This window comes from Vigna angularis, chromosome 7, assembly GCF_016808095.1.
Source record: "Vigna angularis cultivar LongXiaoDou No.4 chromosome 7, ASM1680809v1, whole genome shotgun sequence".
NCBI lineage: Eukaryota > Viridiplantae > Streptophyta > Magnoliopsida > Fabales > Fabaceae > Vigna > Vigna angularis.
The window spans coordinates 27,840,523-27,912,611 of NC_068976.1; the positions used below are offsets into that span (position 1 = coordinate 27,840,523).

Below are 72,089 nucleotides of genomic sequence, written 5' to 3' on the forward strand. Positions count from 1 at the left end.
GTCCCGAGAGATCGGTCGCACTATTGGGATCAATATATACTAATCGGTACATACAACACAATTTTAATTTTTATAAATTAAAAAAATGTGTCAACTTTAGTTAAAGTTACTAATAATATCCTATGTAATAATTGATTTAATACTTCTACTAAGTTACCAAATATTGAAGGTGAGTATGTGATTATTTAGAGGAGTTGTATATTGAAAGTATTATGACCATTAGTTAATTTCTTTACGGTGGATGGCTTGTTTTTCCTTCACAATGTGAAAAAATATATATAATTCATGTTGTAAGCACTTTCAATTGTAAGATATGTTATAAGCATTTTCAAGTGTAAGGAACTTCAGAATTCAAAGTGTTATGATAAGAAACTTCTTCCATTTTGATTACTTGTTAAGTGAAAGTTTTTAATTTTATTAATGATATCTGTACAATATGACTAAACATATCAAAATTGAGAATTAGTATCCTTAGGATTATACACATCTCAGCATCACTAGTAGTTGTGTGCTTGTTTAGATAGCGCATTAACTAGAATCCACTATCATTGTCAATAGATTAGTCAAATATCCTAATTAAATTGTTAATTTTGATTAACAATTTATATAATAATGGTTATTGAGTGATTGAGTTCCAATTAGACTCTAAAAAGGTAAAAACTGATTATAAATAATATAAATACATATTCCAAGTAAAGTGGTGGAGATCTTTTTTACAAACATTTATGACAATTTTAATTCCAAACGAAATTGAATTAACCATGGGAGTGTTTTGTTCATGTATTTTCCAATAAGACCCATAACATAAAAGAAAAACCAATAATACAAACAAGAAAAAAAAACTAGAAATACATAACAATATTTCTTTTAGTTTTAAAGGGACCAAACGCAAGTATATCACACATACTAAAAGTCAACCATCGATGTTTTAAAAGGATTAAAAATTAATTTCCCATATTTAAGAGTCACTTTTTTATGAAGTTACTCATTAAACCAAATTTAACTTCTTTTAGTTTTGTTGGAAAAAGAAAGTAGATTGTCAAAGTTTTAGAGGTAATAAATATATTTATTTAAATATATATATACTCTAATATGTTTTATAAATTAAAAGGAGAAAACTAAAGAAACATAAGCATTGGCAACACCCTATGTCGAGTTATCTATTTTCTGTTGTTTGATTGAGTTGATGGAAACACTTAATACTACAAGACAAAGAGACCATAAAGTTTGAATTGTATGAAGAGCTCAAGTGGCTGCTTTTGTTATACGTCAATCAATTTCACCACCTTTGCATACATATAAATATGTCACTTCAATTTTTTTCTAACAATTTTATGATCATTTTTAACTCAGAGAATTTACTCTCATTTTATAATTTTGTGTTTCTTTTTCTCCTTAAAGAACTCTTCACTCTTCTCACGAGCCTTTATATTTTTTAAAAGATTGAAAGAGACTTTTCTTCCTTAATTCCATCGCTGATTCGTGCATTATTACAATCTAGAAGGAAGCAGCTAGGACCAAAATCATATCTGGGTGTGCGACATAATTACCCCTGTAGAGATATGTTTCTATGCTTTTCAATATTTTCATTCATGGGAGACCCAACTATAGAAACAAATAGTACATTTTCTTTTAATTCATAATGTTTATGCATTTTTTTTATTTTTCCAAAATATATAAATCTTATAAAATAAAATTTAAGTTCATTCCATATTAAAAAAATTTTACTATTAAGGTTCGTTCATTGGAAAACACAACATTAATAAAATCTAAACTTAATCATATAAAAAATTTACATTACTTTTTATTTAAAAACTTAAAACAATAAATTAATAAACTTAGAGTTTAAGGTTTATAAATTAATGAGTCTTCATCTGGTTTTTATCACTGATATTTAGATTTTCAAAAGTAAAATTTGATAAATAGAAAAGTCTTAGAAGGAGAATTTCTATAAAGATTTTGTTGTAATGTTTAAAAAGAGGAGTAGTATAGAAGCAATGAAAAAGAAAAATGTTTATATGATAAGAGGAAAGTATGTGGGAAGATGATTGATGTGAGAAAAGGAGAAAGAAGAAAGAGAGATGTGAAAATGTGATATAATAATGAAATAATTGAAAAGGGAGAAAGAGAGATGTGAAAAATTAGATGGAAAAGTTAGGAACATGTTGATGGAGTAGACATGATGCGGCATGTACAGAGTCAGTTACATCCACATGGTGATAATTGCCATTCACTTCTGTATGTGATGCTAATGGGTGGCTGAAAAACCCCACTCCCTATCTTCCTTTCCCCATTTACATCCTCTGCATTAATCATCACCACCTCTGCCAAATCCCTTCATTGCATATTGCCAATTTCTTTCTTCTATTATTTTACATTTTCAATTTTTACTTCATAACAAAAATCCATAAATTTATTACTTTCACATTGTCAATTAGAAATAATTTAAATTTTATTCATAGTTCATTTTTACCAGTATTTCTTATAAATGTCATATTATTATAAATGTAATTTTAATTAATAATTTAATTCTTACTTATATTTATTTATTTTATTATTTATATTTGTTTTATTGTGACTTTTTTCGTTAATTTGATGTTAACATTATTTAAAGTGTTATATGTCAAAATTTAAATGAGTACCATATGTTAAAACTTAGAGTATTTTTAATTTGAAATTCCTTTTATTTTAACATGTGACACTTTCAAGGAGAATATAATCTAGATCTTGAGACAACTCAACTTCTTACATGTAGAATTTTCAAATGGTTTTAACGTTAATTTATCATAAAAGACTATGTTAAATATTTTTTAGAAATATAGCCTTCAATTGATTTTTATATTTATTAAAAAATAGACTTAATTAAATAAAAAAATATAGGATAAAAACAAATAAAAAATATAAATCTAAAAATTAAATTACTAATTAGTCCTTAGATTAAGTAAATTTGAGAAAATTTAACAAATTTACTATTTTGAGTGAGTGACTATAAGAATTTTCTTAATTATTGATGACAATAAATTTGTCGATAAACTTAAACTTTCTGACAATTTTTTTGGAGGAATTTTACAATTTCATTTATCGATAAATACCTTGGTAAGTTGACAAAATCTATTGACAAGTTACAATTTGCATTATCAGTTAATGTTTCTATTAGTAACTTATCATTATAATTACTAACAATATTTTTCGTCTATAAATTCAATGACAATTTATACAGTAAATTTTCCATTCAATCTACTGATTTTTTTTTTTTGTATTTTAAAAAGAAATGGGATAGATAAACAAGAAAAAGAAGAAAAGGAAACAAGGAGAAGCAAGAGGTGAGTTACCACTAACTTGACTATAAGGCGACGGTAACTTAGTCAATAAAATATTTTACCGATAAACACTTACTAATGAATTTTTAATCATCAATAATCAATCAATAAACTTGGTTTATCAACTTATTTAAGTATCAATGTTAAAGTGGTCAATAATACGTTATTTTCTTGGAATGATAATGTCTTTCATATTAATTTGACATATCTCTTAATTCCATCATCTTTAATTGTCTTATTTTATAATTTTACTTTTTACTCAAGTCTTAAAATTTGACAAATCTAATATGTTTAATACAATTTTCATTTAGTTTAAGTGTATATTAGAAAATAACTTTTGACTGGTGTTGGGATGATTGAAAATATTCTAAAGTTGAGGTTGTGCAACAAAAAATATTTTAGATAAATGTACTTTTTGAGAATTTTTGTTATTATCTTACTTTCGGTATTTTTTTTAAGAAAATCGCTAACATTAAACATAAAATATTAAAAAATGAGATTTTTTATTTGTTTTTAATGTGAAATAAAATTTGAACTAAATTAAATCAATAGTTTAGAATTGTATTTATATTTATTTTTCTTTTTATTATAAAGTTGTTGATTTTTTTATAAATAAGTTCTTAAACATTTCTCTTTTGAAAAAAAAAATTATTTTTGATTTTTGAAGATCTTGAGCTTGAATCTTGCAAGATTTGATAAGATTAAAGTGTATTAGAGAAAATATACATGTAAAAGCTCACGTAAAATAATTTGGATCTTTTAAGTAAAAAAGAATATACATTATTTATAATCAAATACTATTTATATTTATAGGATTTATGAATTCTGTTACTCAACGATAAAAGTGATATCATCAAAAAAAAATCAAATAATATCGATAAATATAATGACTTACCATACATAATAATTAACAAAATAATAACCATACATAATAATTAACAAAATAATAACGATAATTTGATACTTTACTTTCATTTATCAAATATTATAAAAATATATAATATTAAAGAATATAACAATATAATCAAACTACCAAAATTTCATGGAATATTTCAGAATATTCACTAACCACTTTAAGTTAAAAAAATTGAATGGAGTTTATTGAGTTATATGACTTAATATATTAAGCCGAGTATACATAATTTTAAAATAAAAAATTTTGAAATAAAAACACAAAATATTATTAATGATACCGTTAGATGATAAAACAACTCATGTTTATTTGTTATTGATTAAACTTAAATATATAACATTACAATTAAGTATAGTAAACGTTTTGATTCATTTATAATATTATAATTAAGTATATTAAACATTTTTATTCAGTTTTTAATTTTTAATCTGAAATCAAAACAAATTACTTTGTTGATAAAAGTTATTCCTATTTATTTAGTATAATTTAATCCTAACATACATTAATAAAACAATTACTGTAAATATGTTTATATCTATATAAAGGTGATTTTTTTATATTCATATTTATTTTTCAAATTTACTTTATAAATAATTTTTTAAAAATTAAAATAATTATTTTTTTCAATTTTATGGTTTCTTTAAATTTAACTATTTTTTTTTCAATTTAATCATTATTTTAAACTTAACTATTTTTTAATTGTAAAATAAATAAAAAATATTTACAATAAAATTATAAAAATTATTTATATTTAATTTCATAATTATAATAATAACAATAGTAATAATTTTATTATTTCTATTATCATAAAAAAGGTAAACACTTAAAGCATGTATTTTCAAGTTAAGAAAAAATGAAGTTCTAAGGATCACGAAGAGAAATTGTGTTTTTGTTAGTGATGAGTTAAACAAAGATGTTGTTTAGGAATGATTAGAGGTTAGTGGATTAGGATGTGAGGATGAAATGCCAAAATTGTTTTTTTTGTTAAGTATAAGTTTGAAAGTGTGGTAACATTGTTATAGACTTTGTTAACCATTGTTTAATTCAAGGTCAACAAATGGGACATGATGTTATAAGGATGATTATGGATAACTTGACCAAGAGCGTTCATTTTCTATCAGTGTATCATAAGTCGTGTACAATCAAATTGGTTGAATGGTATATCAAGAAAATAGTAAGATGATGTAAAGTGTTAACCAACATTTTTAAGATAAAGACATCAAATTACCTTTATATTTTGGTCAAATCCTACGAGAGGTAATAAAAAATTATTCAAGCTATAGAATTGAGGTGAGAAATTGTTTTTTCGAGTACATGCTAGGTCAATTTACGTTATGGAACACTAGATCAAATAACACAAAGAAGAATTTAAGACTAGTAATTGTATTCAGTTATAATAGGTTGTTGAATCTAGGTAGTTGTTATAAGAGAAAAAAAAACACATCTTTATCTTCTACTTAATAAACAAATTTTTTAGGACGATTTTATTTATTTTAACGTGAGAATACAGATAATAACTTAAGAGTAGGGTGATTTTATAAAAATAATAATAATAAAAGGGTTAATTTATATAAATATTTTTAATATATATAACTGAAATTCATTTTATATAAAACTATGATCTTTTTATAAATTACCTTTTCTGAATTTTTTTGTCTTTACTCCAAGTTTATGATCTCCTCATTTATTTATTTGATAATTAAAGATAGTATCTGATAAGGGAATCAAACTCAACAAAAATAAATTTTTTCTTTTGAGTAAGTTGATAATAAGTAATAATGTCCTTATGGTTAATGTACTGATACAATGTTTACATCATTTAAAATAAAACTATGATACTATCATTAAGATACAAATACCATGATAATACCCATTAATGGTAAGGTTGAGACTGTTTTAATCTCATCCCCAACTCTAAAGAAAAGGAAATAAAAAAATACAAAAACACGCACTTGGTGGAATTGAATAAAATACATCTTATCACATACCTTTATCCAATTTTATTCTATTCATGTGATTTCTCTTTGGTCAACCCAAATATAGCGCAAAGTTAGGAAGGTTTGGTGAGGAATAGGAACAGGGTTTTGTCATGAGACAAAACTAGAGCAGAAGATGGAAAAAGTAAAGAAAAGCAGCAGCAGATTAATTTTTTGGTTAACACTTTTTACTACAATTTTTCAAAGTTCAAGCAACCTAAGAAACCAATTGTCGCAGTTGTTCTTCACCAAATCTTTTATTTTAAAATCACAACGGAGAAAAGAAGAAAAAGTTTTCTTACTCCTTATTTGCCACCATGTATTCTCATTGACCATGTCTTTTCAACACAATAAAGACCAAACATCATATTATGGAACCAATCAACTCAATCCTCCAAAATCTTAAGCATTTTGAATTTAGCAATTTCATTGAGTGAGATAAACGATAAGCAACATATCTTTTCAGTATACAAATCTATTAGTTAAAATTTGACAGAAATCATCAAAATTAGTAATCTATTTAATCTACCTCGAGATTTTTCAATTTTAAATCAATTTTAAACCTGTACTGCATGACCATGGCCATATAGTGAGCCAACTCGATGAGATCACTAAAAAAGGATGATCGATTGAATAGGTTGATGCCTACAAGTCATGAAAGAGGATGATTAAACGGACAACCTTCGAAGAACAACTATCCCTAAATATCACTTTTAATCAAGATTACTGGTAAGTATTACTTAGTAGGCAATTATTCATGATTGAACTGTGATTATGATTTCACTAATCTCAAGCTCATCTCAAAATTTATAAATAGAGGTTAAAGGTAAGGAGGTGAGTTATTAGAAGGTGGGTTTTTAAGCTTAACTCAGCCCCACAAAACCGGCTTATAAGGTGAGGTTTGCACCTCACTTAAAAATATATATATATATATATATATATATATATATATATATATATATATATATATATATATATTATAATTTGGTCTTATCTCTAGTCGATGTGTAACTTCCAACACACCCCCTTCACGCCGAGGTATAGACATCTCGTGCGTGATAGTAGAAATTGGTTGGTCCAATAACGGTCCGATAGCGGGTGGAATAGAAGAATAGAATGCCCACTTAGAACTCGCTAGGATAGACTCTAACTATAGGCGTGAAGGGGGTGTGTTGGAAGTTCCACATCGACTAGAGATAAGACCAATTCATAGTTTATAATTGGGTGCAAACCTCACCTTACAAACCGATTTTGTGGGTTGAGTTAGATTTAAAAATCCACTTTCTAATATAGGTGATTGTATTTGTTACGAAATTTAATTGAGCATGTAAGTGTCTTTTTGACAATATACTTTAACTTGGAATAAAGTATGAAAGTGTATCAATAAAGATCCTCGAAACCTTACACCCCAAACAAAACCCATAAAAAAACGTTCACCAATGTTTCTCAAAACCTAAATTGTTTTCGCTGAAAGATTATTTAAAAGAAAATGTAATAGAATTATTAAACTATCAAAGGGTCATAGAAAATAGTAGAAAGTAGCAACAATTCTAACAAGTGTATACCCACGCAGCACACGAAACACTGTTCATGAGACAGACAAAATGTTTAAAAGTGTAGTGAGTAGAAAAATTCGAAACACCAATTAGCATCGACATCGCCCAAATCTGTGGTTATAAATAGTTTAAGTGTCAAATTGAGTGAATAAAGGCATCAGTTGTTCCGAATAAGACGAAACAGCTGGTAAATGTGTGATTAATTAATAAAGTGAATAAGAACAGAGAAAAATCTTGCATAGTGGTCTTTTTGATGGTTCCAAATCCTATCACTGTGTTTTCTTAGAAATCTCTTAGTCTTTTGGTCCTTGTGACCCGTTCTCTCTCGATCTTCTGAATGCACAATTTTTGTTAGGCAGACTGGTCAAGTTTAAAATTGACCATAAACTTATTGAAAATATAAAAAATTGAATTAATTAATGGTTGGATGGGTGAGTTTTTGGGATGGGATTGGACAGTATAAGATTGAATAGGACGTGGAATGGAAGGGGAGCTGAATCTTAAAATGGGCCTTCAGCTAACCACATATTTGGTCACACAAGTCAAGCAGAGGTCCAATTCCATGCAACTTCATCACTTTCAAATTCTAAACAACATTTACCAAGTTTATGCCTCTACTCACACTACTTTATATCTTCACCTTATGAATTTTCATTTCTAATTTCAAATAATATACATCTCAAAATCAGTTTAAAACCTTAGGCTAATCTGATCTCATAAAATTTGTAGTTTAAATAAGTTGAAGGTAGGTTGACTGATAATCTAATAAGAAAGAGTCAAATCAATCTATTTTGGTTATACTGTAATAAATAAAAATATATAAAATAAATTAAATTGGTGTGGGATCAAGATAGTTCACAAATTTCTACTTCATCAAAAAGTAAACTTTCGTTTTAACTCAATTCATGAGTTAGTACTGGATTAACTAACTTCAAAATTTATAAAATTTATAAAATAGACTGTGGTTAATAAATATTGAGAGTAACGCATTATTTAAAAATCACTTTTGTAAATACTGTTGTTTTGAAAAAAAAATAATCACGGTTTAAAAGTTCCACAAATTGAGAAACGTTTTCGGTTAAATTAATATTCGGATCATGTTTCATAATTTAAATTTATATAAATTTTATGGAAAGGTATAAACCGTTTGATTAATTATTAAAAAATAATTAATAATTAAATTTAAAAGTGATTTTAAGAGCGCAGTAAGAAGAGATAAAAGAAATTAATGCGAGCAAATATGTTGAATATTATTTTAGAAAAATTATGAGCAGATATATTTGTAATAATTAGTGTACTTCAATTATGTTGAATATATGGCCTCCTTGCATGTGCACTCTGGATATACCAGTGACTTAGGTGGAATTAAATGTCAGGTTTATTTGATTACAGCTTTAACACTTACACCACGGTCAACACTTTATATTTATATATATATATATATATATATATATATATATATATATATATATATATATATATATATATATATATATATATATATAAATATTATGCAGTATTTTTTGGCCAAAGAAACTCTACTGATTAATTAATATTATCACCATAAAATATTAGGAGTGGAATTCACCTTAATACCACAGTAGTGATACCATGTTCAACATAAGTCTCATAATTTGTTTTTTTTATATTAAAAAATATGTAGTTTTATTCTGTATTTCAACGTTAATTAAAAGAGTGATTAAGCTAAAAAACACATTTAACTTTTTATCTTGTAAAACATCATTATTAGTTGGAATGTTGCATGTGTTGTAGTTCTTAGTTACTTGGTAAAATTGAACTTTTAGAGTAAAATAAGAAACGCAAGCTAATATTGAAGTTCCACATACCCACCACATTCTCCATGGTGTCTTCTAAACTATTTTTCAAAGTCAATCTCTGAGGAAATGTATCATAATATCAGTACCAAACTGTGCCTATAAATGGATTTTGCTAGGTCCACAGATCTAGACCCACGCAAATCTGGCCCAACAGTACCAGGGCCCATCTAAATCTCCAAACCTAATATTTTATGAGAATCGATGGATATAACAAGATATAATTAAAAATATTTTTTTTATCTTTTAAATATGTGGTGAAAGTTTTAATTTTAAATTTATATAATCTATTAAAAAATTAAATGTATTGGAGAAATCTAAATACATTGAGATAAAGAAACATGCAACTCGTAACTAACACTGGAAATGTTTCATAATAATAATTGTGTGCTATGTTTAAGAAAAAAAATAAAAAAATAAAAAAATAGTGTGTGTGAATTGGAAGACATGAAATTTAGAAGATGGAAAAGTAGGAATGGAGTTTCTAGATGCGATTGAATTTTGAAGGAGACAACTAATATGGTTTTACCTACTGCAACTTCTGGTGAGAATATTTATTGGAGCTTGACTTTGGGTAGGTTGCATCTTAGAGTGAACACATGCCATGAATTCGTCGGTGAAAGTTGTAACATGTCTTTAGTTTACTTCAATATTTTTTTTTTATTTTATTTTCTAGTCATTGCCATGTGCTGTCCTTTCTTCTCTTTAGCATCCTTTTCTTTTTCTATATACATGCAAGTTTTTTTTTTGTTCTTTTTATGTATATATACGTATGACGATAATACATTTCTGGTGGAATTTTGCCTTTCAATTATTCAGGCTTAATTAATTCTCTCATTTGGAAGCTCTTTAATTTATGTTGTATTTTATAACATGCAAGAATATGAATTTCCATAAGCTATTACTATAAAAATGTTAAACTTTCCAACTTTACCTATAATCATCTACTTCGTTTACAATATATGTTATTATTCTAATATTTGTTATTTATTAAATACATAATACCATTTAATATTTCCTCAATATATATTTATTTTTTATTAATTCAATTTATATATTTTGAAAACAACAATATAAATAGTCAATTATACAATTTCATTTTCTATTCAATTAAATTGAATTTAAAATAAATTCTTATTAGGCAAACATTGTACTAAAACTTAAGGTGAAAATTAATAAGAAAGTTATTCAAGCCATAAAAGACTTCAACTCAAAATAAATTAAAAGGGATGTTGTGCCACTTGCACACAAGTTCGATTGAAAATAAAATTGTAATGATGTTCTCTAAAGTCTAACTTCATCTCAAAAAATATTTTTACCACGAAGTAGTCTTATATGCACACAACTTTATTAACACTCCACTTTCATTTAAAGTTATGTTATTTTGATACAAGTTTAATTTGAAAAATAAAATAAAATGATTTAAAATTAAACAAATTTGTTATAATGTATCGACACTAAAGTTATGGTTGCCAAACACGATTTGGTTTTTATTAATGCACTGACTTATTTAAATTTATATATGTTTTTTAAAATCTACCCATATTTGTAAAATCTCTATAAAATTACACTATTTTGATACTTTTATAAATTTAAATTGATGTTAAATAAATTTATTTTGATCCCAAACTAAAAAGATAATATACATATTTTAATTTAATGATATCAACTTCTTTTACATGTTAAATGATGTTTTAAGTTAATATTTGTGTTATAATATGTCATATGGTTAGTTTAAAATATTATTTCATGCATAAAAAAATCTCATATAATTAAGTTAAATTGATTATATATATTCATTTTAAAAATTTGAATATTAAATTATATATATGAAACATTAATGCATTCCAATTTTAAGTTAAGTTTAAGTTTATCGACTAAAAATACATTTAACTATTTTTTTTTCTAATATTAGTTATGTATTGATAATAAAGCGGAAAAAACCACTTTGGTTTTTGAAAAATATGAATATGTACAAAGAAACATTAAACATTGAATTGTTCCTCTGGTTCAAGTCTTTATTTTTAACTTCTTACCACAAGAGATAGATTTAAAATGTTAAGAGGGAATTGTGAATGGTGAGTATTGTTATTTTATTTTATGTCCAACTGGTTTTCATGGATTCAAAATATTTTATCCATTAAGCTGTATATTTTGGGTCCAGAGTGGAGGCCCTGTTCGTCCAACAGCCCACTAATCGGCTGTGTAGGCCCATTGAGAAGCCCATATTCGAAGCCCATATTCGAAGCCCGATAATATCCATACAAGATGCACAAACAGAAGAAGGAAAAGAAAAGAGGTAGTGCAGCGCTGAGTTTTGTGGGGGAAAGAAAGGGTTTTTCATTTCGCGACCACTGGCCGCAATCTTGTCTCCAGGGATTCCATTATCTCTGCCCTCACTTCAAAGCTTTTCTTTGCGCTATCAGGTTCCTAATCATTTTCGATTATGTAATATCTATTCCTATTATTTTTCTCTCTCATTTTTTTTTTGTTTCTGTCCGTTGATGTTTGTACCTAATAAATTTCACTTGATTTTTTGTTTTTTCCGCTCCTCGATGTCCAAAATCGGTGTTGATTATTGTATTTCTTCTTCCATTTCCAGCTATCCATTTCGATGTGTGTTTCTGGAATTCCTTTTTCGCTTCTGTACGGCGAACTAGGTTTTGAAAAATAGAGCGAACTAATCGCTTTCTTAAAGCTGTTTAGAGCGCACAATAAGCTAATGAAAAGGAACACGTAGTTGCGTTTGGATCTGTGATTTTCGTAATTTCTGTAGATTAAGCTTCCTCTTGCTTCTCGTGCTCGATTTGATAAGATTCTCGTTGTGCATTAACGATGGAGGTTTTGGTTTTTTGTTATGTTTAATTAGGTTGTACTACTTGCTTCTTTTTAGGATTCAACTGTTCAATCATCAAGGGCTCCCTTTCACTTTCTTTATATCTAATTTTTCCGTTTTTCAACTATTGTTTTACAGCACATGGGAGTTAAGGACATTCTCAACTAGCACAAAGTGTGTTATGGGTTTCCTATTTATAAGTGATGCTTTGATGAAGTTTCAATTTTTTTAAGAAATTGATTTTGTTCATACCTTCCTTAATTTTTGGTTTTGTTCCACTCGTTTTTTGTATGCCTTCCTAATTCTCTACTTATTTAGAAAATTTTATTTTATGTTTTGCAGCAATCATGGCGGATGAAACACAAAATGAACTGAAGGAGGAGATTCCAGAAGTGAGTTCATTGACCCCTTAATTATCTATAATTTAAAAAATGCTTTCCCGCTTGTGTTTTCGTTTATTGGGCATTAGGCCTGAAAATCAGTTTTTTTTTTCACTTTATTCTTGTATTGCTTATTTGTTATGATGATCATGTGTTGCATATTTCGGTTGATCAAGTTTGTTAGTTGAGATTTCTGTTTGTTGTAGCAGTACCATCATCTGATACCTGAATTTATAAATCACAGATTGTACCCTTTGACCCTACCAAAAAGAAGAAGAAAAAGAAAATTACAATTGTAGATCCTGCTGATGACCCCGTGGAGAAATTGGCTGAGAAGACGGAAAACCTCACAGGTATGCAAAAATAATACAAGTAATTTCCTCCTCTGGTTCTATTTTCAGTTCTATCTGGCTATGTGCATAGGTATGTTTCTCATTTATTTTGAATTTGCAGTTTCTGATGGGGTTGAGGCTGCATTTACTGGTTTGAAAAAGAAAAAGAAAAAGCCTGTAAGTCATCCTATATTTATGCTTAATGTGGTGTTTTTGTTTCCCCTGGATAATTATACCTCTTCAGAGATTGTTTTTCATGTATCTAGTTTTTTTGGAAACAATTTGAAACCTGATGTTTGATTATAGGTTGAAATGAGTAACTTGAATGATGAGAGCGGAGATGCAATTGAAGATTTGGATGGTGAGTAGCATATACCTGTGTAAATATTGTTTTTGTGAATTGTGGAGTAGTATTTGCTCTAAATGTATGTTTTGAGGGGAGCTTATTCAACACTTAATATCTGGTAAACTTTTTCTTTTAGATCATGCTGAAGACGATGAAGGAGAAATGGTTGTTCCTCAGGCTCGTTATCCTTGGGAAGGGAGTGATCGTGATTATGAATACGAGGAGGTTTGTCACATTTAAGTGTTTTTCTCCTACACTGCTATATGACCTCTCAGTTTAAATGTTAATGTGAAACTTTCTTTCATGATTTTTTTTTCATCACTTTGTTGGAAAATATTTGAGTTTATTTAAATTTTCTTCCATAGTTCTAATTGTTTATTTTGTACACCTGCCTGATTTCTCAACATTGTTTTATTAGGTTGATATTAGGGTGTATTGATTATGCTCCAGATTCATTTATATGCTTGAAAGTTTTATCATGGTAATATTCATTTTTCTGTAAGTGTAATATGGTCTATGCTTCTGTAATACATCTGATCGTAAAGGGATTTTTACTGTTTTATCCTTCTTGGATCCAGAAATGTCAGTTTTCTATAAACCGTGAACCATTGTGGAATTTTATTTTGATAGGGTCAAGGTATAAATCCTTAAAATATTGCCAAAAGCATTTATTATACTCTGTAATGCCTTTACCTGGAAACTCCTTGTCTTGCATACCTCTTCCCTTACATATATCTCTTATGGATTCTGGATTTTTTCGTGCAGCTTCTTGGCAGAGTGTTTAACATTCTTCGGGAGAATAATCCTGAACTTGCTGGAGATAGGCGAAGGACAGTAATGAGGCCTCCTCAGGTTCTTCGTGAAGGCACAAAGAAAACTGTGTTTGTGAATTTTATGGATCTGTGCAAAACGTATGTTACTATTTTATTCAAAATGCTTAATAGTATAGAGTGACATGATGAGAGTTCGCTACACACTAGGCATGGTTTCTGTCTGTCTGTTATTTCAATTTTAATTTTATTATTCATTCAATTGAACACGGACACACCATTTGTGATGTATGATACGGTCCATGACTTTGTTGGGTTGGAGGAGGATCAGTTGCTGAATCTAAACCCAAGCTCACCATCGTCAGGTTTACTGTAGGAATAACAGAAAGTGCTTGTGAACTTCCATGTTGGGCAGTTACTGGCAAATTAAATGTTGTGCGAGGCAGTTATTGAAGAAAAAACTGCCATGCAGAGAAATTTATTGGAGGAGCTAGTTCTGTTTCTATGTAATTGGAAAGATAGGAATTAGATATATTGTATGTGTCAGTCTTTGAACTGAGAGTTTCTTGAGGAGCTCTAGTATCCGGCATTGAATGACCTCCCCCTTTCAGTTTCTGTTACAGAACTTGTGGTCCATTAGTATGGCAATAGTGATATTTTATGATAGTTTGATTTCATCAGTTTTGTTAATTATAGGGGGAATGGATTTTAAAAGGTATATGTTTAAAACCTTTAGTTTTACTTTTTCTTCGAATTAACCTTTCCTGTTAGGAATTCAAAATGCTTGTCCAATCTATTAATGCCTGGAAATATGGAGTGAGACTTTCTACAAAATTGTTCATTATGTTCAGCTAATAATGACGACTATCATTGTTTTCTTATTTCCTTTATTGCTGCATGTCTTTTAATAAGAATAGATTGTACATAATATAAATATCTGTTTTCTTAATGTACTTTTATGCAATCTTTTAGAATGCATCGGCAGCCTGACCATGTCATGGCTTTCTTGCTGGCTGAGTTGGGTACAAGTGGATCGCTTGACGGACAGCAGAGATTGGTTGTTAAGGGAAGGTTTGCACCAAAGAACTTTGAAGGAATTCTGCGACGATATGTCAGTAAGTACTCGTTTTGAATTTCAATTATTTGTTGTGTTTCAGAAATGGAAGATTCGTATAGGTATGAAAGTTTTGTTGTGTTGGCGTTTTTGGCTGTTTTTTTTTATCACATGCAGCCTACTAAGACAGGAACATTAAAACTCCCCCATTCAGATTTATATAAGGTGAAGTTGATCATAATTTTGTTTTTGTCAGATGAGTATGTCATTTGCCTTGGATGCAAGAGCCCGGATACCATACTTACGAAGGAGAATCGTCTCTTCTTTCTCCGGTGTGAAAAGGTTAATTTTCTTTACCCGCCTTATTTTTCTTTTTCCTATTCTAGTTTTCACGCCAAGTTTCTTACCCACCTAGAAACAATCATATTTCAAACATGATGGTTTCTTGTAGATGGTTTATTTTATTTAATACCTTTTAAGCTTTTATATACCTTTAAACTTGGAAATCTATTTCATGTAGCGTGGGTGATGGTAGTGTTGTAATATTCCAATTTTATTTTTTTACAACCAATAAGTGGACATCCAATTGCACTTACGGATTTTGATTGCCACTTCATCCTATTTTTGATCAATGGTTTCTCATCATAATGATTAAGGATATTTTTTACCAACCCTGATCATTATTAATTTTTGGTTGAAGAAATTTATGTAATACTGAAAAAATGTTCTTGTGTTGGTCACATTTTTACATTTTCTCATTAAATATCATATTCTGGTTTATTTCTTACAGTGTGGATCAGGAAGATCGGTTGCTCCAATCAAGGCTGGTTTTGTTGCTCGTGTTGGCCGAAGGAACACGGGAACATGATTGGTCCTACTTTAATAATCGTAACTGGCTGAGGAGATGAACCTTTTTATGAAAGTTTTGCCCATGTAATGATGTATCTCTTGTCCTAAAATTGAGTTTGTTGCGGTAACGGTATCTTTAGAGTGAATATTGTTATATCTTGTGTCTTGGGTGCAAGTATAATAATTCTTTAGTTTAAAAAGATTGTCATACATCGCGAATCTTCATTCCATTTAGAAAATCCCAGATGTTATTACCATTTAAGTTTATACTTTTCATTTTATATGTTTAGGATAATTTGCATACACCATATAGTGGTGAGGGTACTGTGATAGAAAACCTCCCAATATCTCGACCAAAAGGAGTGAGTAGCCGCATGTGTATGGTAGTCGTCATTAAATGAAATCACTTGTAAAACAAGAAAATCCAGAATTTTTCCACTCATTGATTGTTTACTGGTTTGCTTGTCGAGGGAGTGCAGAAGAAGCCTAGGGAGAAACCGGTGAAGAGAATTACACTGTTCATTTTCGTACATAGAAACATTTTGAAGTAAAAATGTTTGTTTGAATGGTGACACTTGGACGTTTGTCAGAGGTCAACTAGGACATGCCTGGTATTGTGCGACACGAATGTCTTCAATTGTGTTATTTATGAGTTATTAACATGGGGCTTTGTTTTAATTCCCTTTTGTTCAGGGGTTAAACTACATTCGTCACATGCAAAAACTAAAGTAATGGTTTAACGTACGCAAAAATCTTAACTCGATTCCCATTTAGTTTCTTGTCCAAACTAACATGTTTCTTAGTTCCAAGTTTGTTTTTCTGGTTGTTTTTAATATGTACTTAATTACAGGTTAGTCAACTATGATCCATCATTGTATTTGTGCAATGTTTCTTTTCGTAATTTAATGAAATTCAGGTACCTTGTAACGAACACTGAAATGGAGCACCGTTATAGAGGTGCTTTTAGTTTTCAATGAACTTTATCCCTTTATTATGATGAGCCAACATTTTATCTCTTTATTATGATGAGCCATCTAATTCTATCGTTTTATATTGTTAGAATTTGATGATTAGGTGTTAAGATTTACAAGGCCTTTTTCTTCCTGCACCCTAATGATTTCTAACTGTACCCTTTTATTCCAACCAAGAAGACTATATTATCCTTCCTTGTTATACCACATCATCACTGTTGGATTGATGTCGTTGTGGCTGTCATCACCCTTTAAAAACTATTTTGGAAATTTTATTCTGAAAATTTTGTTCTGAAAATCTGAAATATATTTTATGTGTTCTAGAAAATTTGTTCCGAAAAGTTTATCCTTGAAAGTTCATTTCATAGAACATTGGAAAAGTTGTTCTAGAAAGAAATTCTGTTCTAGAAAACTCATTATGAAATGTAATTTATATGTCTCAAAGAAATTATTTCTGAAAATTTTTGGTTCTAAAAGTCTGTTATGGAAATCTTATAATAAAAATTATATTCTGAAAATTTAGAAAAATTTGTTTTTGAAAGAATCATTTCAGAAACTATTCACAAGCCACCTTTAAAAGGATAAAACAATCATTCTAAAAATTATAAAATGAAGAATTATGGAAATATAGGAAGAAAAACCAAAAAATGTTTGCTTCGAATACTCCTCTCAAACTCTTAAAAAAAAACCGTTAATGCTAAAAGTTTACAGGACCTAGAGTAAATCCAAATTCCATTAGCGAATAGCTTGTTTATTTTAATCTGAACAACCAAAGTTAGTTATTGAACGAAAATAAATAGTGTATATTCTTAATAGTCCAAATGCCTCAAACTTGTAGGGTGAAAAGCAACTGGGGGCTTCTTCCGCACCCTACATATTAAATAATATATATTAAATAATAGGTAAAGATTATTTACTACTGCTAACCACTCCCTGTAACATTATTTATTCTCATTACTACTCCCTAACATTATGTACTATTTACTGTACATCCCAAGTAACTTATTCCCCTTCTTCCCATTCTAAACACGTCAAATAATTAAACTTTTAAATTTTTTTAAATTTATACCCTCTCTTTAAAATTTGATTACCAGAAAAAATCAAATAAAATTTTAAATTTTGGCACATGCACAGAACTATTTTTAATCAATTTTCATAATTTAAAATATTTATTCAGATTTTTTATTTAACCAGATTTCAAAATCTGAAAAATACCCCAAATATATTGAATTTCACAATCCAATAAACACATAAATTCATAAAAAAAACTGAATTTCCAAATATTGCCCTTATAACATTCTCCCCTCAAATCTAAATGTGAAAGAATCAATAATCAATTGTTTTTTCTTCCTTGCATTGTGCATACCAACCCATCGGTAGATGTACTTTCACTAACTTTATAAACGTGACAGTGAGAAATAAATGGTATCTACATAAAATACTGCCTTTTCAAAAATAATCATATATATATATATATAATATTAGGTAAATGAGAGATAAAAATATATAAAAACGAATAATTTTGTAATTATAATTCGAATTTTATTTTAATAGATTGTAGAAAATAAACATGTATTAAAAATATTTTATTTTTTTAATTTATTAAAGTATAATTAAGTTAAAAATTATAAATTTCTAAAAAAAAGATTACTTTAAATTTAGAATATTTGTATTAAAAAAAATGGTTTTTAAAAAGTAAAGAAGGTATTATTGGTGTCCCTTTAATGGTGTTCAACGACCATTAATTTTAATTTCAGTTCCCAAATTTTGTGAAGAGAAATGGGTCCAGTGAAGAGTTTGTCTTTTAGTGAGTTGAAAATAATTCTCTAATGATATTCTGATAATTGTAAAATATTAATGTTTAGTACACATAAAACACACAAATTCATTTTAAAAGGTGGAAATAAATGATTATGGCTTCCTTGTATCAGTAATTCTCTGTAATATTATCTCTTTCACCAATTTATGCTTTACAGCAATGGCGTTTGATAAGATATATTAGAATCAGATGACATTTTCGGTGAAGTGTACTAGAGTTGAAAATTCGATTATTTTGCTGAGATTGATATTTGCATTGGATTTTGAAATTTGTTTTGTGAATTGATCTCTTTATTGGATTGTGAAATTTAGTTTGCTTTTAGTGTTTATTAAGTTTCAAAATATGGTTGAATGAGTCTCATTAAGCATAATTTTATTGATGTATCAAATTTTAAAATTTGGTATTATGTTTTTATATATCAAATTTCAAAATTTAGTTAACGAATTTCAAATTTTGATTTTGTATGATTTATTATGGTTATTAGATTTTAAATTTCAGTTAAGATAATACACTAAATTTCAAGATTTAGTTTTTTTTTTTTAATTTTTATTTTTTTAAAGCTTAATTCTTTAATTTGTTTATAGTGAGTGGAAGAGTAAATAATATTAAAATGTTAAGAGGTGGACAGTGACAATAAATAATGTTTAGGGGGTTAGGTAAAAACAATAAATAATATTTATTTAATTATTTAATATAAAATATATAATGTTGAGGTTTAAAATGAGTATCATAGAAAAAATTTGGAAGTTCAGTAAGAAATTTGTGGGGATAAGAAGTCCCAAAACAATTTAGTTCATGTCCTAAGTTGTAGAACAGGACATAGAGATCTTCCTTAAGAAATAAAAAGTTTTCTTATTTAATGGCCTTATAATCTCTCTATTCAATCTGTAACAATATATTTTTCCACTTCACAAATATCATTAAAATAAGAATCATTTTTATTCACTAAATTAGAAAATATTTTATAAGTTAAAAATTATTAATATTTAATTTAGACTATAATTTAGAAAACAATTATATTCTTATTAAAAAGTAAAAACTGTTTTAGATACTAATAATTTTTGTTTATAAAATAGTTTTTAATTTTATAATTATTTTTGTTTCTTGATTTAGTTGTTTTTTAATGATTTTTTATCGTGTTATATATATATATATATATATATATATATATATATATATATATATATATATATATATATATATATATTAAAATTATATTATTTTAATATAATAAAGCATTTGGATATACAAATGCAACATGTGTTTCTGTTAGTTTTTGAAAAAAAAGAGAGTGCAACTAAAATTTACTCAAATATTCTATATATATGAAAAAAGTATTTAAGTCCAAAAATTATTTAAATTGTGTTGTACTACCGCAATTAAACATTGTAATCAAAAGGAAAAATAGTACAGGGAAACTATTTATTTCGTCAAATATACCTATAATGCCGATTTGTTTTCTTTATTTTAATTAGAGCGAGAATAAAAATAATTTTATATTCAATATTTATACTAATCACATTAAATTCATACTAAAATCATCTCTCATTAATTGGTAATACAAATTTTGACATTAATTATTAAACTCTTACTTAGAAAGAAAAAGTATATGAAAATAGTTTCTAAAATTAATTAGTTCACAATGCAAAATTTACTTGCACCAACATAGATTATAGGAAGTAATCCTGGTTATAGTTAAATATGTGTTATATAACATATATTTTTACACCACTGGTTTATTTATTTGTATGGATTACAGATAAAATCATGAAACTCAACATCATTAAACTAAATGTCCATTTCCATAAGACTGAGAAAAGTGTCACACAGCAAATGTGGCAATGAAGGCCATGGTGGTTAGTGCTGAAACAAGGGACATATGAACTCTACCGTACACTCTGCTCCCACTGTTTGGATTATGAGCAGTAACATTTGTATTGAAACCTGCATAACCAAAACTCATATTTAATTTTATTTATTCTATCACTCCTAAATTTAACTGTGTTTTCTTTATCCTTCTTAATTATACAAGATAGACCAACATTATATTATTCTTAATAAATCACACAAGTTTACGTACTGAAACCTAAATTTGTAATAAACTTTATAGTTATATGTACACATTATTGTAAACATACTACGCATATTTGTTTGTGTTTTTTTATCGTAAATAATTATTTTAATTCAAAAAATAACTGAACTTAAATAAATATTGATTTGAAAGAATAAAGTAATTATTTTAATTTAAAAAATAATGAAATGTAAATTAACGGCCATTTATAAGATAGAAGTGAAAAGTAGTTATTTTAATTTAAAATAATGGTTACTGAAAAAAGTAAAATTAAAAAGAAAATGTGTATACGAAAAAAGTGAATTCTTTTATGTATGGGTATAGATTATAATATTTTTTAAAGATGTCAAATAAATATTTAACTTGTGAGCTAACTAGTTTATCCGGATTCAAACCGGATTATGAAAAAAATTCAAGTTTATTTCAAATGTAGATCAATTGAATAAAATCTACAGATTATACGGATTTGATTCAGATTTAAAATTATTCATAATTCATTAATAACAATTTTTTATTAGTTTTTATTTGTATTTTAAAATTTTTTTTATTATAATTATTTATTAATTCTATTTATATAGATCGACAGTTTGATTTTTTTTTAAAATATTAAAATGTTGTTTAATAATATTTGTTTGAGATTGACGTTTTAAGTTTCAATTACTATTCATATAAATACCTTTGTTGAAATGGGAAACATTTTAATTGTGTAGTTGTAAAAAATGAGTCCAGTGAATCAACTTTCATAAATATATAAAATAAATTAGAAAAATAAAACATTCGTAAATGCATTAACCAATAACCCACATATTTAGATGGAATTAGATTATAAATTTTTTAATTCAGCCTGGGTTAAGTTACTTTTAGTTCAATCTTTGGTGTGTCAGGTGAATCATGTTAATTAATTTTGACACCCTTAATATTTTGTTTGTTGGTTTAGTAAAAATAGTTGTTGGAAGGAAACATTTTATTTTGATCTAATAATTGTAAATTTGCATGTAATGTTGTTGTCATCATTGCTATAAAATAGTGTTAAAAGGTTGTCCATTAGACAGTGATTGCATGCATATGTAAAACTGAAAATGTGCATGAGAAAATTGATAAAAAAATTGTTACCATTAAGCTGACTAGCGCAAGCCCTGGAAGTAACATTCCAGACATAAGAGACGGGTTGCTTGGTCTGGAAGAAGAAGTCTGACTTAACATCTTTGATGCAAGTTAAGACATATAAAGTGTGGTCATAGCATCCATTGTTGCAAAAGTTCTTGATATCAGAATCATGCACATTTATCACACCCTCCATTCCAATTGTGTATCCATCTTTTATCGTGCAATAATATGATGTCTGCACACAGTAACCATTATTATCAGAGATAAATCTAATCAAATTATATATGTTAATCCCTAAGTATACCACTTAATAACCATTAAGAGGAATTCTTAATATAACTCATTACATTCTGCATGCAGAAGTAAGCACTCCTCCAACTCTCGAATGGACTTAGATTTGCATTTTTCCTTGGTTCAGTCATATCTGAAAGGCACACAAAAACTCATGTTTCTTATGTAGTCTCATGAATTTTTCTACAAAATATAATCATCACAATTTCTTATTTAATTAGGATTTTGTAAAAGTAAGTGTTTAAGGGAGAATTAATGAAAAAACACAACATAGAACATCAGTAATATATAGGAAATTGACATTATTTCTGATTTCAAAATTTCATTACGAATTTTTTTGTACCGTGTTCGACTTTTTAATCTCAGACTAACATTTGGATAATTCAATATTTTGATAAGTCAATTTTAGAAATTGAATAAACTGTAAAGAGTTCCTACCAAATGCATCAAGAAAGAAAAAGAAAGTGAAAAAAGTACTAACTTTCAGCATTGACGTGGCTGAGTAAGAGAAAAAATGTCCCCAAAGAAAAGCAAAGAAGGAAGCTGCTTTTGCCATTCATCATCATTCCTTAATGATCGAATTATTACGGACACTTGTTTGACCAGTTCTTTTACGAGGAAATTCTGGCATTGCAGGATGTTGTATTTATGTCTCATATCTATAAAACTTGTTTGGATCAAAACTAGGAAAAATGTTGTTATGTTCAGCGTATGATAAGAATATGGTATCAAGCATCAAGAATCAAGTATTTGACACAAACAAGGTCACGTTTGAAATTTTAGAAACCTCAAGACAGAAGGGTTTGGAAGTTTCTGTCGGAAATAAAGAGGTGGAATACAATGATTGCATCGTCCTAGGCTCATTGGTTTCGCAATTTTTAAAGTGATAATGAATGTGTGTGCCACTGTGGCATAGAACAACAAAGTAAATCTTCAACTTCATAATTAGCTGGTTATATTCTTATTTCAAAGTTTTGTAAAAAGCATATATTTAATTAGATATATTTCCTTTTATTAGGAGAGAAAACCAAAAGAAAGATTAGAAACTCACACTAATGCAAAGATTATTTTATTATTAATGTCTTTTTTATCCTACGCTTAACTTTCTTCTTAGAAGTCCTTATATTTCAATCAAATTTTAAGTTCTTCATCTAGTTTCCATTTAATCTCTTAATTTAATTTTATTTTCACATTTTGATTTTATTTACTTAATAATAATTCCAAAACTCAACACAACTTTAGTTAATTGTTTTTTTTATATAATAATAGAAATAAAAATATAATAATAAATCTATATTCGAGTGTAGTTACATAAAAAATATTATATTACTACAAAAATTCATAAAAGTATCTACAAAATTTTATTAACAAAAATAAATTTGTCAATAAATTTGAATTATTGACAATTTATTCTAAGATTTTAAAATTTAAATTATCAATAAATATTTTATCATCATTACTAACAGAATAATCGTTAGTAAATTTATTTGTAATGCATATTTTCTTTTTACTAACAAATTTTTTTGTCGATAAAATTTATCGGTAAAAAAAATAACAAATTTGTCAACCTAATCTCATTTTCAGTGGTAACATACACTCGCATTCAGAGCTTTTTTGTTTTCTCAAAGACTTGTGTTTAGAGTCTTCTTTGTCTTCCGAGAGTCTCATCACTACCATGCAACCTAGAGTCTCGTAGTTGTTGCTTCCCATTGTTGACATGAGAGTAGATATATTGAGATTTCGGTTATGTGGGAACAAAATACTTAAAACGAAATTAAAGTGAAAATACATTACTTTTAATAATGTTTTTAAAATAGGCTTTTATTTTTTGAAAAAGAAATCTCAAATTAGAACCAACAAAATTTGTGGCTGAGAATGGGAAGTGATCATAAAAAACTCTGAAAAGAGAACATTATTATCCCATGAGACTTGCAGTTTTAGTAAACAATAGATTAATAGGTAGGACTTCGTGGTGAGACTTATGGGTGACATAAAAAAAAAGTTGAAGGATGCTAAGCATTATCTACAATGTAATTGACTTCTCAAATTCGGGTCCCTCAATCAAAAAGTGTCTTTTATATTTTGGAGTTTCTTTTTATTTCTGCCATTAAAAAAAGACAAAAATAAAAAGGAAAAGGGCTTTTACTTTTGGCCAGGAATAATACAAAAATGTACACTCTTAAAGTGATAGGTTTTCGACATATGCATAAATAATGCATATAAATGAATTATTCGTTCTACCAGATGTTGGGTCAGTGTAGGGTGCCTCAAGGCTTTGTATAAAGTTCCTAACTCAAATTATGAGGCAAAATATTTTTTAATATTTTTTTGTAAACTTCTGTAATTTGAAAGTATGTATACATGTATATTGTTGATGCTGTAGATTATTTTAAAAGGTTTTATTATTTGTTTTGAACTCTAAAAAAAGTTTTATTAAAATGAATATAACAATTAAATTTCATGAATGATTATAGAAAAAAAAAACTATTAAAACACACTTAAATGATAATTATTTCTTGTCGTTTTTGAAATACTTTAAGTGTGTACATGAAATCAAATTGGAATATGATGAGAATGACGAAGCTTAAAAGATGTTGGGTTTGGAGTTATGCATAATGCATGATTCATGGTTGATGTTGGAGTATTGGGTCAATGTGAGTGGTTCATGCACTCAAAGCAAAAAGAAAGGTAAACGAAGCAAGGCAACTACATAAAGTTCCTCAATGAAATTATGGGGTAATAATTTTATTTTATTATTTGAAACTAATTTGTTAGTAAAATTCAGTAGCTTAAAGGTTATACATAAAGCATTTTTCATATATTATTTAAAAATGTTTGTTATTTATTATAATATCTCATTTAGTATAAAATTACTAAATAAAATATTATAAAATTGAACACCACAAAACCAAAATAGTTAGAAAATATATAAAATATATAAAATATTAATAGAGTTATCTACCATCATAACCATAGTATTATAATATATACACATTTATTGGATAAGCTTTTTCTTCGGTTCTGAATCGAGTCAAAAAGGTTCTCATTCTGTCTCGGTTCACAGACAACCGAGGCAGTAAAGTGTTTTTAATTTTTTTTAAATCTTGGTTCCTCATTCTGTTATGTTTTTCTATGTTCTTTTACTTTCTCTTTTCCTTCTCTTTTGTGCCTTAAACTTCTCTCTCTATTTTTTAATCTCAAGCTTATCCTGTAATTTTGTTTCATCCATGTTTTTGCATAAGTGGGGGCAAAGGAAGGTGTCCTGTTCAATATTTAACTCCATTGCAATCATACATTTGTGCATCATTGCATCTACGAACATTCTGCACAAATTGTGGTTTCCATCAGTTATTTAACTTTCAAACAAGTTACAAAGAAAAGAGATCAATTGCGAAATGAACTTAGTTTATACCTGGAGCCCCACTCTGCATGACAGACCAATCGGAGCCCATCACCATCCTCCTAATGAGCGGACAGGCCGATCGGATAAGATTCTTTTCCTTTATGGAGGGAACTTATAAACGGGCCAAGCTCTTTATGACTTCTTTGACGCCCGATAGTTAGTCTATTTCCATTAGTCGGCTGGTGGGAGCGAGACCTTTCCCAGTGAGCAATCAAAAGCCGTAGAGGAAACTAAGAAGCACAACCCCCAATTCAAGAGGCGAATCCAAACCGCAAACACTATCCATTTCGCCATCCACCTGCAAAGAAATAGAACCAAAAACCCAAGGAAGAGAAACGCAGATCCACCGGCTACGCCCTCGTCGCACCGTCGCTATGCTCTCACTGCTATCGCAATCGCCATCGCAACACCGTCGCGCGCTCTCACCGCCATCGTAGCATCGTCGATAAAAAGGAGAAGAGGAGATGATGACCCCCTGGTCATGGCAGATCGGATAAGAATCTAAGAATTGGAGCTGAACGCGTGGTTGGAGAATATGAGTCAGCGAAAGAAGCACACAGATCTATAAACTCTAGGTTTCGGTGTTGAAGAGGAAAAGGAACGAGCAAACCCTAGATCTGAAGGATTGTTCGGTGAAGGTTAGAGATCAGGGTTGTATGGTGGTTTAATCGGTGAAATGGTCCGATTAAACGGTGGAAAAGGCTGGAAACGAATATTTAACCGGTGTTAATGGCTAGAACCCGATTTCAATCGGTGAGAATGAAGGAAAGGTAAAATGGTGGATCTGACTTACAGTGAAGGTTTTATGATGGTGGATCTGTGAAGTTGAGGACAACGAAGTTATGGCTGGTGCAAGTGAAGCTCAAGAGAATGAGGGAGACTCGCGTGCAGAGGAGAGGAGAAGAGGCATTTGGGGAAAAGTTTCCTAACTTGAAGGACCCACGGTCCAATTAGAAAGGCTTATATGCCTCGGTCCATCTTGAGAACCGAGGCAGTATCTCTGCCCTGTGAGGTTTATGCCTCGATTCACCCTGCCAACCGAGGCAGTATTCTCTCTAAACATCGGTTTCTTAACAACCAAGGCATATAGTGTTTTTAAAATTATGAGACTGTCATTGTGTTTTGATACGCTTCGGTTCTAGAAAAAAATACAATTTCTTACTAGTGCTACAAGAGTTTATAAAAAAAAGACTCTTATACACATCAACTAAGAAAGACTATAAGCTACTATGTCATTTTCTCTATGTACATTAGAGATATATTGTCATATGTTTCAACCTCTACTCACACCGTAAAGTGATCATAGCTAAAACACAATGAAACACAACAAAGTAAAGTGTAAGATAATGTGCAGAAGACTGACCTAAAATAATCAAATATACTAGTTTATCAACTAAACTTATATAATGTATCATAAATAATTTATTCAAACAAACAATTGACACTAGATAAATGGTATCATAAAGTCATAAACTCAAGGGTTGTCACCCTACTATTCACAAGGTTAATCTCTTTCGCGCTTATAACCAAAAGTCTAGAGTTATGACCTCTTGTCATTCTCTCCCCACACTATTCTTTTTTACATGAGTTGAATGATTGGTAGTATATCAAGATACGTCATTTTTGAACTCCCATACATCAAAGCATACACTAAACAAAATTACAACCAATCTTCCATGGATTGGTTCCAACCACCGTTTTAATATTCACATAATCAAACACACTAAACACATAACAAGAGACATGCAAAAAATTTAGTTAAATTATGATATTTTCGCTCAATCACCATATTGGTTCGCTTAGTGAGTAGTGCTTGATAACACACTCACTCAGCCACGAGATCTCCTACTCAATGAGTAAGGTCTGACAACACACTCGCTCAACTACCAAATATGTTCGCTCAGCAAGTAGTGCTTAACAATACACTCGCTCAACCACCAGATATGTTTGCTAAGCTAGTAGTGCCTGACAACACACTCGTCCAACGACCAAATAGCTCGCTCAATGAGAATATCATTGAATTTTATAGACTTAAATTCTCCCAAAGGTCCAACGAATGTCAAGTCATTGAACTCTTTGACTTTCGTCTCGTCCAACAACTACCAAGTTAGTAGCTCTCTAACTTTGACTTCATTGAACGAGTATATGCTCGGCTAGTCAGTTTGAATAATTCTGTAAAACAAAATTATGCAAATTTATGTCATTCCTACCTTGCAAATCAATTTAACACGAACCATAGTTGCTAAAATAACCAACCATTATATTATAACAAATCAATGACTCAATTAACCTCAAATGCAATATTAATCGTACAACATATCAACATTTCAACACACAATAACTAAAGGCAATTCAAAACCCCTAACTCAACCCAGCAAGTCATATTTAATCCAATAACTCAATTACACAAACCAACTATCATACAAGCATACAATCAAAAATTATATGTTGTCTCTTAGTTAAAAGCAATGTAATTAGCTTTTCTTACCTGATAAATAGATTTAACTGTTGAGAAAACCTAAACACAACTTCAAACACACAGGAAACTGTATATTCTCTCCATTGAAGAAATTGATTGGAGAATTAACTACGAAGATCACCCTAGCGGTTTTTGATCTTGAAATAGATGAACAAATTGTGAGAAAACTTAGACAAAAAAGAAAAGAGTTCTATAGGAAATGATTTGAGAGATAATATGTTTTAAGATAACGAAACTCGTTTATAGAGATTCTATTTATATTTTAAAATTTTAATATTAAAATACTCAAATCTGATGAAACTAAATACACCAATTTTAAAACACAATCTTCTATACTCTTATTATTTCATAATTAAGAACAATGTTTTAACTAATATAACAGTAATATTAAAAGAACACATTTAATTGATAATTAATTATTTTAGTCAAAATTGTTTTAAAATCTCTTTTTTCATTAAAAAAATATTTTGAACACTAAATTTTAAACTCTAGTGACAACTTAATGATATTAACTATAATTTTAATATTTTAAACATTAATACCTCTTTAATGTTTTTTCGAATTTTCTCTCTTTTATAATTGTTTTAGTGATTTTTCATTTTTTTTCCTTAATTAGGTTCAACAATTAGGAGGTGATTAAGTTTAGATTATTTGCAGGTAATTAGAATTTGATTTGGAATGAATTTTTCTTTTCTTTCAAAATATTATTTTTCTATTTTTTTTATTCAGCACTAGCTTGAGACGTACGGGTCTTTATAAAGTTAAGATATATATATATGTATATGTATATATGTGTATTTAAGTATTATAATCATATATAATATATAGGTGTGATATACAAATGAAAAAGTGAATGATGTAGAAAGTGAATTATATAATGGTATTATATATTAAAATACTTGTATACGTAGAATTTTTGTATATTAAAATGTATAATAATTAAATTGGTGCATAATTATGATTTAATAAATTATTTTATAGAATATTTGGATAAATAAATAATTGAAATAAATATTGGTTGTATTAAAAGTTACAAAATAACATTTAAATTTTTGTATTGTATTTTAAAAAATAATTAAAACTTTGACTAGAGAATTTTGAATATTATTTTTAAACTATGTAAAAATAATAGTTATTCCATAAATTAGTTTTTATATTTAGGGTTTAGATTTTAATAGTGTTTAAGATATTAATAGTATAATATATTAATTTTTTGGGATAATTATTTATTATCTGTTTTATAAGTGTATTAACTTTTTAAAATCATGATTATGTTATATGTTTTTTCATTTATTTTTTTGGTGCCAAAGTAATGTATTAATATATATTTGGTGCAAATTTATAAATAATATTTATCAATATAATAAAGAAAAACAAAAAAAAAATTAATATCTTAATATTTACAAATTTTGAGACTCATTCTAAAATCTAAACACAGATGTTATTTGAGACGTTAAAGTGAATGAACTCGATTTACTTTTTGGTGAATAAAAATTTTTGGTATATGTCATGACCCAAAATATATTGATGTGTTTGCAAATTGACTCACTTAAGGATGTTTGTTTTTTCAATTTATTTTAAATATTTGTTACAATAAAATAATAATAAATTGACTGATTTATATTAACACAATAAAAGTGTTCACTTATTTTACTACAATAAAAAATAGTAATTGAAAACTAAAGTGTCAAGTTACATAATTTAACAAATAAATATATTAAACATTCAAACTATTGAAACATTATTCGAAACAAAGTTCTAGTATTTAAAATTGTTACATATATTATGTTTATTTTCTATATTAAGTAAGTTTGTTATTATTCTTTATTTATATTTTCGGCTTAACCTATATTTTTTTTCTATTATAAATAGAGTTTTATATGTGTATATTTAACAAAAAGGAGATTAATCTCATACATAGTTTTCACTATATTCAATCTAGAGCCTGGTTCTTTTGAGGATTTTTTTTTTATTTTCTCTACCATTACACTAGTTGGCAGTGGTGTTGTCTATCGCGACAACACCATCATCTATCGTTGTCGTCTACTGATGCCACTACCGGAGTTCTAGTTTTAACCAATGATCATACGGTTTTGATCATCTTGGCTAGGTTGTGTCGTTAACGACGCCTTCATTGGAGTTCCTACGCGCTTTCAACACCTTTTAATGTTGTGGATCTGTTCCCTTTTTCGTTGTGCATGGCGACACGTCTCGTCTCCTCTTAGGCAACGATTCAAAGCGTCAATGTCGCTTTTTTTGCTTTTTTTTCCTCTTTCAAGATTGTCGTGCATGGTCGTACATCCTGTCTCCTCTCAGACAACTATTCATAGCATTTAGATAATTTTTTGTCCTCTTTCAAGTGCCTTAATAAGAGAATCTTGAATTTTTAAGGTTTTCTCTCTTGTTCATGAATGAATTATTCCACTGTCTCTTTCGACTTTCCTTTTGTCACCATTGCATTTGACACGTCCGTATATTTTTTTTTTCATCTATGGCAAAGATTATTATTTTTAGTTTATTTATAGTCGTGGTAACTTTTCAACAATGACTTCTTTATCTACTGGATGTCAACAATGTATTCTTTAACAACGATTTGTAAGAAGAGATTTATATAGAGCAACTTCCGAGATTTGTTGCTCAAGAAGAGTTTTCTAGATTGATATTTTGTCTTTTATGTCGTCTTCGCAAATCATTATCAATTTGGTGTCATTCGAGTACAAAAACATATATTCTCACTAAGTCTTTATGGATTATATTAGTAACAAGCTTGGTATATATGATTTGTATGCATTAGCTTGAGGAGAGATGTTAGATATATTATCTTTATTTTTTATCTTTAGTTAGTTTGTTATTATTCCTTAGTTCTATTTTGGGTTAGCTCATATTTCTTCTATTATAAGTAGAGTAACCTATGTGTATATTCAACACAAGGGAGATTAATGTCATACATCGTTTCCACTATATTAAACAAAAATAATCAAATTGTCAATATATATAATTTGATGTAGTATATAATTATAATAATAAGTTTGTGAAAGATGACAAAAGGCTAATAAAAAGTTGTAGTTGGTGGATTGCGAGTCAAGCCACTTTCAACCTGACTTGAACCCATTTAACCTATAGGTTAAGTGAGTGTAGTCCAACATAATTCAACCCATAATTAAAAAAAAAGAAACTTAATTACTTGTTTGGTTCCTACTTTAGTTGGAAAGTTACAAGTTGATACCCACTTAACTTTTTGTTTCAAATGTGTCTCAATATTTGAAAAAATGTCTCATTTAGATGTTTTTTTTTTTAAATTATTAATGATATTCATGACATGTCATGTGTTAATATGTGAATTTTTAAAATTTTATTTATTTATTTACTTATTTTTTATAATTTTTTTTGTTGTTGTCCACGTGATTTTTAGTATGTTATATGACTTTATCAGTGTCACATGTCAATATTAATATCAGTTTCAAACAAAAACATTAGCATGTAACTAAATAGGTTTTGCTAATTTCCAAACAAAAAGATCATACTCACCGTCATGTCAAAATGTTTATAAAAACATAAAACTGAAATAAAACTGCATTGGTATAACTAAACATAGATTGTCTCATGTAACACGTAAATAAACTAAGAAATCATATATAAAATGCTAGTATGAGATCCGTGTATATACACGAGTTTATTTTTTCTTTGAGTAATAAATATTAAGATTAAAAAATAACATTTGAAAATAAGTTTATTTGTGGTCAATTTAAAATTGACATAATAATTTAATAGTGTTATGTAGTAAAATAATATTATTATATGATTAAAATTTTGAATTAGACTTTTGAATTAAATATTACATTAAATGAAATAAAGTAGCATTGTTGTTTTTGGTGTCGTTCACAACAATAATAATAATAATATAAATATACTATTAATAATAATACCAATAGTAGTAATAATAATTAAAAACTATATACTTTTCATAATTAAAAGTTACATATGTCTGAATTCATATTTTGGAAATGGTGAACTTTAAATCAACATGCTCCATCCATAATATTATTATATGATTAAAATATTTATTTTATATTATTTTTAATTACAGAACAATTTTGTAATTTTATTTTTCATTTATTAAAATTGTTTTTATTCATCACATTTATCAAATTATTAATAAATTTTATTTTTAAATCTATTCACTTTTGTTCAAATTCTTTCAAAATAAATAATACAAATTTTATTTTCAATTTTTTGTAAATTTATTCACTCAGTTTTTTTTCTCAAATTCATTAATAAATGTTGTGATTGTTAAAAAATTTCAATTATGTATAATTGTGAAAAATAAAAGAAATATAAAAAACACAAAGGGTTGAACTGTACATTTAAGGTTTTTGAACATTTTCACCAAAATTGCATCTTGTAAAACCATAAAGTTTATATTTGCCAGACACATTACCACACATTAAAATTCCGTCAATGAAAAATAGCACAACTTCAAACTCTTAAAAAGCACTATTTACAACATTTTTTAAGACACTTTTTTTGCAAAAGTACTCCTTCTTAAATTAGTTGCAAATTAATAATATATAATTTAAAAGGAAAATAGTACTGAGAAATTTACACAAAATATTTTTATAATAATTATCAATTATTAAATTTTAGCTTAAAATATTTAAAATTAAAATGAATTAGTTTTCGAAATTTCTTTCCAAATCCTATTCAATTAAATTCAAGGAAAAATATTTACATTTTTTTTAGTTAACATGGATTAATTTATACTTTTTTTTGTTACTTACTTTTTTTTCTAGGAATTGTTATTTAAATTTTAACTTTTCAATTGGATTTTATTAAACGAAATCGATTTTCTTTAATCTATTTATAAGCATACCATATTCGGAAAATAAAACAACCAACAATAACTCTTTTCCCACTACATACAACTTTCACCTTTATCGTTTTTATCATTTTGTTTTTATCATTTTGTGTCTCCAAATAAAATTAAAGTCTATATTAATTTAATAATGATATTATGAAATTATATAAAAATTTTATAATTATTGTGACATTATTTTAATTTTTTTAACTTTTTAAAAAAATATATAAAAATTTATTTTTTGTATAATTTTTTTATTTTTTATTTTGTGTGAAATGAATGTTAAAGTCACCTTACCATACTCCTATTAACTATACTGCGTTTGTTTGAAAATTTTTGAATCCTAAAATGGTCCCTTGCATTATTGAAGTCTATACACATTAATCTAATCAGCTTTCTGGTCATATTTTGGATTATTTCTTAAATTAAGCAACGGTAGGTACCTCAAACATGATTTCTAATGAAACAAGCGTGATACCTTCAACATTCATTCGTAGTCGTAATTAATGGTATCTCACTTTTCTTCTATTTTTAAGGCATGAATTGCACCATGCAGGTTTTCTAATGGGGAATTAGGAAAAAGATTGATTACCAATGCCAACCTCCAACTACAAGTAAAACTTAACCCAAAGTCCATTTTGCCCCTAGGGGTAGTGAGTTTAGAAAAAAATAAACTGAAAAAAAAAATACTTGTATTTCCTTAAATTAATTAATTGAACTTTGATATTCAACGCGGCTAGATGTGACAGAGAAGAAATATTTATGTAAGGAAAAAAAAATCTTAAATAATAATAATAATAATCAATGTAGCGTTTGAACTGTGAAGGCGATTTCAATATTCAAGAAGAAATATGTGTATGAAAAATTATATAATAAAAAAAAAAATGCATAAGTAAGAAGAAAGAAGGCATTGACAACAGGGGAGAGAGAATAAGAAAAGAAGAACATGTGCGAAGAGTGGAAGCTTAGTGGACATTAAATGGAACAACCCCTTCCTTTCCCTGCACTTTCTTTTGCTTTCAGTTCTCACTCTCTCTCCTCTTCTTCTTATTAACAACACTTCACATTTCACAACACAAACACAATACTTCCTTCAAACTTCTCACTCTATTCCATCCTTTTTACCTTTTCTCTCCCTTTTCTCTGTTCTCAGATCCATTGCTTTTTCTCACAATCTCCGCTACTGCTTCCAAACACGCCCTTATCTCATGTAAGAACATCTCTCTCATCTTCCTCGGATTACTTTTCATTATTCATTTTCATTTTCTCTATTTTTTTTTATTATGTTTGGAATTCGATTGTGTTTGTGTTTTTTTGGTTCAAAGGGAATGGAGGATTGAGATTACATGTCTGACATGCAATTTGGTCGTGTGGTGGAGGATTCTCCTATTTTGTCTGTATTCATGGTTATCCTACCGCGGTTGCAATTTTGTTTCTTTCGTTGCCATTATTGTCCTGCGACACTCGACTCGTTTTTGGACTCATCGGAAGTTTGAGTTGCTGAAAAATAGCATAATTATCGTGAATAAATTTATTTATTGTAGATGAATAAAAACCATTTTTTCGTTAATTTTTACTTTAAATACAAATCGGTGACAGAGATATTTTTGTTGTTGTTGCGTTTGTAATGTCAAATGCAACTACCGCTTTTAAATGAGGCGATTGAGCTGCACGCGTGGATGTAGCTGTAGCCAGTTGTCTGTGATTTTTAGAGAGATAAGATAAAAATTTTAAAACACACGGGTTCAAAATTTATGACTATTTTATTCATTTATTTAATTAGCTATTTAATTGTGGTTTTTAAATTTCGCCGCGCGCTACTCACTGACATGGCCATGTGCTTCTCGTTTCTTCATTGACGGTTTCATTTCACTGTTGGTATCGTTTTCCATTTTGGGCCTGTTCCGGGAGGTGATGACCCACGTAGCTGGGCCCATATTGGGGATTGTGTGGGAAAAGTTACAGCATACATATCGTAGCACCATCATATTAAAGACTTTGTTGTCATCTCTTCAAGCCATCTTAAGGCGTTATGCTAACTAATTATTCCATCTTTTGAACTTTGAATGCTGATGTTTATTTTCTTGTTTGGGGTTGTTGTTGATAGCAGTGTTTCTCTTTTGGGCTAGAACTTGCTCTCGCAAATGGCAGCTTCTGGGGTAAGTGTGATGGAGCTTAATTTTTTAGCTATACATGTATGGTTGCTTCAGAAGAATGACGAGTTAATTGATGCGCGTGTTAATGGTGGGTTTTCTTTTTTGTTTTGTTTCAGTTTCATCCTAGAAAGATAATGAACAGGTTGCCGTCGAAGAAGTCCCATCCTTGGTGGTGGGATAGTCACATCAGTCCCAAGAATTCTAAGTGGCTTTCAGAGAACCTAGAGGGTATGCAATTGCAATCGTCTTGTAGATAAATTGTTGCTCTGATACTTATAATTCTTAAATATAAGTTCTCTTTATATCAAGCTGTTTTGGTGCAAAAGCTTCGTGAACTTGTAATACGCATTCTCTGCTTTCATGCGGCAAGGTTTAATGCGTAATAAAAACTACATGCATTAAGATTAGTTGGCCTAAAGTTTCTATTAATTTTGCAGAAATTGAACATCATTATAGCACTTACGAATCAACCCAATTACTTTAGACAACTAAAATCGAATTGGGGTGTAAGTAGGTAAATAGGTGTTCAGGTAATTCCTCCCGATATCTTTGGTTCACTTGAAATCAGTATCAACAACTTTTAACTGGTGGTCTAGGTTATGTTCAGGTCTTGAGCAACATCCCCTCCCCAACACTCACTCCTTTACAAAAAGAAGAAATGAACAATGCCTTTCACTTTGTCTTGGATCAGGTTGATTGATGGTTTAGGGTTGTCTTTTATATTATTTACACTTTGATACTCTACCTATTATACTTTTTAACACTGTTATACTTCTGTCCTATTCCTATACCCACAAAATACCACTGCCTGCCTGATTGACAAGCTTTTCCATTTCTGCCACTACGTGAATTTGGCTATTTGACATTTCTTCCAGCTGGGACCAGTACTAAACACCTATATGACTATAGAGCCATAGAACGTTTTTATTAGTTGATATGCCATATTCAAACTTTTTGCTAGATTCTAATATTCCGTGTATTCAGAAGAAAAACTACAAAACAAATATTGTTGAAACTTTGGGAAAAAGTGTGTTTGGAATGTTAAACAGTTCGATTGATATGCTTCTATCTTTAAGCGGACTCTACTATTGTAATTTGAAATTATTATCTCCTATAAAGAGATTTAGCATCTCTAGTGTGAGTCAGTGAACTTTAGAAGAGGAACTTTGTTGCAACCTCATACTTCATGGTAGTTTGTAATGCATGAATTTATATATTTTATCGTAATTGGAGCTATTGATTTTCTAATCAATAGTTATAATTCCACACTTCTCTCTCCACCCTCACTTTAGAGAAGCCAGACTTTGCTGTAAGATATCTATGAATATTAATTATCTTTTTGTTTTGGTGAATGGAATGCTAATTAGTTATCTTTATTAGACCATATAACTCTACTGTCTACTTTCATGTTCAACTCAACTGTGGAACATATACGAACTCCTGTTTTTCCTAAAGGGGCATTAGTGTTCAGGTTCTGTAAAATCATTCTCTTCCAAAAATTATTCCCAGGCATATGTTTTGAGTATTATTCCTATTGATGGAGGTGGGTGGAATTTATTCTCACGAGAATGATTTAAGCTAATAAAAAGAATACTTTTTAAAGATATTCATGTTTTATAATTGCATTCCTTGCAATTATTTTTAAAGGATACCTACCAAATACTGAACATGGAAATGATATATTTCAGAAATACCGTTCTCAGGAACATCAATCTTGGTTATCCCCATCAGTGTAATGTTATTTCTTGAAAAACCTAAATATAAATTTCTTCCCCTTTATTCCTTCCATGAATGCACCTCTTAAACAAGCTGAAAGATTCTTCAAAGAATTTTGTTTTCTACACTTTTATGATGCCTGCTACTCTTGTTAATAAAGTTTGCTTTTAGACTGCCAAGCTTACAGTCTTCTGCTGGCTAAACAAAGAGAGCTGTTGACCTTCGTCACTTAGTCTAAGCAAGGGCAAGTTAAATCTGGTGAAGTAGTTGTTGTCATTGTGATATGATCATCTCTTCTTTCCCATGGTTTCCTGGATATGAATTCTCTAGTTCTTTTTGAGGGGGTTGGGGAAGGGGTTTTGCATTTTTTATATTTAAGTTAATCCTTTTTTATCATAATGTCGTCCAAGAAAATGACATGATTTTCAACTTCAGAGATGGACCAGAGTGTGAAGCGCATGTTGAAGCTGATAGAAGAGGATGCAGATTCATTCGCCAAAAGGGCTGAAATGTATTATCAGAAGAGGCCAGAATTGGTTGCTCTGGTTGAGGAATTTTACCGTCGTTACCGGGCTCTGGCTGAACGTTATGATCATGTGACAGGAGAATTGCGAAAGAATTTACCCTCTGATCTCCAATCCCAAGGTTCTGGTATTTCTGATGCTGGCTCTGAACCGACCTCTGCTTGGCCTTCTCCTACTCCAAAGAGAGGGGGTCGTCTTAAATCAAGTAACCGACCTGCTGGATTTGATTACTTTCTTGGCTCCAGTGGAAATGGTTCTGATGCACAAAAAGATGGGGATGAATCCTCTACTTTGACAGATTCTGAGAACGAATCTGATGATTCGTCAGTTAATTCTGGTTTCTTACAGAATGGAAGTGATCTGTGGATAAACAGAAGAATAATAGAGTTGGAAACCGAGCTACGTGAGTTAAAAGGAAAGCTATGGATGCAGGAAGAGGAACATGGAGAGGTTTCATCTAGGGGATCGAGAAATGAGAATTCTGAAGATTTTTATACCAAAATCAACGCCTATGAACAAGAACTGATGAATCTTAACGACAAGTTAAGACTTTCAGAAGAAGAAATTACTAAACTGAAAATTGAGCTAGAAAAACACGAACCCTTTAATGCTGAAAATACGGAGGCTGGTTTTGAGTTTTCATCAACTAAAGAAGACGTCAATGATGGAGGGGAAGCCCTGGAGCACAAGATGATTGAGGTTGAAGGAAGTATTGATGTTGTGGATAAGGCATTGCCTGACCAAAATGCTGAGATTGAGTCGCTAGCAAGGGAGCTAAGAATTACCAAAGAAAATCTCAAAGCTTCAGAAACACAAATTACTTCACTGAAGTTTGAGGCCAATAAATCGTCTGAAAGAATTCAGCAGTTGTTGAATCAGCTTGATTTGGCTACTAAAGACATGGCTACTTGGAAAAACAAATTCAATAGTGAGAAAAGAGAGAGCACCAAACTCAATGAAAGGCTTGCAAGGTTAAGGACTAGTCTATCTGACCGAGACCAAGAGGTCAGGGATTTGAAAACAGCAGTATCTGATGCTGAGCAGAAAATATTCCCGGAGAAAGCTCAATTGAAGTCTGAAATGTCAAAGTTGCTGGAGGAACGGACTCATTTAGAAGAACATATCAGAGACTGGGAATGTCGAGGTCGTTCATTTGAAGAGGAAATCAGAAAGATCCAGTCTGAAAAAGTAGAGATGGAGGAGACACTCAGGGTTGAGATTCTGCTGTTAAAGGCGAACATTGAGCAGAGAGAGAACAGCATAAAAGATCTCAACACTAGCCTTGATACTCTACAACTAGAGAAAGATAACCTCTTTGTTGAAGTCGGTTTGCTTAAGGAAGAGTTGAACTCCAAAGATGTTAGGATTGAACACCTGAACAACCATTTGAACCAGCTACACATGGAACATGTACAACTGATTGCGGGAATGGAGGAGGCACATAAACAAGTGGAAGAGCTAAAATCAACAGCTAAGCAATTTGAGGAGGAGATTGATAGGCAAAAAACTGTGATCTTAGACGGAGCGGAAGAGAAACGGGAGGTCATAAGGCAGCTATGTTTCTCACTCGAGCACTACAGAAATAGCTATAATATGCTTAGAGAGCACGTTATGGGGCACAAACGGGTTCCAGTTTTGGCTGCCTGATGAATAAATGTGAAGGTGATCTTGTATATTGTTTTGGTTATCTTCATTTCTCTGTCTTGGAATTTATTTTCTTATGCTTATGGCTCTAGTGTATATGAGTCAGGATCATTGTAATATTATGGAGAAGTGATGACATGTTAGCTACACTACACATTTGATGATGGCACTGCTAAGTTTCATTGATTTTTGTAAGAAGCTATGCCACAGAACCTTCCTTAAGGGTTCTTGAGAGATTGAAAATTTGCCTAGTTTGGTCTGAGGTGAATGGTTGTGCAACGTTCTTTATTTTTATATTTTTTCAAAGTTGTTAAAAGATGGAATTCTTTTACAGTAATATATAATGTTATTAAAATTGGGTTTTAGATTATTGATTTTGAATTTCAACTGACCCCTTCGCTAATGCAGCAATTAAATCGGTATGTTGGGTTTGGACTTCATCATTGTTTCGCTGCAGTTCATAGTGTTTAAATAATGTCTTCACAATGGGTGAGAACGTAATTCGACCCCTCAAATTTTATTATTTTTTGTATATATTTTTATTATTGTGGTATACTTTTTAAAGATTTTTATTTCGTCATTTGTAATATAAAGTTAAGATATTTAATATAAAGTTCAGATATTTATTATTATTATTACTATTTTTATTTAGTTCAATGTCCATGTTCTCATAATGTCAAATATATATACCATCACCTGATAATAAATAGTTCATTGCCAGTAACTTTAGGAAGTTATGTCAAAGTTAAAAACTTGCTACAATAATGATTTTGATTGGATCACATTATAAAACTATTACAATTAATTTAGGATCGTTAAAAGTTATAAAAACACCAACGTTAATTTTAATTGAATGAAAATGTATTTATTGTATCGATTTTGAAAAATCAACGAATCAACTCTTTTTACCCAATCAGTTAACTTGTAACTTTTCATAATAGAATTGCTTAAATTGAGTAAGTTAAATAGAGATCAAACAGGCCATTTGGATTATATTTGTGGATTAACATTTAGTATTCAATATAAAAGTTCATACTCGAGTGCAATAAAATGTTAATAGATGATTGGTTTAAGGAACTTTTTTTTTGTAAGTTTAACGAATATTATAAAGTTTAAAGTTTAGAACTCACTTTTATTTATTTTAAAGTATTAAATTTTTTTTTCTCTCTCTAAATTTTTTAGTAAGATTTTTATTCTTTTTAGATGCAACCTCGTCGTTATAAAAGTTATCAAGTATATGTTAAGATTAGTTGATCATAATTTTAAATAAAGTAAATTTTTCTTTTCTTGAAAAGATGATTTGTGTTATTTTTTAGGTATAAAGTTGGAATTGTAATTCATGTGTAATTTGATGATTTAGACTAGTAAATATTTGTCTTGATATTTTTATTTTGGTTTTTGATTCAGGTTCTTTGAGTTTGTGACAAAATTATGAAGGAGAATGTGATAATATTGTCTTTTATGATATATGATGTTGAGATTGATTAAAAATCATAGATTAGACGCATAAGGATGAAGTGGTGTAGAAAATATTGTCTTTTATTATATATGATGTTGGAATAAAAAGGGTTACTAAAATCCATGAGTTAGATTGAAATTGAATTATTGAGATTGACATGTTCATGACATTATAATTGTTTGATGAGAATGATTTAATATCTAAATTAGTATATTGTTAAATATATTGAACATTCAATATTTTTGTATTTTATTTGTATCAATTATTATTGACTACCTATTTGGACCGATAAATTTTGACTGACCTATATCAGTCAATAACTTTTTATTAACTATTCTGAATCAACTATCCTTGATCGACCCTTCTTTAATCAAATTCTAAACGATCACCTTTATCATATATAATATATATATATATAACCTACATAAATGAAATAAATCACAAACTCCTCCATATAATATATTTATAAGATACATTTCAAAAGCCTGGAATTTGAACCGGGAACATTTAATCAAATATTGATGGTTTGCTTAATTAATAGCATGATTAAGATTCACGAAAAGAAAAATAGAGGGCAAGGCCAGTAAAAAATGATAATAGGTGAGGGACGAAACCAAAGTTAAAAGACAACCTTAATTTATATATTTTGCTTTTCAGATCGTAGACAACAAATATTGTGCAACTAAGAAATAACGAAAAATAATACATAAAAGGAAATTGAAAAAATATAAAAATAAATCTCCATAAAATGTGTTAAAATGAAGATACTCAGACCACATATCCCTTAAACAAAGCTATAGATAAAAATATATGTTGAGAATTAAAGGACGTAAATATAAGGGAACATTAACACAATCCAGCACCCTATTGTATTGATGTTGTGCTTTTGCTTTATCTAATTCCCTTAAAGGCAAAACATAAAGCAAGAACAATCAATATGGGAACCCCAAACATTAAAAATTCCGAACGGAAAAAGAGCAGAACACAGAAAATGATAACAGGAAGCAACAATTCCACTGGAAAATTGTGTGGGGCTTCATTCTTCTCTAAACCATGTCATTCACCTCCTCCCTTTCGATCAAATTCACTATTACCCTGCAAAAATATTACAAATAATAATATTAAAAATAGATTCATACCAAATTTAATAATAAATCATCACTATGCACAATGATAATCCATGGAAAGGCTTCTGTTAATGAATGGTCTTAGAATACGCATTAAAGCATAATGTAAGATTATTGCATGCTGTAGAGTCTCTTGCCTTGAAACAAGGGCTAATTGCTATTGTTGCTACCACATTCGAGATTAGAATCAAAACAATTATGCATTTTGCAAAATCCATGGTGATATCTATACCAAAAAATAAGAACAATTGAAAACAACAAGAGTTACAAGAAATAGAGGAATTATGCGATGGTGAATGCATTAATAGGCTAAACTCTTTTGTATAGAGTAAATGCTAGATTTTTTTTTAAATTAATTTTTTATCACTATAAAGATTACCTGAAGTAATTCTAATACAGGATGACTCAAACATAATGGATAATATAGAAAAATCAATTTGCGCATGTGTTGATAGTAAAAACTTAATAATGATCTTAACATGATTAAAATTATGAAAAAACACATTGAAATCATATAAATGTAAAATTTAAAGGGAACTAACATTCTCTTTTTTTCTGGGTGTTAGTTTCTAGTTTTCAAATTATTGTTCTATAGATGTTTCGTGATGAAGAGAGGAGTATGATTTTTCGATGAAAACATAGAATGTCTCTGGAATAAACAAAATTTTATTTACGAATGTAGAAAATTTAGAATATTGCATTAAGTCCAAATACGAGAAATCATAAAGGAAAATAACGAGCAATAAAAGGAGAATTCTTAGTGTTTGTATCAAGTGTTGTTGGTATAAATGTAAAAAGTTTTGGTAGAGGGTTATTCTGACACTTTAATGACTATTTATGCTCTCAATTAGAGAGAGATGTAGTAGGAGACCATAGTCTCAGAGTCTTTCTTTATTTGGTAAAAGGCGTTTTAACGGAATAATCTTATGTGGTAGCTTTGAATGGGTCACTTATTTCACCTCACAAGTGTAAATTATGTCATGGCTCGACATTTATACTAAATCTGGATAGTTCAGTCTAGGTCTTTGGCATGATTAAGATGTTTGGTTTGCTTCACGTGAAATATGACTCATGTATGAAATGTTAATGTATATTATGATTGATTTTGTATGACTTCTTACCTTGTTTGTTTGTCTTGTTTAGGTGTTCTTGTGCGTTGTTTCTTGGTAATGATCATTTGGTGGGTGTGAGCAGAGAGTGATGTCGTGTCTGTGAAACAGACTCTAGGTGGAGATGACCTAGATACATAGTAGTTTTTGTATTTATATCTATAGTAGCTATATTTTCCTTTGATTGTTTTAGAGAACCAAATCTTGTACATGGTTTTGAGCTTAGTAACATGTATATGGAGTTTTTTCTATAGTTATATTTAAATGACTATAATAGAACTTTATATTCTTTTGGTTGTTAATTGTTCTATAGTATTGACTATGTGATAGTTCCTTTATAGGAATAATACTATTTAATTGGGAAGTTACATATTTAAAATAAAATGGTAGAAATCAACTTACTATATAGTTCAAATCAATCTATTAGAAATGAAGATCTTGTTTCAAGAATTTCTCAAACGGTCTCTGATCTTCCAATAGATAAGTAGGAAGTTAGAATTTGTAAAGAAGGAAATTTTAGAAAGATAAAATTGTTTAGACAATGAAACTTCTTATTAGAAAATTTTATTTATATTTTTGATATTTTTAAAAAAATAATGAAGTATCATTGTATAGAACACTCTACTGGATCTAATACTTATTTTTTGATGTTCTTATCCATACTCATTTCACGTGGTGTAAAAAAAAACAAAAATTCGAGAGATTTGGTAACATTTTTAAACACTGCCAAAGATATAGTGGAAATTTTCATTCACAACTTTTTTTTAACATTTGAGATTTGAGAATATTTTTTAACTCAGTGCATTTATTCAATTAACACTTAAAATTAAAATGAAAAAATCAAATATATGAACTATAGTACTATGTCTGTGACAAATCTCTATATATTTCATAATTTATTGAATTAGTGTTAAAAATGTGTGAAGAGACAAATTTTAAAATGCCTATATCCATTTCACATGTTACCCAAAAAAATTAAAATTTACAAATATTTATTAATAATTACTACGATAAATTGTTATTCTAATTATAATATGAATATGCAGATCTGTTAGTAAATTTTATTTTACTTATAAATGCTTTTTTACAATTTTGATCTATAGGTAAATAAATAAAAATCTACCGAATTTCCATTTTATAAGCCTAAATTAATTATTTATGGAAGAAATTCGTACTAATGTAAAGTACAAATATAAAAATTTGAAACCCTTACACATAAATAAACAAAAAAACATAAAAGATAATAAGAAAAAAATCAAGTAAAAATATATAACAATTAAAATAAAATTTTCACCGTTAACTTTTCTAAACTAAAAATATATATGATGTTTATGTTTTTTATAACCAAATCAATACCGTTTAACTATTTCTAAACCACAATTCTTCGAGTTAAGAAAATAAGGAATATAAATAAAAAAAATTAACTTTAACATATAAATTTAAGATAATTGTATTAATTAACCAGCCTAATTAGTTTTCTCAATTTTTATAATTAAGTAATTGAGTAAGTGTAACATTTTAAAATATACAACTATCCAATATAAAATGAGACGAATGTACTTGAAATATAAAATACAGTAATAACTTTTAATGAAAAAGATAACTCGTAAATTTATAATTAGTTATATATTTGTAAACATTCATTTTATCATCGTTTTTAATTGTGAAATTTTTAATTAATGATTTTTAAATGCCTTTTATATTGTAAGGTAAGGTGCACTCTTTGGCCTCATATAAACCAATCTCCTTATCATACAAATAAAAAAGAAACAAGGAAAATTAATTAATACAATGCACGCGAAACTAAAAAGTTGAATACCGAATTTTCATTAATAACGGGGTGTAAGAATGAAACTGTGATAATTATTTATTTGAATTGTAAATTCAAAATCTTCGGAAACTTAGAGTATTAAAATGGAAAAAAAGAGGCCCCTTGAGGTCAATTAAAAAACTATAACCATGGGTTGACCTCATTGATAATTTAATTCACAAAAAAAGTACAACACAAAAGTAGCTGGATTTGTGGCAATAATCTTATTAATTACGAGTAATGAGAAAGGGGCATGAGTCTGATGGAGAATAAATATTAAATTATTAGGAAGATTGGTCACATCTTGTTGTATAACCATTTTAATTATATAATTGTCATGACATGATGGGGACTCACACGATGCCTTGTCTTGTGAGAGAATATCAGTGAAACTAAGCTCAATTATTTTTTGTATAAAATATTTATAATAATAGAAAAAGTTATATAATATATATATATATCAATTATTTAAAAACTCATGTATAAGAGTTTAAAAATATTAATTTTTTTCATCTATTGCAAACATAGTATTTAAGACACTAATTGGTCTTTTTTTAAATCTCCCTTAGCCACTTTTTGAGCTTGGGCTAGCGCTAACACTTTTTGCTTGAGTATTCTCCCTCCACCACCACACATTACTCTCTACACCTTTTCAATTTTTTTAATTCCAAAAATATCTTATTTACTTTTATCCTTTACCTTTTTTAACTTTTTCTTAAAATCCTATTTTTTACTCTCTTATTCACTCAGCCACACACCACACCCCCACCCCCACACTTTTAATTTCTCTCTTCCTCTCTTATTCTCCTCTTTCTCTTTCCGGAATTTACCATTTTCATCAAGGTTCTTTTCTCCTTTGCTTAGTTCGTGTTGGTACTTGGTTGGTCATGGGTTTTTCTTGATTCATGGTAGGCTCATAGTGTTGTGGAGTTTGGTGCTTCCTTTGTTGTTGTCTCCAATCCAGGTTAGTGATTCTATATGCGTCTATGTTTTGTGTTAAACGAAGAAGAGAAACGCCAAAGGTTGCAATGGATATGAGACATCCGTTGAGCCTTCAACGGATCTTGATATCCGTGGATAGATCTCGAGATCCGTTGAAGGTCAATGGATGTCTCATATCCGTTAAAGCCTTTCAACGTTTTGGGTGTTTTCGTCCATTGAAGATTGAACGGATCTCCCATATCCGTTGAGGCCTTAGAGTTTTGTTTTCTTGTTTTTTTTAGGTTATTAATTTAAGTTTATTTAGGTTGTTAATTTTTGTACATTTATTTTAATTTAATATTTTATGTAGTATTATTTATTTATAAATGAAGTGTTTGTAAAAAAAATAAAAAAAAGCATGGAAAATTGAATCGACATTTTTTTTTTACTTTTTAGTTTATTAATTTATTGATTAGTAAATTAATTTTTAGATACTTTTAAAGTTAAGTAATTATATTTTAATTATAATTATATTTTAAGTAAATTATGTATTTATAATTAAATTAATTTTGTTTTATTTAATGAATTAATTATTATTAATTTAATTAAAGTTAATTGATTTTTTTTTTGAATTCTTTTATTTATAAAGAAAAACAGTTGCAAGGAGAAGAAAAAGAAGAGAAATTTAATTTCCGTGAAAGTGGTGAAGTGTGAGGGTGCATTCATATATTAGTAGGAATCAGAAGTGGTTCGAAATTAGAGAAAGTTAAAATTTTTAACTACCATGGAAAGACAAAAATGAATGGAGAGTTGAACTTACAAAGAATTACTATTGGCACCACTTTTCTTCTTTTTCATACCAGAGTTGATCACATCACTAGATCTTTAAGTAATGAATATTATGATGTTATAAGAGTTTTATCAAAGTATGTTTTTGTTGTATAAGTAAGAGTTTAGTTTGAGTAGATGAAATGTTAGGTGAAGAAAATGTGTAGAGTTGGTTGTGTTTTTGAAAACACATGACACTGTGGGTTTGACGTTGAATAAAACGCAATGTCAAAGTGCACACATCTATTTTCTGCCTAGATAATATCACATTACCACATAAACTTAAAATTAATTAAAAAACTAATATGTATAAATTTTTTATAATACCTAATAAATAAAAAATATTTTAATAATTTAAATCAAATACAAGTATAAAAATATAAATAAATATTAGAACCGATATGAAAACAAGACAAAAAAAATATATGATATCCATTTTATCTTATATTCAATATAAAAATTAAAAATTACTCATATACTTATCCGTACCAAGAAGTACCTACGAAAATATATTGGTTTGTCATTCTACGTCATGTTGTTTTGATTTTATCAGGAAAATATATTAATTTATCACTCTACATCATCTTGTTTGATTTTAACACTAGATAACCATTATCTCCATCTTCTTATATTTAACCTATCAATTAACTTGTACATTCTCTCTCCAATCTGATGTGACTTATTTGTCAATTTGCTCTAAAAAGAAAATGGTAAAATTGATTGACAGATTTTAAAAAATTAAGAAAAGAAGACGATTGATAGATGAATTAAAGACAAAAGAGAATAATTACGATCAAGAAAAATCTCAAACAACATAATACTCAAAAAATAAAACATATTTTAAATACTTAATAAAATACCTATTTTAAATAAAAAAATTATTAAAAATATTAAATTATTTATAATTTAAGTAGTAAAGATTCATTTTCTTATTTACTGTCTCTTTTTTAAATTTTGTGAAACATTAATCATTATGCTAAGCATCCAAGTATAACTTAAGTGAAGTTGGAGACTGACGGTGTTGATTAGTTTGTCGAACAAGGTTAATTACCGGTTTTATCTATTACATAATTTGTGTTTTGTTATGATTTTATTTTTAAAAAATGTTTAAAAAGTAAATAGAGAAGAAAATATTTAAACTGAGTATAATCTCAAATTTTAAATTATGTGAAATTATTGAATATGGTAAAAATATGTTTGAGAATGTGGAAATGCTGATTTTGCATGACGTAGCATGACGTGGAGTAATGTAGTTTTAAAAACGTTTTGAAACGAGGAGTTGTTGGTGCTGTATCTTTTGGATGTAAGAAGTGTGACTCTCTTGTTTGAGTTAGGTGTGTGTATATGTGCCATATCTCCCATTATCATTCGTCTTTTTCTATGGTAGTAGGTGAGCCAACATCACACTCACAGTCACCACTTCAAACTTCTATTTTCAAAACATATCTGTTAATTTTACTTATACCAACAACACATAGGAAATCAACTAAGACTTATCTTAAAACAATCTCAAAATAAAAAGCTAGCATTGGATTGAATTTTTTTTTTCAAAAAATAAAGAGCGATACTACTTGCACGTCACCTGTTTCGCCCTGTACCTCCCAATTCACGGTTTTGTCCTTCTTCATTTAATAAAATAATAATTTTTACAAATTCTCCACCCCTTTCTCTTCTCATCTCCTCTTTGTCGCATTTCATCTCTGAAATCCTACACCCCTTTTATTTCTCTCTCTACTAGCGCTTCTCCCTTCCTTCTCTCCTCCCTCATTTTTGACCCTTTCTTTAAGGTTATCAAGTCAGGCATATGAAAACTACTACTCCACAATTAACTTGTTGCAGTGTTTTTTCTTTGCAGCATTTTAAAGGTAATTAGAATGTTTTGTTAAAGGTGAGATTTTTCTGGAACAGGTTATGAGGGCGGGGTGCCGGAGAGAGGCGATGGGGTTGGAGGAGGAGAATAGGGCATTGATGGAGATGCAGATTCAGCCCATGTCGCTGCGGTTGGAGTAGAGGGTCTTGGTAGAGATCGAACATATAGGTGGCGCGCAGGGAAGTGCCGGTTGAGAGGGTTGTGGTTCGTCTTCATCGCACGTGGAGCTGCGGTTCGTCTTCGCCGCACGTGGAGTTGCGGTTCGTCTTTGTCGCATGTGGAGCTGCGGTTTATCTTCTCCGCACTTGGAGCTGCGGTTCGTCTTCTCCTTCTCCGCATTTGAAGTTGTCAAACCCGAAAATGACATGTGTAAAGGGGGAGACATATGTATGCATGAGAGTGAATCAAGTGTCATTCAGTAGTATATTAGTCAAGTTTTCAACTTTTCATGCCACTTTCTACATGCACCGTTTCACTCCAATCTTCTGAGTTTCCTTTTCTCCTTCATCTTTCTACAATTCTCCTCCTTCTCTCTAGAAATTCTTCATCTCCTTTCATCTTTTCCTCAAACAACCACCATCTAAGCAATTTAGGAGTCAAGATCTTCAATCTCCACCGTTCAAGGTCTTGTTTAGAGTTGGTGTTTTTAGAATTTCTGAAATTGGGCACAAATTTCTGAAGGATAGAAGCTCGGTTTGTAATTTATAATCTTCTGTTAATCGTATTTATTATAAATCGCTCGGTTTCATAGTGACCGTCCGGTCTTATATTGACCCTCTTGTGACCGAACATTTTATTATTTGTTACCGTTCAGTCATGAACTATTTGTTTTCGTTATTACTTGGCTATGTTGACTTGGCTTTTTGCTGTAGCCAGCGTTCGATTTAATTAGTGTCCTTGAGTCAGACTGATGGGTATTTCTTCCTGTAATTTTCGGTAGATGGCATCTTGGTCTCCTCCTTCCTCACCTGTGGATATGGATGCACCTAACTCCATGAGATTCAAGGAATCAGTAATCACGACAATGCAACAACAGAACATTGCATTAGTTCAATAGAATACAAGGGCTCTTCAGCGCTTGGAGACCACTCAGATTTCAGTTGAGACGTCTCAGAGGCAGTATGAGGATTTGATGTTGAAAGTTGGAACTGCAGTTGGGCCGTCTACTTCTTCTGCTACTCAACAGCAGTAGTGGAGCTTAGATAGTTTCTTACTACATCATCCGACTAAGTTCAGTGGGAAGTGCAGTCCAAATGATGCCGACCAGTGGTTCAGAGATGTGGAGAGAATTTTCAATGCTAAGAAGTGTTCAGACGAGAACAGGCTGAATTTTTCTGACTATTTGCTGACTGGGGAGACCAGTCATTGGTGGAATAACATGAGGATGCTGTTGGAAGGAAGTGGTACACCTATCTCTTGGGAACTTTTTAAACAGAAGTTTTACACCGAGTACTTTCCTAACAGTGTTCGGTTTGCAAAGAAAGTGGAGTTTCTGGAATTGGTTCAGGGAAGCATGTCTGTATCAGAGTATGCTGATCGGTTCAAGCGTCTTTCGAGATTTTATACTTTGGCAATGAACGAAAAATGGCAATGCAAAAAGTTTGAGAATGGGCTAACGGGTGATATCAAGTTGTTGGTCATCGGGTTGTGTATTGTGGAGAGAGCAAGAGTATTAGAAAAGACAAAGAGGGACGTGGAAAGTCAACAGATGCAACCACTATGAGTTGGAGGACCGAACGTGTCTGGAGATAGTCACGGTTCCAGGAATATTCCTTATTCTCAGTCAATTTCTTCTAGAACCAGTGATTTCTCCTTACAATCATCTGTATCGTTTGGTCAGTCGGGGAAACAAGGTTTAGTAAGTTGTTTTAACTGTGGAGGACCTCACCTGAGGTCGGTTTGTCCTAAATTGGCGAAATACAGGAAGTGTAAACGGTGTAGAAAGAGAGGTCATTATGAACAAGATTGTCCAATGGACAAGAAAGCTGGTTCACGACAGCCACATGTTGGGGGATTTCAACAAAAGAGAACTAGCAGATCTTAGGCTGCTAGCCGACTCAATGACATGTCAGGATCATAGATATTAATATTAGAGTTAAGCCGAACGTTAGTTATTTTTAGTGGTCAGAACAACTGTTGCTTAATTGTTCTTAGTAGTTGCTTTTCAATTTTATAATATTAAACCTTTGTATTTGTAAACTGAATTGGAGACCAGTGAAAATATGAAGTTTCTATATATTCGAGATTTTACTATCTCTGCTTCTCTCCTTGACCGTTTGATACAAAGGGATTAACCGTTCAGTTTAATACACTGGATATCTAAAACCAATTGGTTAGGCGCTCGGTTCAAAACCCTCGTTCTTTTTCTATTCCAACAAGTAAGCCTAGGTAATCTCAATCTTTTACTCTTCGTTAAACCATGCGGTGTTTAAATGTTCGTGAGATAGATGTTCAGTAGTAGTTGAGTGAGCGTGTTACTTTCTGGCGTTGCCTCACTTGGAAGTTATTCCAAGTAGGTAGTGTGTAAACCGCTCGGTTTTTATTGATGTAGACCGTTTGGCAGCAAGTGATGTATATCGAACGGTAATGAGGGGCATTTGGGGTGTGTTTCATGAAGAGGTGCCTTGAGTTATCTCTTCAGCATGAGGTTGCGTCTCTTTTTATCTAGTGTAAGGTGCTAAGCCAATATCAGTAGCCTTATGGGATGGTTTCAACAGAGTTGGTGGATCTGAAGAATCAAATTTTTGAGGATTCGCTGAAGAAGCAGTTTAGAACCGAACGTTTGGCCATGGAGCATGCTAGTTTTGCTAACGGAGAAGTATGAACCAGAGGGGAGCTTGAGGGACATTTGAGGTTAGTGTTCGGTGTGGTGAGGAAAAAGGTGTTGGATGCTAAATTGTTCAAGGATGAATTCTGGATGAAGGACATACAAATTCTAGGACTTGTGTTGCCTATGATAACCCATGAGTTGGGTTAAGTTGAGAGTTTGTGGAACTTAAGATTACAAGTAAGGTTAAAACTGAACAGTATTAGATGCATCAGTTGGAGGTAGAAATTGAACCGTTTGGCAAAACCTGAGATAAGCAGTCGACGAATGTTGAGTTGTAGATTTTCAGAGAATCAATCGGTAGTGATCAAAGGAAAGATCTTTGCATTAGGAACGATCGATATTTTGAAGATTCAACCAAAGGACTTGTGTTCCTGATAATGGAAAATTAAGAGATTAATTCTTGAGAAAGGACATCAAAATCATTTTAGTAGTTTGGTATGAAAGGAGACGTCGCTCGATTTATGTGTTATTGTTTAACATATAAAAAGGTGGAGGTAGAGCTTCAGAGACCGAACGACAATGGGATAGAATTACCAGGAATTTAGTCAATCACTTTTCCTGTTCGATCATAAGGCCATAATGTTATTTGAGTTGTTAAGGGATGGTTGACCAAGAGTGATTACTTGGTGGTTATTAGTTGGAGAAGCTAATGTCAAAAATTGGTTCAACTCTACATCAGAGAAGTGGTTTGGTTGATTGGGGTGCCGTCTAGTAGCAATTCAGACACGGATCCTCAATTTCTCTCTCAACTTTGGCAACCATTGCAGAGAGAGTTGGACAACCAGTTGTAGATTTGTTCATCTTATCATCCCCAGACGAACGATCCAGTTTCTACCCTAAACCTAAAATATTTGATAACTATCCTCGATCCACTCAACAAATTATCTACACTCTCTTGCCCCTAAACCACTAACCAACATTTTTCCGCTATTTCACCCCCTCCTAGCAGACTTGTGACTCTTCCTAATAATAACTTTCCCTGTTCAGTATTAACATTACCGTTCGGTTCTTCTTTTCAGCGTTATGATCTCTTTATTTAAACATATCCATCCGGCCCTTTCTCCAACATAACCGTTCAGTCGAGATGCAACCAGTCAACATTATAGAGAGCCTACCTAAGTAACTTAGAGGAAAATCCATCAGTCTAGTTAAGGTTATTCGAGATATGAGAACAGGTGACTCTACCTTAAAATTTGAAGAAGTCATGAGGAAATTGTTCTCTCATATGTTCTCTAGTAAGTCTTAATTTTAAAGGACGAAAATTTTTGTAGTTGGGGAGAATATCAAACCCCGAAAATGACATGTGTAAAGGGGGAGACAGATGTATGCATGAGAGTGAACCAAGTGTCATTCGGTGGTATATAAGTCAAGTTTTCAACTTTTCATGCCACTTTCTGCATGCACCGTTTCACTCCAATCTTCTGAGTTTCCTTTTCTCCTTCATCTTTCTACAATTCTCCTCCTTCTCTCTAGAAATTCTTCATCTTCTTTCATCTTTTCCTCAAACAGCCACCATCTAAGCAATTTAGGAGTCAAGATCTTCAATCTCCACCGTTCAAGGTCTTGTTTAGAGTTGGTGTTTTTAGAATTTCTGAAATTGGGCACAAATTTATGGAGGATAGAAGCTGTTTGGTCTGTTTGAGGTAAGGGAAGCTAGCTAATTTAATTACTTGATTTTGATGCATGAAAATGTTGTTTGATGATGTTGCATGTATGTGAACTTGAATGATTTTGTGTTCGGCATTGATAATGTGTGCTGTATTCATGTTGAATGCTTTTCTGCATAATTCTGGTTCATGGCCAAGATAATTGTGAGGAAGTGAAATGGTAAAAATGGGGAAATTGTGGTCGTTTGGGTTTTGGTCGGTAGGGAAAATATGAACAAGTGTTTAGAACTGGTTAGAGCCTTTAAATTACTCAAAATTGTACTAAAACTAGTAAATCTGGCTCTCGGTCATTGAGTTCATGATTTTGCAGAATTGATCCTCAAATCTGTAAATGAAACTCTTGTAATGATGTTAGAAAGATTTAGGTACTCTTAATTAATGTATAAAAAGGTATGATATAAGATTGAAGGATTAAAAGTTGGGTGAGTAAAATAAAATTGGTAAGGTTGGTGTTGTTCATAATTTTGCAGTCATTTTGCAGAATTATGTAGTTTGCTGAAGGTCCTTCATGGACCGTACGGTCTTCCCACTATATTCGGTCTTAACAAAATTCTACTTCTGTGGAGTTTTCAGTTAATGACCTAACGGTTATACACTAGCACTTAGTCTAGTGCTGGTGTTCAACCTTAATTGTGTTTGGTCTCTATGAGACCTTACCTGTTAATGACTGTTCGGTTTTCTTTGGTGCTCGGTCTTAACTGAGTTCTGCTATTATGGAATTTAAGTTAATGACCGATCGGTCTTGTGCTACTATTAAATTCAATATAGTGTTCGGTTTGTTCTAGGTCTTATCTGTTTATGACCATGTATTGTCTTAGAAGTGCTCGGTCATGGACTAGCACTCGGTCTCTTCATATTACTTAGCCTTGTACTTGTATTGAATCTAAGGGTGTTCGGCCTAAGATAATAATGTTCGGTATGGTCTACTAGTGGTCGGCATTAACCAATAAGTGTTCGGCCTAATTCAATAGTATTCAAATCAAGTTAATAGTGTTCGACTCATGCGTAAGTCTAAATCTCTAGATGACCACTCGATCATATTCATATATAGGGATTGTTCTCCCGTTCGGTCTTGTCCATAGTTTATGTTGATCTCTTCCATTCGATCGTGTTTAAAGGTGGGATTATTGTTTTACTGTTGTATGTGATATTTATTTAAAGATGTGATGGATGAGGAATGATTATAATTCTAATGTAATGTGAAAGTATAATGATATTAAGTTATGGTGTGATAATTGTGATGGGATGAGAAAGAATGATGTGACAATTATATTATGGATCTGAAAGAGAATTCCAAGGAGGAATGTCTCAGTGGTTGGTTGTATTGTGTTAAAAGTATGAATAGGGAAAGCTTAGTATTGGCGTTCATCCTGACATTCTAATGGTCACCGAGTCTCAAGTAGAGAATGGTGATGCATGTGGTGAGAATAGCAGGAGGCCCTAGCCTGGGCGGTATGTATTACCTTGACCTAAGGTGAGGAATAACGGGCTAACCTCGTGTGGCAGCTCAAGGGATTTCCATGCTACGGTAATCATAAGGTTTTTAGATTACCACCCACGAGTGCACGAACGGCCATAGCTCATATTCATACTAGTCCGGACAGTCAGTGTAAAGTGGTCGGTTATAAGAGGTTTTTATGATTTCTGTATATGTATGATTGTATTATGTGAGTATCTGAATTGTATGTTAACATAGTTAATTAAATTACACTAGCTTACCCTTATTTTCCTGTCTTGTCATGTTGTCCGTTCGATCGTTTTTTCCTTGCAATGATCACCCTGTGGGTGTGAGCAGAGTGTGCAGAAGGTATTCTGGAATAGACGCTGGCAGGAGAGGATGTTTTCTATTAAAGTAAGACTGTTTGGTCTTTTACCTATTTCTGTAATAGTTTAAGACCGTTCGGTCTAATACGATGCTTGTATGACCGTTCGGTTTGTACGGGTAATAGTAGCAATATAGGTTTCTTTAAAGTTTTAAATTTATGGTTATTTCAGGATAACTGTAAGTTAAATTTTATTCCTGTAACTGTTCTATTTTATTGTAAATGTAAGGACCCTTAAGTATAGTTTAAAGCTATATTTTTGGGATGTTACAGAAGTTGTGGTTCGTCTTCTCCTTCCCGCATTTGGAGCTACGGTTCGTCTTCTCTTTCTTCGCACTTGGAGCTGCGATCCGTCTTCCACTTAAAGCTACTCCTCACTTGGAGCTACTACGGTGAGCTGAAATTGGGGTTTAGGATTTTTTATTGTTTTTCTTTTTTTTACTTTGTTATATTTAATTAAGTTTTTATTTGATTTGTTTTAAATTTAGAATTTGTATTTTAGATATTATATATTATTTAATATTTTTAATATTTATTTTTAATATTAAATTTGTTTAAAAAATATACGTATGAAATACTATTTTAGTATATTAAATTTAATTTTATTAATAAGATGAGGTGCATATAAAGATTAAAATATAGAGTTAAGTATTGGGAAGTGCAAGACAGACGAGTTACAATAAGGAACGGTCCCATAAAGTTGAAATTTCATAGGCTATCAAATAATAATAATTTAAATATCAGAATAACCAACAATAGTAAAAAACTATGCTGTTTCTAACATGGTTTGATTGGCTAAAAGAAACTGAAAGAAGATATCTTGTTATATTTTATATGAGTAACTTCAAACTTAAAAATGATAAACAATATGGAAAAGATTCACAACATTTAATAAGTTTTTAGTCTTTGATATTTTCATTTTAATACAAAAACTTTGTTTTGAGCTTTGAACAAGCTTGATGTAAGTAATTTATCTTACATGAGTTTCATTTAAAACTGATTTGATTGTGACATAAAGTTTTTTCAAATGAGTGGATTTTCCTCCTTAAGTTAATGACCTACATATAATGCGACATAGTTACTAAACAATTATAAATATTTTGAAAATATGAAGTTTGTGTCTTATTACTTACGGACTACACTACATCTAAATGTCGTGTTGTATTTTAATCCTTCAATAATGAGAATGAGATATTGAATACAAATGATGATTTTATTTAATCAAATAAAAGTAAAGTTTATATTTCATTAAGTAAAATAATTGTTATTTCTATATCATCCTCATCGTCCATAAATACAAAATGTTGACGAGTATAATTATACGCATGTACTCGCACTTATGGTTCTTCGGTTGATGCACTAGCACTACAAATTTATTATGTAAAAATGTACAGCAATTTAATAATAATTAAACAAATAACTTAGATTTAATAACCGCAAATGGACTTGTATAGCTTTATCGAAAACAACGTAAATTTAGTTATATTAATAATTAAATTATCAATATTAAATTGTTTAACAAAACAAAAAGAGTAAAAAACTTACGAATATATTATATTCCTAATACTAAAGTGTTAGTTTGTGGTACAATAACTACCTAAAAGCAATAAAAAATTAATAAAGAATAATTTCTAACACTTGTTAAATGTGTCAACTAGTTATAATAATATTACTATCAATTAAATTATAAATTAATTAACTTTAATTTAAAAATTGTACACCTAATTAAGCAAATAAAGTGTCAATGGGAAGTACTTTGTCTACATTATAAAATATCTCTATTAAGTATATATTCAACTCATTAGCTTTATTTGCCATGATTTAAATGATAATAGAGTTTAAATGATAATAGAGAGGTAAAAAATTATAAATATAAATAATTTATTTAACATATTAAATTTTGTTTAAGGTGAATAAAACCGTAATTATAATAATTAAAGCTGTAGTAGTGAGCAGATATAGTATATAAAAAATATGAAGAATGATATTATAACCCATTTTTACATTTATTTGACATACAATACAAAGATAAAACGGTAATAAAAATATAACTTTTTGTATTATTTTAAGAAAGAAAAAAATAAAAAATAATAAAAGATAATATCTGTAAAAGATTTGTGTTAAAGAATATTTTTTGAAATACATCCTCGCATATAAAACAAATGGATGCTACTAGTTGTATACAAATCTACTGAAATTTTAAGAGCATATTTACTATAATTATAAACACAAAAAGATAACATCACATTTGTTTTGAGCACCTGCAACTCAGTTAGTATATACAAGAACTATAATACATAAATATTCCTCATACCACAAATAATATTTCAAAATTTACACTCTCACATAATTACATCACTACTTACTTAATTATAAAAATTAGTTATCTAAACGTATAATTAATTTTTAATCTCTTAGAAATTTGTAGAAAGTAATTTTAAGAAACAATGTATAGTTCCTTTTCGTCCATTCCATTATGATTATTACTTATTTAGTAAATTTATGACACACATAAACTATGCACCTAAAGAGTGAATCTATTATAAAATAAAATATATCAAATTGGATACGTTTATTTTTATTTTTTGATTTTCTTTAGAATTCTTTGCTAATTAAATCGTTATGTTGATAAGAAAATGGGTTATATATTTGTTTTTTTCTAATAAATGAGATTCGTTGTGTGTGGATGTGAAAGTGAAAAGAAAAAACATCCTCCCATTTAACAAGGTTTTGTTTGGATAGGAGACCACAAATTTTTATTTGTTTTAATAAGGAATAAATTTTGTTTGGTGATAAGTGATGCATAGTTATTCCCATATCAGATTTGCAAATTTCATTCTATAAGCAGTGAATTAATTAATTGTATTAATTAGTTATAGGTGAAAATTGGTGAACATATATTTCAATAATACCAATATTATAGATGAAAATGAAAATTGGTGACCCATTGATCATATGAAAAGGAAACGTAAAGTGCGCGCAACTTATATATACAAATTGCAAATTGCATAATTATAATTTGCTGTTAGATTCGTTGGCAGCTTGCACGTGCAAACTACCATCTTTCAACCTTCACTTCTATCACGTCTTCTTTTCTTAACTCACCACTGACGCCGTTACATTTGACACTCTTCCTTTTCTTTTTTTCTGTTCAATGATTTTTTATTATTATTATTTTCATCATTATTGGATAATTTTTTATTTGCTATAATTTGATTATTTTATAATTCATTCAACTGCACACCACTTCCTATTATTTTTTTTGTGGACCGATTATGTTTCATAATTTAAATTAATTTGAATATATGTTAATTTTTATTGTAGATAATTCGTATATTTAAATGTACTTTCCTACAATGTCGGAAAGTCATAGTGTACTATTTAATACTGGTAAAACAATAGAAGAAATATCGGTTTTACTCAGGGATCTTCAACAAATGTTACTGAGATCTTAGATGTTAAAATTTTTATATAAATTTATAAAAATTTCTAGAAATGTTAAATATAAATAAAAAATATTATATATATATATATATATATATATATATATATATATATATATATATATATATATATATATATATATATATATAACACATAAATTTGGGGGAGTGCCAAAGTCAAATGCCTGTAATGAGGCCACTACTCTGATGGTTAATGATACTGTTAGGTAAAACTGATGTATTCGTAAAAAAATAGAATATAGATATAAAAAATTTGGGAAAGATGATACAAGTTTAAAGAAAGGGTGATTATAGATGGAACTTTTCAAACTCTACTTTACATTTAATTTAAATATAATAAAATAAATTAGACCAGTAATCCAAATTCATTTTAACTAGATAAACTATATTTATATTTTTTAATTAAATTTAAATTAAATTTATATTTGTGAATTAGATTAATATAATAAAATCAAACTAATATATTTAATTATTAGATTTATCAAACAATGGTTAGATGAGTTTATGTTGAGATTAACTTAGTTCGATTTGGGTTTAAGTTGACTTGGTTCAATCTTAGATTATCTTTTGGTTTGACCATGAACTCGCGATGACTTTGCTTTAGGCTCGAATTAAACTTCATCCTATGTTTACTTGTCGCGACCTTTGGCCTAAGTCGTTTGTCTTGACCTTTAACCCGAGTCAACTCGACTTTATTTTTACCTTAAAAAAACTCTACTCGACTTTTAAGTGGTCAACTCATCTCAATTCTACAATCCATGTTGACTTATATTGATTTTCATATCAAATAAACTTGACTAGATTTCTTAGTTGAGATTGACTTGACTTAAACTTTGACCTATATCAACTCCTCTTGACCTTTAGGCCAATGTGACTTGATTCTTCGACCCAAGTTGACTCAACTCGACATTCATTTGGATCAACTTAATTCAATCTTATGTCTAGGCTAACTCTATCCAATCTTGGATTTACACCAACTTAACTCAAACTAATTATTAACTGTGTTGATTCGATTTAGATACTTCTTAATTTTGGATTTTCAAAATCTAAAGAAATATCCAATCTAAATATTATCCAAATATAGTGAAATGAATTTGACTTAAAATCTAAAAATATAAATTTAGATTTTAGATAAGTATATTTATATAAACTTAAAATAATATAAATTTGAATTATAATGAATTGGATTTTATATTTATATTTTTTGTTCACCCTTGATTTAAAGTAAAAAGTTAAGTTTCAAATAAAAAAATACACTAATATTAAGTGTTTTGTTTAAATAGATAATTTGATAATGTCTGATACATTTAACTCTCATGTTGATTGTTAATGTGAATCTCCTATGAAAAAAATTCCAACCGTTGGGAGGAAGAAATGTGAATTAATGTGGTTGCAAAAAGGTTAAGTTATGCAGTAGCTTACTAGCAGTAGATTGTGGTGGAAGGATAGGAGGCTATGAAATGTAGATGTACGACTAATTTTCTAAAGACATGTTGAGGGTTGCACATGCTGCTCCTTTAAATATAAAACCAGAAAATATACGAAGGCCTCACTGAAGTGATTACGTACGGAAACGGCATTTTCATATTAAATGGGTATCAACTGTGTTCTACATCTGCCTTCTTCTTTCTATTTAAGTTAACATATTACGTTGATGTATAACTAAAGAAAAATAAAAACATGTACTGTTGACAGAAAATAAAATTGCCTAACTTTGTACTCGTATAAAGATTTTCAAATACAAAATAAAATCGTAAAACCTTTTACTTTGAAACACAAAATAAAATATATTAAATTAAAAAATTAAAATCTTTATTTCTTCTTAATTTTTATTTTATTTATTCAATTAAGTTTTAATTTTTTTAAAACAACTCAATGTCTATTTTTACATATCAAGTATCAATTGATAGTGCTTTTCATATTTTTTTAATTTACTTTTACTTTTATTTTTTAGTTTTTTTCAATTTTTAGTTTTAGTTTTTTTTATCATATGTCAAGTTTTTATCATGTTATATGACAATGTCAATATTACATGATAATGTTGATAACATGTGTTAATATCAATCTTATGTCTTAATATCATATCAACATAATAGTATTTTTAATTTAATTTAAAATATTATATTTAAAATTTAACTTAATTGAGTTTTAATATTTTTTAAAATAGAATAAATTTATTTATTCTAAAATGAAATCAAATTAGTAACTAAACCTAATTAGAATTTATATATAAGTGTTAAAATAATATTTTAAAATTTATATATTAAATCATTGCACCTAAATATTAAAATTAATTTTATTTTTAATTTAAAATTTAAAAAATATTTATTTTAAACTTATAATGTTTTTAAAATATTAAAAAAAAATATAAACTAACACTTATAATTTTTAAATTCGAAATTTTTATATTTGAAATTGTAAGGGCAATAACTTCCCATAATAATTGGCAAGAACTTCCCATTGGTTATTATGTCATAGAAGTTAGGTTTAGTTTATTATAAATATATCTTATTCATAATGCATAACTTATTTTATTGAATGAATGATTATTATGATTTCCTCACATGATGCAACTTGCTAGTCAACCATTAAAGGCTATAGCTTGAAACACCATATTGCTGGGAGTGAGATGATTCTCTCGAAAATTCTCGCCACCGAAGATGAGGTGAAAGATCTCGTCAATCTTGCATATGAAAATTTCGGACAAGAGGATAGCCTTCTCAAATCTTGGCTCTTAGAATCCATGTATAAAATTATCTAAATAAATCTTGTTTTGAAATTTAACCTAACATTTAAAACGAAATAACGTTTAATTGCTTAAGATATATATTAGAAGCGCTAAGCACTAATATCTAAGTGCCTAAACCATCTAAAACGTCTATATGTCTAATAACTAGTAAACAATATAAAGTTCATAACATAACGTATAATCGCTAAAGTGTCTAATAAAAGAGTTAGACCATATAGGATAAACATATAACCTCGCTAAATGCTAAGGTATCCTAAAACAGACACGCGCTAAACGTTAGTACAAGTATCATGCCTAAACATTTAGGTAGTTTAATGTTTTAATGCATGTACGTTCAAGTACTCTTTTGTCTGTTGTGTTGTGCTCTCTTTTTCTGTGCAGATTGCCAACTTTATTCAAAAGCCTCTTCAGAATCAAAAGAATGTTTAGAAACACAGATATTTTACAGGAATGCTTTCTATAAGCCTTCTGCCTGTTTCATCCGTACACAACACAATTGTTTTCCAAGACGAAACATAACTTCTGACAGTTCCATAAAGGCTACATACTTAGAAGAAAAGTAAAATTTTTTGAGTAATAGATCTTTTTCGAAGATTTCTATATAAAGAAGATTGCATTAAGAGAGGAAGAATAACTTTTTCTATCAAGATCAATATTTACTCACTGCTTCTCTCTAAGTTATTTCTTTGAAGACTCATCTTTGGAAAGATCATTTACAAGTTTTTCAGAAGTTCTTTGTATTGTTTTTACATCCCCTTTAAGAGAGTTTTCTTCTGTCTTGTAAGATTTCAAAAACACTTTGTTGTTTCAAATTCATAAGTGAATTCAAATACTTGTAAAGTTTAACTCAATAGAGTTAAACGTTTTAGTCTGTTGGTCTAGTGTTGATACCAAAAGTGGTTAAAATCGTCTAACCAGTTTGATTAATGTTGTAAACCAGGAGTGGTTAAACTCGTTTTAATGAAACTTCTTAACAAGTTGTTAAGAGAGAACTGAACATAGCTTAGTTTGAGTGAACTAGTATAAAATTAAAATGTGATTTATTGGCTTTGTTTTTAAACAGTTTGCTATTCAACACTTTCTCAAAATCTAAGTGTTTAATTATTTATTACAGACCGTCTAACTCCTATAAATTAATGTTAAACACTTTTTGTGAAAAAGTTTTAAAACACCATTCAACCCCCTCTCTCTAGTGTTTTTTTGTGTTTAATCAATATCGTGAATTTCTATTGAATTGAACAAGCCATGAAGTAGTTGTGTATCAGGAACTGAATTGAGTACATGAAAAGAACATTGACCGTGTACTTTGAAATAAATATAGAACCAGATACATCATAACCAAAACATAAAAATATGTATCAACTAAACAAATCAAAACTGGTAACAAAAAAATAGAAAAATTAAAACTTAAACATAATTACAAATAAATCCTAAATTTAAGTTTATTTCATCAAAACTCCTCTATAAACTTAATTTTTTTCATCATTCATCCCAATAAGCTACCTATACTCCGAAAACGATAGTGTAGGGAGTGAATTTGTGGACATGTCTGCAATTTGCTTTCTACTTCCCGCATGTTCTAACTCGACGTTTCCTTACTTTAATTTTTTTTGGATAAAATGAAATCCACATCAATGTGTTTGCTTATTTCATGATTAACTAGATTCTTTGCTAGCTCAATAATCGATCTGTTGTCTACTTGAATCACCCCTTCTCTTCATGCTTTAACTCTAGCGTGCTTAGAAGGTTTCCAAGCCAACAGTGTGTTGTACACTTTAAGATGTTGCAACATACACAACTTCACATGTTGATAGTGCCATAATAGGCTTTTCTTTGAAAGTCAGGTGGAGGTTGTGTTTCCCATAAAGAAAACATAGCCCACCATGCTATTTCAGTCATCTATGTCTCTACATCAGTCACTGTTCGAGTACTCACTAAGTCGGTAATTGTTTGACTTGGTATAAAACAATCCAAACAATATTGTTCCTTTCACATTCCTTAATATTAATTTCAATGCCTTCCAATGAGAGCATCAACAATAATGTTGACTTTGATTAACATGCAAACACTACAAGAATTTTTGTATTTACTATTGAATGTCTACAAAAAAAATAAACTTGTCGGTAAACAAAAAATTACCAAAGAATTTTACTGAAAAATTTTAAAATTTAAATTATTGATTAATATTTCAATCACTAAAAATTATGTTGGTAAAATAAATCGGTATTGATTTGTAAGTAAATGAAAATTTATTACTAACGGATATTTCTTTTGTTAATAATTTTGTAGATAAATTTTGTTAGTAATTTGTGATTCCTATTACTGACAAATGTTTTTGTTGGTAAGTTTGTTAGTAAAATGAGCGAAAAATAATGAGGAATGTAAGACCTTAGGAAACTGTGGTAATTAGAAAATAATGTCGTTATATGACTTGGAGATTATTGTTTGATAATTGGTGTTTGATGATTAATTGTTTTCAAAAATTATAATTATTATGATTCCTATTTAATGTTATTATTAATTAAGTGAAACATATGATTGGTATATTGTTATTGGAATGATTTGGGTAGTGTGTTGTTACCAATAGGATGTGTTGGATTAATGATAGGAGAGTGATTTAGGATTGAATAGGCGTTGGTCAAATCCTAGAAAGAAATGGAGTTAAGGTAAACTTTTAGTTTTAATTTTATTTTGGACCCAAGGACAAAATAGTCATTTTATCCTCATTAAATGGTGCAAAAATAAAATTATGGGGGTGTAGAAAGGAAAAAAATAAAAACAAAAATCTGAAACAAAATAAAAAGATTATGTGAATCTTTGAAATATTTTGTGGTTGTTGATATTTTAAATAATACATAAGATAAAATAAGAGAGGAAATCTTTGTGGTTTTGTAGAATAAGTGAGAGATATTATTTTAATTAAAAAGATCGAGATAGAATAAAAGAAGATAAAAAGGAGAAGAGAAAAAAGGGAACTTCATACTGCTACCCTAAAATAAAAAATGAAAATTAGAGAGTTAAGGGAGAGAAGAGACGTGTTCTAGGAGAGATGAGGAAGAGATACAGAAAACCCTAGAGCAAGGAAGGACTTGTTGTATTTTTGAAGTTAAATAAAGTCCTAGGATTGACCAAGGTATGAGGAGCTTACCTTTATTGTTATTTATTGTATGATTATATGTATTCTTGGTTATTTTGATTAATAATCCTTGTTGATATATGTTATATGATTATGATTATGGTTGTATGTTGCTCTTGTTGGGCAAGAGATTATGTATGCATGGGCATAAGGTTTATGTAATATTTTTGTTAGATTTTCCCTATGAATGTATGTATGGTTGTTGGGTTATCTCAACGGAGGGTTTGATGCTAAGGGAGAATAAAGTTATGAGGCTTGGGGGTTTTCCATGTAAATATATATTATAAAGGTGTTGTAATAATTATATGCATTATAATTAAGTTTCATTGGGTATAACATGTAAATGATTGGATTTGGATGATTCAAGTGATGTATTGTATGTGTTTGAGTTTGTGATGCTTGAATGCATGAATGTTGTTTTGGGGGAGTTTCCTCGTGATTTAGGGTTGTTGCATGTGTGTTTGCATGCTCGAATTATGTCCAGGATGTGTTTTGTTTCACAGATAATCGATCATCACTAGTGATAATCGATTATTGCGCGTCGATATTGTCTGGTTGCAGGAATAATCGATTATTACTTATGATAATCAATTATCCCTTCTTGCGTGCTGTTTCTAGGTGATTTTCATTGAGATAATCAATTATCAAAAGTGATAATCAATTATCACAACTTTTTTTAGTGAAAAATGGCAAATTTGATGAAGAAGGGACGTGGACCAAGCTTACGAAGCAGTGGAACGCATTGGTACTCAAGGAATGAGAGTAATGGGCATGTTTAGGGTCAATTTTGGCTTGTGATTGTGAATTGGAGCATGAATGAGTGTTGAGATGTATTGGAGTATGTGATTGATGAGCATGAGAGTGGACGATAAGTCTACTTGCTGTACCTAGTAAATCCTGATGCTATATTGATGAGCTCAAAAATACTCGTTGGGCTCGATTTCGGCAAGCGTACCGAATCGTTCAAGTAATAAACCGGTAAGACCGGGTATCGTTTTCCCAAGAGACTCGTAATACTAGAGAATTGTGCGATTAACAACTCATATAGACTCAAGAACATAACATCAATTTACAGAACAAGTGCAGAAAGATAAATTGACAAGTAATTACAAGGTTGGACTTTGGTATTGAAGGCACTTGGAAATGGAAAAGATTAGAAATGGTATGAAATGACATTGCTAAGGCTAGTTTTCACCAATGCACTCTTGTGTATAACCACTTTCATCTCCTCTCTATCAATTTACTAAAGTCAATCCACTAAAACACTCTAGCCCCAATCCCTTAGGTGAAAGAGCCTAGGTTTTCCCTATTAAACTCCAATTCCTTGGACAATCTAACAAGCAAACCCGCATTAAAGAGCTAGGATCTTAAGACAACATGTGAATCATCTTCCATCCCTAGAATCAATGACCACAAGGACTCTTGTTTCAGTTCTAGGTTCCATCTTACGTCCCCATAATCCATGAAACCCCAAATTCAAGTCATGAACATTCCTATTACATGCAAGCTTTAAGATTGGAAACAAGAATACTAGCAATTGATAGAAAAGGCATATATATAATCAAATCAATCATCCATTACACAAGAATCCATAGGCTACAACAATCCCTAACAAAACGAATCTGGTTCTCCACTTCCATGGAGAACCCTAAAGCTTACAAAGTGGAAGATGGAAGAAGAAGGAGACCCAAAGGTAGAGAAGTAGAGGAACCCAGCAGCTCCTCACGCCCTCCATGAGCTCCAATAGAAGAATCAGACCTCCAAAGAACCAAAGACCCCAAGCCCTTCGCGTTCCAGGGTTAAATAAAGCGTTTCTGCCACATCAGCAAAAAGTCGCGCCCGGCGGCCCGACATACCGGCGCCCGACGCGCCATGGGTCAGCTACCTCACGCCCGGCGCCGCCCAGGTCAATAGGCGCCCGGCGTGAGTCTCTGCAGCAGCATTGTGTTTTCTTCTATTTTGTGCAGATGTGCTTGCTTCTGTGGTTAGTTCAGCTTTATACTTTTCGTGGAGGTTCTTCCAATCATTGTATTACTACAAAATAAAGGGATTATAGATGAAATCTCATCAATATAGCCTAAAACACATTTATTCATGAAACTAAGATAAAAGAGAGGATTTAGCAAGTTACAAGCTAGAAAGGAGTTGATTTTGCTCTTAAATTCATGCTTAGATATTGGTAAGAATTAGCATTATCATATATGCGGATATGTGCTTCCTTTTTCCTTGTGTGCATTGGAAGGGTTATTCAGGTATTGAGCCTTCCTTGTGTGGGGTGAAGGTGTCTGTTGAAAATAGAATGGCTTAGTTTCAATACCAAGAGGGGGGATGTGAATTGGTGAAACACAACAATAATGTTTTCTTTAAATCTTTTTCGTAAAGTGTTGGTATCGGAGGGGGTATTTTTCGAAGAGTATAGCGCAGCGGAATTAAAACTCAGAGAGCGGAAAGCGTGTTCGATCACAATTAAAAATTATTTGGTCCTTTTAGTAAAAATAATTTTTTTCAGAAAATTAATCAAACAGTTGATATACGTAAAATAATATGAGTGTAGGGAATAGAAAAATCACACAGATATTTTTATACTGGTTCGATTCAACAGAATCTACGTCCAGTCGTTAATAGTGATTAACAATTCCACTAAAAATGGTTTAACAGATTACAATCAAATGAACAGGAATAAAACAAAAAGAACCACTCTACCAACTTGAAGAGAACCGCTCTGGCAATCGACCAACGATTCGCAAGCTTCTCCTTTCACAAGACCAGGCAGAGTACCTTGCTAACTTGAAGAGAGTCTGCTCCGACTATCGACACACGATATGCGAGCCTCTCCTTTCACAAGACCAAGAAAGGGAACAATGAACAAAAAGCTCTCTAAGAACGTTCCTCTGACACACAGTGTTCTAAGCTTTCTCAGTTCAAAAAACGTTACCTTCTGATTTCTCCAAATCAAATTATATAGCCAAGTACACTGAATGCCAAAGGTCAGCTCCCAACTGCCATGAATAATCGATTATTGTAAGTGATAATCCATTATTCAAGTCCATTACAGTGTTTTCAAAAAAGTGATAATCGATTATATGAAGTGATAATCGATTATTCAAGTATGACTTGTGATAATCGATTATTGCTTAACCATAATCGATTATACTAGTAAAAATTACAATTTTTAAATATTTTCCTACTACATCCAAAATCTATAAGTTGCAGCATCATCAAAACACATCTTCAGGTTTTATCAATACTCCTTATTGGTAACAATCTCCCCCTTTTTGATGATGATCAAAAACTCTCTTTTTAAAATCAACTCAGGTTTACCTGCAACATATATAAACTAATGGACAACCACAGAGTTAGCAGTACCTGTACAATTAAAAACTATTTTTTTCCTTAATCCTCCCCTTATATTTCTTCTCCCTCTTTTTGATCATAAGCAAAAAGAATAATGTAATAACCTCCCCCTTAATATGAGCTCCCCCTCAAAAATGGAATATATGCACAAAATAAAAGCTCATTATATTAAGAACAGAAAGGAATTACATGAAATTCATAAAGATTAAGAAACTAAATACCATAAAGAAAATAACATAACAATCAAACTTAGAGGCCTAAAACCTAGAATTCAGGACTAAGAGAACGTTCAGGAGGTGGGATATTAAGATGACCCTTGATGTTAGATAGGCGAACATCAAGATCAAGAAATTGATCAACCATGTACTCATCAACAGATCGCTGCCACTCATAAATCTCCTCAAAGTGAGTCTTTTGTGCAAGACTCATATCCTCCAACTGTTTAGATAACCTTGCAGAATGTTCTTCCATAGAAGTTGAGGAAGAGGAGGGTATGTTGGATGGTCCAGCATCAGACGGAGCAACAACACTTACTGGGTCAGCCATATGAGTGTCCATGTCATCATCTTCATCTACATCAGGATGGTCATCATCTTTGTGAATAAGGACTCTGCCTCTAGTGATGAATCCCATTTGACGAAAGGTAGTATCTCCAATTTCTGATCCCACAGCTTCAATAGTTTGAACGAGTTCTCCTTCAACAGTTACACCTTTGAATTCTAAAATCCTAGAAATAAGAAGAGCATAGGGAAATTGATATGAATGGGATTTCTTGGCTTTTACCATTGTGTCAGCAATGAGAGCAAGCCAGTCGATGTGTATGTGATTTAGAATCCCATACAATAGAAGTAAATCCTGCTCAGAGCATTAAGCATGGTTGGTTGCTCTAGGACATAAAATCTAGACAATCAAGTAGTGGATCATCCTTTCTTCAACTTTAAAACCTCCAACCAGTAATTGCCTTCTATTGGTTTGTCGTTCAGGATGACGTAGGAAGGATTGAAAAGTCATCATCCTGTTGAAATCTTCAAGTCCTAAATGGACTTTGACAGCATCATCCCAGATGGGAAGTTGAGCAACATTGGTCCATACGTCATCATCTAAAATGATGCGTACTCCCTTGACCTTAGTAGATATTATCCCATCTCGATAGTGCAAGTTGATGTAAAAGACTCTTATAAGATCAGGATAAATGCATCCTTTTTGTTCTAACAAATGTGTTAACCCCTGCTCAGTAAAAGTGTTTGGAAATTGAAAGCCATAGAACCGGAAAAAGTCAAGACGAATAAACTTTACCGCCATGATCTTCCTTTCTTGCCAAGAATTAACAAAGTCTGCATGTTTCCCTTGATCTGAAATCCATCCATCTATGTTTGCAAGACGTGGTTGAGAAGAAGAGGAGGCTCCAGCTGTTCTGTGACGGTGCCTTCTTGAGTCAGCCATGGAGGAAGAATGGGAAAATGAGATTTTGTGAAGGTGAAGAGAAATGAAGAAGATTTGAGCTCTAGATTTGATTTCAGCAGTATTTGGGTGCAAAGGAGTGTCTAATAATCGATTATGGGGGGCTATTTATAAGAAAAATGGAAAAACTATCCGTTTATAGCCGTTATGGGATGCTCCAACGGCTCTATTTTTGAAACTGTCAGCGCGATAATCGATTATGGCTCGTGATAATCGATTATCAGTTCAATAATTACTGCCCATAATTGCATGATAATCGATTATGCATAATGATAATCGATTATCTGCTCAAGATTTTCCAGAATTGAATTTTATGCATGAATAATCGATTATAACTTAGTGATAATCGACTATGAAGCGTTAAGTTTACGAAAAATGCAAAAATTTGCATAGATTTTGATTCTAAGATATGTCTAACACTCCTAACTCTCTTCTAAGCTCAAAAAATCTATCTTTAGGTAGAGCCTTGGTAAAGATATCAGCTAATTGATGTAAGGTATCAACATATTCAATTTGACAATCCCCCTTTTGAATATGATCTCTTAAGAAATGGTGCCTAATTTCTATATGCTTAGTTCTTGAATGCATTATGGGGTTCTTGGTCAAATTTATCGCACTAGTATTGTCACATTTTAGAGGAATTTTGTCAAGGAAGATATCAAAGTCTTCCAATTGTTGTTTCATCCACAAAATTTGGGCACAACAGTTTCCAGCTGTAATATATTCAGCTTCGGTGGTAGACAAAGCTACACATGCTTGTTTCTTTGAGTGCCATGACACTAAAGAACATCCCAAGAAATGACAGGTTCCACTAGTACTTTTTCTATCAATTTTACAGCCACCATAATCTGCATCAGAGTATCCTATTAAACTAGGTGAGGCATCAGAGGGATACCAAAGTCCAAATGAAGTAGTTCCCTTAAGATATTTTAGAATTCTCTTAACTACAGTCAAATGAGATTCTTTAGGATTGGCTTGGTATCTAGCACATACACAAACACTCTGCATAATATCTGGTCTACTAGCAGTTAAGTATAGCAAGGATCCTATCATGCCTCTAAACATGGTTTCATTCACTACTTTTCCAATTTCATCCTTATCTAAATAACATGAAGTACCCATGGGTGTACTAGCTTCCTTGCAGCTATCCATACCAAATTTCCTAAGAATTTCTCTACAGTATTTAGTTTGGGAGATGAATGTTCCACCATTCATTTGTTTTATCTGTAGTCCTAAGAAAAAGTTTAACTCACCCATCATAGACATCTCAAATTCACCTTGCATTATTTTTGCAAACTCTTCACACAAAGAATCATCAGTTGACCCAAAAATGATATCATCTACATAAACTTGCACGATTAAAATGTGTTTTCCTACTTTCTTAATGAATAAGGTTGAATCAACCTTTCCTCTAGAAAATTCATTTTCAATTAAAAAGGTACTAAGTCTTTCATACCAAGACCTAGGTGCTTGTTTATGACCATAAAGGGCCTTTTTCAACTTGTAAACATGATCAGGAAATTTAAAATCTTCAAAGCCAGGAGGTTGACTAACATACACTTTCTTTTATAAAACCATTTAAGAAAGCACTTTTTACATCCATTTGATATAGTTTAAATTTCATCAAAGATGCATATGCAAGTAATAATCTAATTTCTTCTAACCTGGCTACCGGTGCATACGTTTCATCATAATCTATACCTTCCTCTTGACAATATCCCTTAGCAAGTAGCCTTGCTTTATTCTTTGTGATGTTTCCATCCTCATCAAGCTTGTTCCTGAATACCCATTTTGTTCCTATGACTTGGAATTCTTCTTGTTTTGGAATAAGTTCCCAAACTTCATTCCTTTCAAATTGATTTAGCTCTTCTTGCATAGCAATGCACCACTTGTCATCTTGAAGAGCTTCCTTTATATTTTTAGGTTCTACCTGAGACACAAAAGCAAAAGTTAGACAAAATTTATTTAAATTATGTCTAGTAGTTACCCCTTTTGATATATCTCCTATGATGTTGTCCAAAGATAGTCCTCTTGGTTGTTGATAGCTTTTGGAATCAACGACTTGGGGTGTTTCCTGAAGCTCTGGAGGATAATTTTCATTTAGATACATCTCCTCAAGGGCTTCTCTTAAGTAATCCTCATCACCTGCAATGGGTCTATTTGACTCAAGAGGATTTACCTCAAGGTCTACAATCTCATCAAAGACAACATGCATTGATTCTTCAATTATCAGTGTTCTTCTATTGAATACTCTATAAGCTTTGCTAGTCAAAGAATATCCTAGAAAAATTGCTTCATCAGATTTTGCATCAAATTTTCCAAGATTATCTTTTCCATTATTTAAGACAAAGCATTTGCATCCAAAAATTTTCAAATGAGATATATTTGGTTTTCTACCATTCAACAGTTCATATGGAGTTAATTTTAGAATTGGCCTAATAAGCATCCTATTTAACACATAACAAGCAGTACTTACTGCATCAGCCCAAAAGTATTTTGGCACATTAGATTCATTCATAAGCGTTCTAGCTAATTCTTCTAATGATCTATTTTTCCTTTCAACAACACCATTATGTTGGGGAGTTCTAGGTGCAGAAAAATTATGTGCAATGCCAAATTCTTCACAAAATTTTCCAAACGATTCATTTTCAAATTCACCACCATGATCACTTCTCAAAGTTTTGATTTTCAAATCCTTTTCATTTTGAATATGTTTAGCAAAAGTTTTAAATGCTTTGAAAGCTTCACTTTTCAGAGTTAAAAAGAAAGTCCAAGTAAATCTAGAGTAATCATCAACAATTACAAGAGCATAGTAGTTTCCACCAAAACTTTTAATTCTAGATGGACCAAACAAGTCCATATGCAAAAGTTCTAAAGGTTTTGATGTTGAAATCATGCTTTTAGATGAAAATGAAGATTTGGTTTGTTTACCCTTTTGACATGCAGAACAAAGTTTATCTTTCTCAAATTTTAGTTTAGGCAAACTCATCACAAGATCCTTAGAGATTAATTTATTTAAGTGTTGCATGTGAATATGTGCAGCTCTTTTGTGCCATAGCCATGGATTTTCTTCTTTAGCAACTAAGCATGTTATACTATGACTAGATGCACTCTCAATATCAATCAAGTATATGTTATTATGCCTAATACCTTGCAAAGCAATTTCAGCAGAATTTTTAAAATAAACAGTACATTTGTCACTCTCAAAAGTTACCTTGAAACCTTTGTCGCGTAGTTGGCTTATGCTTAGAAGATTATGTTTGAGGCCTTCAACGTAT

The 72,089-nt window shown here is 30.1% G+C and overlaps 3 protein-coding genes across 9 annotated transcripts; 2 read left to right on the forward strand and 1 right to left on the reverse strand.

The window, feature by feature from the left end:
• The first annotated feature begins 11,879 nt into the window (after positions 1-11,879).
• LOC108338586 (eukaryotic translation initiation factor 2 subunit beta) lies at positions 11,880-16,367 on the forward strand. Of its 5 annotated transcripts, none has more exons than XM_052879961.1 (11): positions 11,880-12,026; positions 12,575-12,636; positions 12,779-12,828; positions 13,061-13,169; positions 13,270-13,325; positions 13,455-13,509; positions 13,631-13,719; positions 14,260-14,405; positions 15,237-15,379; positions 15,575-15,660; positions 16,109-16,367. In XM_052879961.1, the coding sequence occupies exons 2-11, from the start codon at positions 12,618-12,620 to the stop codon at positions 16,184-16,186; spliced, it is 831 nt and encodes a 276-aa protein (XP_052735921.1). In that variant the 5' UTR covers positions 11,880-12,026; positions 12,575-12,617; the 3' UTR covers positions 16,187-16,367. The 5 variants fall into 5 exon arrangements, with proteins under 5 accessions (XP_052735921.1, XP_052735922.1, XP_017431036.1 ...); XM_052879962.1 differs by having other exon boundaries at positions 12,575-12,612; XM_052879963.1 differs by having other exon boundaries at positions 11,882-12,048; positions 12,575-12,610.
• Positions 16,368-20,779: 4,412 nt separating this feature from the next.
• Positions 20,780-25,884, reverse strand: LOC128197874 (uncharacterized). Its single transcript, XM_052880715.1, has 4 exons — positions 25,839-25,884; positions 22,483-22,559; positions 22,142-22,370; positions 20,780-20,901 (listed from the first exon to the last, which is right to left on the reverse strand). The coding sequence occupies exons 1-4, from the start codon at positions 25,882-25,884 to the stop codon at positions 20,780-20,782; spliced, it is 474 nt and encodes a 157-aa protein (XP_052736675.1).
• An 8,170-nt stretch (positions 25,885-34,054) lies between these two features.
• On the forward strand, positions 34,055-39,471 carry LOC108338153 (protein NETWORKED 4A). Of its 3 annotated transcripts, none has more exons than XM_017574886.2 (4): positions 34,055-34,373; positions 34,489-35,322; positions 35,436-35,547; positions 37,471-39,471. In XM_017574886.2, exons 2-4 carry the CDS (start codon positions 35,308-35,310, stop codon positions 39,204-39,206), a joined length of 1,863 nt encoding a protein of 620 aa, XP_017430375.1. In that variant the 5' UTR covers positions 34,055-34,373; positions 34,489-35,307; the 3' UTR covers positions 39,207-39,471. The 3 variants fall into 3 exon arrangements, with proteins under 3 accessions (XP_017430375.1, XP_017430376.1, XP_017430374.1); XM_017574887.2 differs by having other exon boundaries at positions 35,271-35,322; XM_017574885.2 differs by having other exon boundaries at positions 35,274-35,322.
• The last annotated feature ends 32,618 nt before the right edge of the window (positions 39,472-72,089 follow it).

What these genes read in the sequence shown, in the direction of transcription:
- LOC108338153 (XM_017574886.2), top strand. An exon ending in GCTTTCAGAGAACCTAGAGG is followed by an intron (nt 35,548 to 37,470) that starts GTATGCAATTGC and finishes TTTCAACTTCAG; the next exon opens with AGATGGACCAGAGTGTGAAG.
- LOC128197874 (XM_052880715.1), bottom strand. Translation starts at nt 25,884, where the DNA reads ATGGTGATGGGCTCCGATTGGTCTGTCATGCAGAGTGGGGCTCCAG. An exon ending in CATGCAGAGTGGGGCTCCAG is followed by an intron (nt 22,560 to 25,838) that starts GTATAAACTAAG and finishes TGTGCCTTTCAG; the next exon opens with ATATGACTGAACCAAGGAAA. An exon ending in CTTACTTCTGCATGCAGAAT is followed by an intron (nt 22,371 to 22,482) that starts GTAATGAGTTAT and finishes TACTGTGTGCAG; the next exon opens with ACATCATATTATTGCACGAT.
- LOC108338586 (XM_052879961.1), top strand. An exon ending in TGAAGGAGGAGATTCCAGAA is followed by an intron (nt 12,829 to 13,060) that starts GTGAGTTCATTG and finishes TATAAATCACAG; the next exon opens with ATTGTACCCTTTGACCCTAC. An exon ending in GAAGACGGAAAACCTCACAG is followed by an intron (nt 13,170 to 13,269) that starts GTATGCAAAAAT and finishes TTGAATTTGCAG; the next exon opens with TTTCTGATGGGGTTGAGGCT.